This window comes from Phyllobates terribilis, unplaced genomic scaffold (assembly GCF_046119375.1).
Source record: "Phyllobates terribilis strain yellow unplaced genomic scaffold, ASM4611937v1 Scaffold_5__5_contigs__length_657084704, whole genome shotgun sequence".
Classification (NCBI taxonomy): Eukaryota; Metazoa; Chordata; class Amphibia; order Anura; family Dendrobatidae; genus Phyllobates; species Phyllobates terribilis.
This window is the reverse complement of record NW_027362765.1, coordinates 533,843,936-533,916,024: the sequence shown is the minus strand read 5'-3', so window position 1 is coordinate 533,916,024 and position 72,089 is coordinate 533,843,936. Positions and strand designations below refer to the sequence as shown.

At 45.8% G+C, this 72,089-nt stretch overlaps 1 protein-coding gene across 2 annotated transcripts; it reads left to right on the top strand.

Annotated features, from left to right (window-relative positions):
- The first annotated feature begins 38,664 nt into the window (after positions 1 to 38,664).
- On the top strand, positions 38,665 to 66,814 carry FAM241B (family with sequence similarity 241 member B). 2 transcript variants are annotated; one of them, XM_073685779.1, is made up of 4 exons: positions 38,665 to 38,790; positions 54,141 to 54,246; positions 64,781 to 64,927; positions 65,032 to 66,814. In XM_073685779.1, exons 1-4 carry the CDS (start codon positions 38,681 to 38,683, stop codon positions 65,065 to 65,067), a joined length of 399 nt encoding a protein of 132 aa, XP_073541880.1. In that variant the 5' UTR covers positions 38,665 to 38,680; the 3' UTR covers positions 65,068 to 66,814. The 2 variants fall into 2 exon arrangements, with proteins under 2 accessions (XP_073541880.1, XP_073541879.1); XM_073685778.1 differs by having other exon boundaries at positions 64,781 to 66,807.
- The last annotated feature ends 5,275 nt before the right edge of the window (positions 66,815 to 72,089 follow it).

The following is a 72,089-nucleotide window of genomic DNA, read 5'->3' as shown; positions in this document are numbered from 1 at the left end:
TATATATATATATATATATTTACATACACACTCCTGAGTATAAAACATAGATACTATTACTATCATCATTTAAGACTATTGTTTAATATAGCCGAAGCAAAAGCTGCCAATGAACACCCATGAATGAAGAAGAACCTCAGAATAACTAGCTTGGATGACTTGCTTTTAACCTTACGACCTTTCTCAATGCAGCGTGGGACCAAAGCTCATCCATCACAACTCGGACTTAAAAAAAAACAATTTAGCCCCCCCTTGTTGCTTTCTTGTGGGATCTCCCCTTGTCCCCTTCCACTTGCCCCTCATTTATCTATTCATTCCAAGACAGGAGATTTCAATTAGTTCATTCCTTCATCAGAAGAAGTGAAATAACAATAGTCCACAATGACTAGGCCTCACCCCGGCCTGCTACAGCTTTGAAGCAGCGATTTGCTCACCCAGGGTAGGTCTAAACAAATGCTAATTTCACATGTGCCTGTGCCTTTATTATTCTCCTTTTCTTGATTTCTTTTCTATTTTCTCTCATTTTATGCTAGTCCGGCAGCGGACGGATGATCAGCCAGACTATCTGTACCAAGATTGTTATAAAGGGGAATTTTAGTGTCTGAGAAAAGGAACTCCCCTAGATAGACTTCCTTTTACACTGTGATAAAAAGATTTTAGAATTCAGTTTAAAAGAAAGGTGGATACTCAAAACCAGCTTCATTCAATGCCTGTGCAGAAAATGGCTATACAAGGCATTCAATTGTGACATTTAACCATGCCAGAAAATAATTTATATCCCTGACATTGCTGCTGAAAATACAAAAAGATACACTGCTCAAAAAAATAAAGGGAATACTCAAGTAATACATCCTACATCTGAATGAATGAAATATTCTCATTGAATACTTTGTTCTGTACAAAGTTGAATGCTCTGACAACAAAATCACACAAAAATCATCAATGGAAACCAAATTTATTAACCAATGGAGGCCTGGATTTGGAGTCACCCCCAAAATTAAAGTGGAAAAACACACTACAGGCTGATCCAACTTTGATGTAATGTCCTTAAAACAAGTCAAAATGAGGCTCAGTATTGTGTGTGGCCTCCACGTGCCTCTATGACCTCCCTACAACGCCTGGGCATACTCCTGATGAGGTTGCGGATGGTCTCCTGTGGGATCTCCTCCCAGACCTGGACTAAAGCATCCGCCAACTCCGGGACAGTCATGATGTCCCAGATGTGCTCAATCGGATTCAGGTCTGGGGAACGGGCGGGCCAGACCATAGCTTCAATGCCTTCATCTTGCAGGAAATGCTGACACACTCCAGCCACATGAGGTCTGGCATTGTCCTGCATTAGGAGGAACCCAGGGCCAACCGCACCAGCATATGGTCTCACAAGGGGTCTGAGGATCTCATCTTGGTACCTAATGGCAGTCAGGCTACCTATGGCGAGCACATGGAGGGCTGTGCGGCCCTCCAAAGAAATGCCACCTGTAATGCAGCGACTTGCTGGCATTACGGTAATGGTCCAGGATGTATTTTACCTGACCATGTACCTTCCCCCTCAGGTGACTGGTCACATGACTGTGACATACAACAGGTCCTGCACGCACAGAATGTCTATCTGATCACATGACTGTGACATCAGCAAGGTCCTGTCAGTATGTGTGTGTGTGTGTGTGCACGGGATGCATATATAAACCCTGCTTGATGGGAGACAGGTGTGTTCTGTGAGAGAGGCGTAAGGCCTGTTCCCGTGTGTGTGGGACACCGACCGTGTGAGGCCTAGTGAGGCCGAGTGAAGCCTGGTGCCTGAAAGGCAGAGCCTGGATCCTGTGTGGATGCTAGTGGCCTTAGAAGGCAGAGGTTTGAGTAAGAGTCCTGAAAGGCAGAGCCTGGATCCTGTGTGGATGTCAGTGGCCTTTGAGGGAACGACGGCTGGAGACCCCTACCTGGGAAGCCGCAAAGCCACAGTGGTGGCGGAGTAATGGACTGAGACAGCTAAACCCGGCAAAGGTAATACCCTGTGTTATATGGACATTAATATGGACATTGCTATTTTATTACCTTGCTGAAGGCTGTTACTTGGGCCACTTGGGCCTGTCTGCTACTTGAGAGACTCCCGGATGTTAAGTGTGTAAACATGCCGGTGGCAGACTAAGATGGACTGTGTGAACTGTGGTTTATGAAGTAATAAACTGCTGAGCATTGTTTAAAAATGGAAAGACATTGCACGTGTGCATTGATTGTCGCAGCGAAGCGAGTATTCCCCATTATGATGACTAGTGCTGCTTTACACACCCCACGCCATTACTGACCCACTGCCAAACCGGTCATTCTGAAGGATGTTGCAGGCAGCAGATCGCTCTCCATGGCGTCTCCAGACTCTGGCACGTCTGTCACATGTGCTCAGTGTGAACCTGCTTTCATCTGGGAAGAGCACAGGGCGCCAGTGGCGACTTTGCCAATCCTGGTGTTCTGTGGCAAATGACAAGTGTCCTGCACGGTGTTGGGCTGGGAGCACAACCCCCATCTGTGGACGTCGGGCTCTCATACTACCTTCATGGAGTCGGTTTCTAACCGTTTGTGCAGACACATGCACATTTGTGGCCAGCTGGAGGTCATTTTGCAGGGCTCTGGCAGTGCTCCTCCTTGCACAAAGGCGGAGGTAGCGGTCCTGCTGCTGGGTTGTTGCCCTCCTACGGCCCCCTCCACGTCTCCTGGTGTACTGGCCTGTCTCCTGGTAGCGCCTCCAGCCTCTGGACACTACGCTGACAGACACAGCAAACCTTCTTGCCACAGCTCGCATTGATGTGCTATCCTGGATGAGCTGCACTACCTGAGCAACTTCTGTGGGTTGCAGAATTCGTCTCATGATACCACAAGTGTGAAAGCACAACCAACATTCAAAAGTCGATCGCAGCATTGCGGAGGCAAGGGGAGGTGATCGCAATACTCACCTCCTCTTCCGGCCTCCAGCGCTGTGTGCCGCGGCTTCCGGGTGTTGCCATGACGACCCAATGTCGTCATGACAACATCCGGGTCACCAGACAGCAGGAAGATTGTTTGGACATGCGCAGTGCATCTCCAAACTATCTTCTCCCTGTCCAGCGCTGACTGCCTGCATGGCACAGGGATGGTGCTCCATCCCTATGCTGTGCAGGCGATCAGAATAAAAAAAGTGAAAGTCCCATAGTGGGACAAAGTAAAAAAGTAAAAAAAATTCCCAAAAAGTGAAAAAAAAAAAAAAATTGTAAAAATATAAAAAAATAAATAAAAAAAATAATCCACTAAAAATAAAAATATAATGTACCCATCAATAAATATTATTATGAAAAAAAAACAAACAAACAATAAAAGTACACATATTTGATATCGCCGCGTCCGTAACGACCTGGCCTATAAAACTGATCCACTAGTTAACCCCTTCAGTGAACACGGTAAAACAAAACAAAAAAAAACAAAGCAAAAAACAATGCTTTATCATCATACCGCCAAACAAAAAATGGAATAACACGCGATCAAAAAGACAAATATAAATAAAAATGGTACCGCTGAAAACGTCATCTCATCCCGCAAAAAACAAGCCACCATTCAGCTCCATCATCTGAAAAATCAAAAAGTTACAGCTCTCAGAATAAAGCGATGCAAAAGAATAATTTTTTCTATAAAATAGCTTTTATTGTATAAAAGCCCCAAAACATAAAAAACGATATAAATGTGGTACCGCTGTAAACATACTGACCCGAAGAATAAAGTTACCTTATCAATTTTACCACACCCGGAGCAGAATAAAAAAATGTAAAAAAAACCACAATTCCTGAATTGTTGGTTTTTGTTTATTCTGCCTCCCAAAAATAGGAATAGAAAGCGATCAAAAAATGTCACATGCCTGAAAATAGCACCAATAAAAACGTCAACTCATCCCGCAAAAAACAAGCCATCACATGACTCTGTCGGCCAAAATATGGCGATGCAAAAACTAGATTTTACAAAATATGTGTCTTTTAGTGTGTGACAGCTGTCAATCATAAAAACCCGATATGATTCTGGTATCGCTGTAATCGCACCGACCCGAAGAATAAAGTAATCTCATCACTTATACCGCACGAGGAACGGCGTAAAAAATAAACGCTAGGGCTGGGGTTGGGGTTGTGCTAATGTTAGGGTTGGGGTTGTTTTTTTTTTCAAAAGTAAAAAAAAAAAAAAAAGATGACGATATGGCGACTAGTGTTGAGCGCAAGTGCTCGCTACTTGAGTTTGCATCGGGTGCTCGGGTATGCACTGAGTATTGCGGGTGCTCGAGTCTCCGCCCCATATTCTTCGCGGCCAAAAAAACCTCGCGGGGATTACCTGCCATGCACGAGCGATCCCCGCATGTTTTTTTGGGGGTGTCTAATAACCGTGAAACATGCCGGCGGGGACTCGAGCATTTCACTTGAGCACCCGTGATACATGGTGCATACCTGAGTACCCGATGCAAACTCAAGTAGCGAGCACTTGCGCTCAAGACTAATGACAACTTATTCAGCATGGTGTCCGCTAACAATTTGAGCCGATTTTCCATTCAATTTGTTAGCGGACACCATGTCGCGTTTGGAGAGCCCCTGATGTGCCTAAACAGTGGAGCTCCCCCACAAGTGACCCCATTTTGGAAACTAGACCCCCCAAGGCACCAATTTAGATGCATAGTGAGCACTTGGAACCCTCAGGTGCTTCACAAATTGATTCGTAAAAATGAAAAAGTGGAAAAAAAATACTTTTTCATTTTTACGAATCAATTTGTGAAGCACCTAGGGGTTCCAAGTTCTCACTATGCATCTAGATAGGTGCCTTGGGGGGTCTAGTTTCCAAAATGGGGTCACTTGTGGGGGGTTTCCACTGTTTAGGCACATCAGGGGCTCTCCAAACGCAACATGGTGTCCGCTAACAATTTGAGACGATTTTCCATTCAATTTGTTAGCGGACACCATGTCGCGTTTGGACAGCCCCTGATTATTCAAGCAAATTTTACAATCAAAAAGTCAAATGGCGCTCCTTTCCTTCCGAGCCCTGCCGTGCGTCCAAACAGTGTTTTTCCCCCACATATGGGGTATCTGCGTGCCCAGGGGAAATTGCACAACAAATTTTGGGGTCCATTTTTTCCTGTTACCCCTGCGAAAATAAAAAAAATTGGGTCTAAAGTAACATTTTTGTGAAAAAAGTTAAATGTTTATTTTTTTCTTCCACATTCCAAAAATTCCTGTGAAGCACCTGAAGGGTTAATAAAGTTGTTGAATGTGGTTTTGAGCACCTTGAGGGGTGCAGTTTTTAGAATGGTGTCACTTTTGGGTATTTTCTGTCATAAAGACCTCTCAAAGTGACTTCAAATGTGATGTGATCCCTAAAAAAATGGTTTTGTAAATTTTGTTGGAAAAATGAGAAATCGCTGGTCAACTTTTAACCCTTATAGCTCCCTAACAAAAAAAAATTTTGGTTCCAAAATTGTGCTGATGTAAAGTAGACATGTGGGAAATGTTATTTATTAACTCTTTTGTGTGACATATCTCTCTGATTTAAGGGCATAAAAATTCAAATTTTGAAAATTGCAAAATTTTCACCAAATTTCCATTTTTTTCACAAATAAACGCAAGTGATATCGAAGAAATTTTACCACAATCATGAAGTACAATATGTCACGAAAAAACTATCTCAGAATCAGGGGGATCCGTTGAAGAGTTCCAGAGTAATTACCTCATAAAGTGACAGTGGTCAGAATTGTAAAAATTGGCCTGGTCATTAACGTGCAAACCACCCACGGGGGTAAAGGGGTTAATGACTAAGCCCTATTTTGCAAATCTGACATGTGTCACTTTATTTGGAAATAACTCTGGCATTCTTCTACTTACTTTAATGATTCTGAGAACGTTTGTCCATGTCAAATTGTGCTTAATAATACTAGTAAATTGAGGTCAATATGTTTTAAGTTTTTTATGAAAATATCTGAAATTTGACAAAAATATGAAAAAATTAGCAATTTTTTCAAATGTTTACATTCTAAAAGCAGATAGTCATACCATACAAACAAGTTAGTAAACAACATTGCCCATATGTCTACTTTATATCAGCATCATTTTTCAAACTTTCTTTTATTGTGTTAGCATGCAAATTTACAAATTCTTTTTTTATTGACCTATTCACTTTTGGAGCGATATTGAGGGGCCTATATATTGGGAAAAAAAAGCAAAAGAGATGCTATAAACTGGACCCCTCAAATTATTCAAAACAACTGTGAAGAATTTTTTTAACCCTTCGGGTGCTACCCAGGAATTAATACTAAGTGGAATAAAAAATAAAGAATGTAATTCTTTTTCCACTAAAATATTTTTTTGTCCCAAATTTACCATTTTCACAAGTGATAATAGGAGAAAATAGACCTCAAAATTTGTTGGCAAGCTTATGACTAACCCGATATGTGGTCGAAAACTAATGTTTGCTTGCACAGCAGGGCTCGGAAAGTAACAAGCGCTAATTGATGTTTGGCATGCAAACTTGGTTTGAATAGATTGCAGTTGCTATGACACATTTGCAGAGCCCCTGAGGTTTCAAGGCAGGAGAAATCTACCACAAGAGATGTCATTTTGGAAAATAGCCCCTTCATGAATTTTATCTAGGAGTGTGGTGAGCATTTTGATTCCACAAGCGCTTCACAGAACTTTATAACATTGGGCTTTGAAAACAAAAAATGTTTTTTTCCATAAGATGTTGTTTTAGCCCCAAATTAATAATGTTCACAAGGAGTAATAGGAGAAAATGAACCCCGCAGTTGTTATGAAATACCCCACAAGTGACCCTATTTTGGAAACTAAACTTATCAATGAATCAGTGGTCCAGTGAGCATTTTACAACTACATATGTTACACAGACTTTTATAAGATTGGGACATGAAAACAAATAATTACTTTTTTTCCTAATAATATGTTTCTTAGAGCTCAAATTTTTCATTCTCTGTAATAATAGAAAATGGACACCACAATTTTTTATGTAAAAATCTACCGAACGTGACAATTCCTTATAAGCTGTTGTCTAATACTATTTGGGAACAAGGCAGGGCTTGGAAGGCAAATAGTGCCAGTTGGCTTTTGGAATACCAATTTTGTTTTACTAGCTTGTAGGGACATTTGCAGAGCCCATGAGGTGCCAGAACAGCAGAAACCCCCCACAAGTGACCTCATTTTGGAAACTGCTCAAAGATTTCATTTTGGAGTGTAAGTGAACTTTTTGAACCTTCAGGTGACTCAAAGAATTTTACAAGTTTGTATTTTTTTATTTTCACCTCCCAATCTTTAAAATTTTCATTTTTACTAGTAAAATGATATATTGGCTGCATATTTTTCAGTTTCACAAAGGATAATAGGAGAATATAGAACCAACAGTTTAACCAATTTCTCTGGAATGCTGTGATACCCCATAAGTCGCCAGAAACTACTGTTTGGCCACATGGAGGGGTTTAGAAGGAAGGAGGGAACACTATTTCACTTTTTAAATGTAGATTAGTTTGTGGGCACCATTTGTGGAGCCCTTAATGTGCCAGGGCAGCAGAAAAACCCTGAAAGTGACTCAATTTTGCTCAATTTTGGAAACTAGACCCCCTTGATGAATTCATCTATTAAAAAGCATGCATAAAAAAAGCAACTTAGTGCCCATAGATTGTGCCCAGCTTCTGCTTCTGGAGCCATACATCCTGTAAATAATTAAGCAAGCTCTCCACGTTATATTATTGCTATACATGTGAACACTAACTGTAGTTTAGGACATTGTGGGGCTAGCAAGAATGGGGACATTTGGATTTGGGTTTTCAGATTTCACTGAATATTATTTGTGGGGAAGCTATGTCATTTTTCTAGAGCCTTTGTGTCACCAGTAAAACCCCTATTTTTCCATTAAGAAATAATTGACCTTTGGAGACTTATTTTTTTTGCGGTATGAGTTTACATTTTTATTAATAGCATTTTGGGGTACATAATATTTTTTGATCACTTTTAACATCTTCATGACATCTGGCGTAGATGTACTGTGCCAAAGGAGATGCGTTCTCGCAAACTGGCGTACATGTATGGCGTGACGATTGTGCGGGCCGGCGCGATCAATTGCTGGTGTCAGCTCTAATGAGAGCTGACACCCTGCAGCTATATCCATGATTAGTGCTACTGCCAGACAAGACAGCGACATCGATCGGCAATGTAGAGGGAAGGAGCTCCCTCTCTGCTCCAATCGGCACAACGCAATTGTGCTGTGCTGTGCCAATGGTTTCCATGGTGACCCTGGGCCAAAAGATGTAAGCTCCTGCTCAGAGCAGGAGCTGACACACCTCCTCCCTGTCTGCGTTCCACTGAGCTAATGCTCTGCAATGCAAAAGCATTGCAGAGTACTAGATCAGCGATCAGGGCAGGGAAAGTTGACGTTCCATCCTTTGACAACGAAAAAAGTAATAAAAAAGTTTTTAAAAATTGTAAAAATATTTTAAAAAAAATCACAAAATGGAGAACAAAAAAAATGAAAAAATATGAATCCAATAAATATATATATTTATGTAAAAAAAACAAATTAAGTACATATATTTCCTATCACGGAACCACTTGACCTATAAAACCGTGACACTAGTTAACCCCTTCAGTGAACACTGCTTTTTTTATCAAACCGCTGAACAAAAAGTGGAACAAAACGCGATCAAAAAATTAAATGTAAAAAAAATGGTATCACTGAAAACGTCATCTTGTCTCACAAAAATTAAGCCACCATACAGTTCTGTCAGTGGAGAAATAAGAAAACTGTATCTCTCAAAACAAAGCGATGCAAAAACAATTATTTTTTCTATAAAATAGTTTTTATTGTGTAAAAGTGACAAAACATAAAAAAAATTATATAAATGTGGCATCGCTGTAATCGTACAGACCCATAGAATAAAACCGTCTTATCACTTTTACCACACAGTGAATGGCAGAAAAAGAAACAAAAAAAAATTCCTAAATTGCTGTTTTTTGTTCATTCTGTCTTCCAAAAATCAGAATAGAAAGTGATCAAAAAACGTTATGTGACTGAAAATGGTACCAATAAAAACGTCAAATCGTCCCACAAAAAACAAACCCTCACATGACTCTGTCGACAGAAATATAGAAAAAATATAGCTCTCAAAATATGTCAATGCAAAAACTATGTTTTGGAAAAAAAATGCATCTTTTAGCGTGTGATAACAGCCAAACATAAAAAAAACAATATTAATCTGATATTACTGTAATTGCACTGGCCCAAAGAATGGCATAAAAAAATAAATAAACCAATTCTTCACCTACTGTTGATTTGTTCATTCCGCCTCCCAAAGATCGCAGTAAGGCTCGGCTCACATTTATCCTGTGCTCTATGCTGAGCACTTACACAGAGGTTTCCGTGTAAATCTCTGAAATACGTGATTCAGACAGAACCCCCAGCGGAAGATTCCCTATAATGAAGCAGATGGAGACACTATGGACAACGTCTGGCCTATGATCCGGGGGTGTCCATCTCTTTAAGTGTGCACATAAGAATGGTCAAGCACAGTTTTGTGCACCTCTGAAAAGAAGGGCACAGCTGAACAGATGGAGTAAAGAGTAACTCTGCTTCCCCAGTATAGTGAATGGATCCTTTGGGGGTTTCATCTGAATCATGTGATTTGGAGATTTAGATGAAAGCCCCGATGTAAGTGCTCAGCGTAGCGCCCAGGATAAATATGATCCAAAATGTTCCCAATAAAAGCTTCAACTTAATCCCCACCCAGATCTGTCATCTGATAATGGAAATATAGGGGGCATCCACGTTACTGGTAGTACAACGGCTCTGGAAAAGCGTTATGACTCATCGCCCCCTAAAAGAAATCCAGCGAATTACCTGACTACGCCCTTGCCTTTTCCCTCTGTTTATGATGTACCCACCTGGCTTTGACTTTGGACTCCTTGACTATCCCATCTCACGGCCTGGATGTGAAAAATGACTCAGCGTCACAGTTGGGCACAATGTATGGGTACTACAAGCTATGGGCACTATAATGTACAGGCACTACACTTGCAGATTAGCAATTTTCATTCAGCATTTTTCACTGCTGCTTGTTTTTCACAAACACACATGGAGTCATAACCGTCACTACATCTGTAGATAAATTCCCAGAGGGGTGACATTTCCAAAATGGGTCACTTGAGGGGGATTCTGCTCTTCTGTTACTTTGGGGCTCTGTTTATGGAATCCGCAAACTATTCTACGATAATTTGTTCTCCAAGAGTCAAATAGTGTTCCTTCCCTCCCGAGCCTTGCCGTGTGGCTAAGCACTACAGTAAAGCCACATATGGGGTATTGCTACGTTCAGTAGAAATTGTGTGACAAATCATGCTGCCATTTTTACCTATTTCCTTGTGTGACAATGTAAAATCTGGGGCTAATGGCTAAGCAGTACAGTATAGCCACATATAGGGTATTGCTACGTTCAGTAGAAATTGTGTGACAAATCATGCTGCCATTTTTACCCATTTCCTTGTGTGACAATGTAAAATCTGGGGCTAATGGCTAAACAGTACAGTATAGCCACATATGGGGTATTGCTACGTTCAGTAGAAATTGTGTGACAAATCTTGCTGCCATTTTTACCCATTTCCTCATATGACAATGTAAAATCTGGGGCTAAAACTACATTTTTGTGGTAAAAATGCAATTATTTTTACACTTTTGGTGTAAGGTTCTGTGACACACCCGTGTTGTCAATATGATCGCAAAGCCAATAAATGAATTCATTTAGAGGTGTATCTTGTAAAATGGGATCACTTTTTGGGGGAATATGTTGTTCTGGCACCTCAGGGGCACTGACAATGTGATATGGCATGCTAAAACCATCCCAGGATAATGTGCACTACAATAGAGTGCTCCTTCCCTTCTGAGAGTTGCACTGTGCCTCAAAAGTAGTTGTCGACCACATATGAGGCAATGGGGTACTCAGGAGAAATTAACATATTTTATGATTCATTTTCTCCTATTATCCCTTTTGAAAATTGAAAATTTGGGGCCAAGGTAACATTTTAGTGGAAAAAAATTGTAATTTTCCATTGACTCAGCCAAATGTTATACAATTCTGTGACTTGATTGAGGGTTAAAAATGCTCACTGCACTGCTAGGTGAATTCCTCAAGAGGTACAGTTTCCAAAATTTGGTCACATGTGGGAGTTTCTGCTGTTTAGGCATTTCATGGGCTCGTTAAATGTGACATGGCATTTGCAACCTGTTCCAGCCAAAATTGCGCTCCAGAATTAAATTGTCGCTCCTTCCCTTTCAAGCCCTGCTATGCACCCAAACAGTAGTTTTCCACCACATATGGGGTATCGGTGTGCTCAAGAGAAATTGCACAATAAATTGCATGGTTGATTTTCTCTTATTATCCTTGTGGAAATGAAATACTTGGGGCTAAAGCAACATTTTGGGATGAAAAATTTATTTTTTAATTTTCACAGCTCAACGTTATAAAATTCTGTGAAGCACCTGTGGGTTCAAGGTGCTCACCACACTTCTAGATAAGTTCCCTTAGGGGTGTCGTTTCCAAAATTGGGTCACTTGTGGGTGTTTTCCACTGTTTAAGCATATCAGGGGCTCTTCAAACGCGATATCGCGTTGCCATCTATTCCAGCCAATTATGCGCTCTAAAAGTCAAATGGCGCTGCTTCTGTTCTGAGCCCTGCTGTGTACCCAAACAGTAATTTTCCACCACAAATGGGATATCAGCATACTCAGGAGAAATTGCACAATTACCCTTGTGAAAATGAAAAATTTGGAGCTAAAACAACATTTTTTTTGGGAAAAATGTGATTTTTCATTCTCAACATTATAAAATTCTGTGAAGTACTTGGGGGTTCAAGGTGCCCACCACACATCTAGATAAATTACTTGAGGGGCTTAGTTTCCAAAATGGGGTCATTTGTGGTGAGTTTCCACTGGGGGATCTCCAAACGCGACCGTTCTCGATTCCAGCCAATTTTGCATTGAAAAAGTAAAACGGTGCTCCTTCCCTTCCGAGCCCTGCCGGGTGCCAAAACAGTAGTTTTTTCCCACATATGGGGTATCGGCGTACACAGAAGAAATTGCAAAAGTTTTGAGGTCCATTTTCACCTGATAACCTTGTTAAAGGAGTTGTCCACTACTTTAGATTATCCCCTCAATGTATCCCCACGGGGCCCCTAAGACTTTTTGTAAATACTTTCCGTTGCAGATAATGCCTGTGAGCGGTGCTATCACTGGCCGCTCACAGGCATCACGTGACCCCCGGCTCTGACATCCGCTGATGTCACGACAAGTGCTGGCAGCCGCCGGGGGTCTTTTTCTTCCTGGTTCCACAGTGGATGCCAGGCTATGGGTGGGGTTACCCCCCTGCGTCACACCCGGCATCCACCGCGCGCTCTGCCTCTCCCCATTCATTGGGATAGCGCGCGGTGGATGCTGGGTGTGACGCGGGGGGTAACCCCGCCCACAACCCAGCAGCCACCGCGGGGACCCAGCGCTGAGTCACGCCTCACTTGTCGTGACGTCAGCGCAGGGTGACGTGATGCCTGTGAGCGGCAACCGATAGCGCCGCTCACAGGCATTTTCTGCAACGGAAGGTATTTACAAAAAGTCTTAGGGGGCCTGGGGGGATACATTGGGGGGGGTAATCTACAGTAGTGCACAACTTCTTTAAAATAAAAAAAAAATTGAGCTCAAGTAACATTTTTGGGAAAAAAAGTAAAATGTTCATTTTTTCCTTCCACATTGTTTTAATTCCTTTAAAGCAGCTGAAGGGTTAATAAACTTCTTGAATGTGGTTTTGAACACTTTGAGGGGTGCAGTTTGTATAATGGTGTCACTTTTGGGTATTTTCTGTCAAATAGGCCCCTCAAAGTCACTTCAAATGTAATGTACGCTCCCCTACTGTGAAGTACGCTCCCCTACTCCACTAGCTATGAAGTTACTTGGCGCTAGCTATTCTTTTTTTTGTGCAAAAGAAAAACAGATGTCACTAACACTGTGACGTATGCTCCCCTAATGCGCTAGCTAAGAAGTTACTCGGCACTAACTACTCTTTTTTTGTGCAAAAGAAAAAAGGACTTCACTAACACTGCGACGTACGCTCCCCTAATGCGCTACCTCCATATCTATAAAGCTACTCGGTACTAACTTATTTATTTTTTTTTTTTATATATATATACCAGAAAATCGGACTTCACTAACACTGCGACATCCGCTACTCTACCTACAGTATAGCAAAAACAGAAAAAGTCCCTTGGCGCAGACTCTGATCAACAGCAATACTGATCAGAGCACTGCGACCGTCAAAAGTGCACGTTAGTGTGGCAAAAAAAAAAACTGTGCCAAAAATTGAGCACGAATGCTCATCAGCGTAGAATGCAATTGTGGTATAGACGCAGGACGCGCACATGTAATAGGCACCCCCCAAAAGAGTGTGTTAAAAATGCAATTGGTGAGTGGGAGGGTTGGGGGTTGAGGGATGGGGTAAGTTGGAACATGGATTTGGGAACTGTTGCTGCTACTGTGATCAAAGACCGGTCACACAGACAGCACACAGCACAGCACAGGAAATGCAGGAGGATCGCAGTAGGATCGCACTGGCCACCAATGATTTTTCTCTCTCTCAGGTTATACAAAGGTTCAATACAAAAATCTCTATATGCCAGATCTGAGGAAAACATGGCGTGCAAAGCGGAGATCGTTATTTTAAATCAACCCTTTCAGCGCTGATTGGTCACTAACTGTTGTCCCAATCACAGCATGTCACATTGATATATTTTTTTTACTTTATTGTTAAAATGCGATGATTGGATGGTCAAAATTAACCTGATAATCACAGCGATCGCCGACGTGGGGTGGGGGGGGGGGGTGGTACAGCCCCCTAGGGTGACATTCAGGGATGATCTGCTGTCAGAGTGAATCGCACGGTGACCGGAACTTGAACGGCGGTTTACTGTGTTCCTGCAGCACTATACATGTCGGGCAGATGTCATGAAGGTGTTAAAGAAGTTGTCCACTACTTTGACATTGATGCCCTATCCGGAGGATAGCTGATTCTTTTTGTGAGGTAAATTTCACTGCCTGTTTTTAAACAATGTTTTACTTCAAAGAAAGAATCAGCTGCTCTTCCCTGCTGAAATATCTGTATACTCTTCTGCTTCCTCCTCTGCCCAGGAGCTGTGGTATGATCAGACCATGTTCCTGTACAAGGTCAGATACAGTCATTGTTTAGAATGAACTTTTGTTTGTGGGAAAACCCCTTTAAGACAAGAAGGACTGCCAGCACAGTGAGTTGTCAGGTTACACCTCCTATAATACTCTATGGGGAGGGTGAGGAAGAGTGAGGAGCAGAATGAGAAAAACAGGCAGAGGGATGCATAGAAAGATTGTGCAGTATACAAGTTGTATAATGGCCAGAAATAGTGTTATTCCTCATGTACACATGCTTGCTTACTTTGAAAAGTTACTTGAAACTATAGTTCCCCATTATGCTTCAGCAACAGTTATGAATTATACTTGAAGAATAAGTACCGTACACTTTTCACCACTCTGTACATATAGAGTTCAAGCGGTTCAGCTGTACAATACTGGACTGTCGTTTAGTTTTTTGCTCATTTTATAAACGGACTGTATCTATTGCTGCTCATCCTCATTTCAATTGAGTCCTGAGATGCAATATCAGCTGTATCTGATGGACAAAAGTGGTGCCACTTTTGGAAATTACTTTTTTAGTTAGCTCACATGCATAAGCTAGCAGTTTAGTTGATCGTATGCTCCCTCATGTACCCATATACATGCACTTTGTGGCAATTTTCTATGTAACTTTAGTAAGAGGATGGAGATAAGTGACTGCCATACATCTTGGGTGTTCTTCAGCTTTTCCCTATGTCATCATAGATTGTAAGCATGAGAGCAGGGCTCTCACTCTTCTTGTAATTGGTGAACTGATTGCTACACTCTAATGTCTGATATTGTCAGTACTAGCCCCCTATGAAAAGTGTAAAGTGCTGCAGAATATGCTGGCGCTAAATAAATAATGATTATTATTAGCTTCAGCTGTTAACAAAGGGATTGTTTTCCCCATCAGGAGTGCTGTTCCATTACAAATTAGATTTTCTATGAGTCTCATTGAATCTGGTGGTATAAAAATGTTGTATCTAATGTGTATTATAAACTTTAGCTTGTGAGTCTCTTTTCAATAAAAATTTTGTTAATGATTTTGTCATGTGTAAATGTGATGAAGAAGATACACATGATGATGCTCAAAGAAGCACTCCAGCAAGAACATACTGTACCTTTCCATGAATACAGCCCCCGACTGATTGTCTATCACTCTCTATACTGCTTAGCGTATATGTGGCACCCCAGGGGTCTGGTTTCCACAGTAACGGCAATGTTATGTCTGAGAGCAGGTGGGAGGTCTCTTGGTCAGGGATCCTATGCATGCCACACCTCCTGCCCAGTCCTGGGAGGGGAAGAACTTCCCCTATATAAACCTAGGGCTGAGGCAGGGTTAGTGAGTAGAGAAGAAGTAGAGACAGAGAAGAGAAGCAGCATAGGAAGAACATCAGGAGCTCTGTGGGAGCAGTACTACAAAGAGTCAGGGGCTGGCAGCTGCAGAGCTCGCCCTGACTGAGAAGCTATCACCGGACCCGGAGTCCGAGGCTGTGGGGACTAACTCCTATCCAGCAGCAGAAACCGACCGGCAGGGGATTTCAGGTCCTCTGGCCAAGAAACCCGAAGGCACGGTCACACGCGTGGGACCAGCACCGCCGTCGTGGAGCGGAAGCTACTAGAAGGCCCCGAGTCACCGGCCATACGGGTGAGCACCACACGGTACACTCAAGGACGTGGGCTACTTATACCCGCCTCTAGCAAGGTAGCCAGAAGAGTACAGTTAGTTTGGGAGGCCTACAACTCCGCCTGGCCAGGGGAGATCCCATCTGCTCAAGGACTGACCAGGCCCCAATCGCTAGCCAGTACTCCGGGAGGGTCTATCTTTGTCACCAGTAAAGACCCTGAACTACACCGTACCGTCTCCGAGTGGTTCCTGCGACCCCCATCATCCACGTCGGCTGCCCTGAGGCCATACCCCTCCCGTTGGGGGTGATACTATCACGCTGCACAATCCTACCACCGGCCTAAGCGGTCTGCCCTGCAGCGGCAGCTCCTTTGCTGCATTCAACGGGTGGCGTAGTCGTACAACATCTACCACTAATACAGCGCCACTTAGTCTGACTCCCTGGGCACGGACCGGGTCACCGCCACGAGACTACAACCCTCAACAGATCCGGCTCCGGGTAAGCTCCCGCGTGCGCAACGCTGCGCGACACAGGCCCAGGGGTGCGTCAACTTTTGGCGTAGTCGGCAGGATTTCGTGCCCGCAACCACCGGGTACTGCGTGCCTGAAAAAGACTGTTCAAACTTACCAGTGGTGAAGATTCCCGCCATCCGGCGCCATTTTCAGCCTTCTTCCCGCCTTCCGTGGAGTTTTCCCGCCGTTGGACGCCATCTTGAAGACGCCGCGCGGGAAGAAGAGGGGCGTGGACTCCAAAAGCGCGCGAGAACTGAAGCCCCGCCTCACGTCCAGACGTCGCGTAAGGTCCTGGAAGGAGCCCAGCAGACGCTGACGTCACAGGAGCGCGACGGAAGGTCCTCAACCCTGACGATCCACTGCGGAGCCGCGGCCTACGGAAGAGGATCATCGCAAGGTAGGCCACGGTCCACTATGGGGGAGAAGGATGTCGGATACGGAGGAGAGCTTCACCGCTTCAACCCCCGCCAGCGCCACCGCCGTTGCGGTCATGCCTTTCACCATGCCCTATATCCCGGGGGCAGCCTGGCTACCCCAGTACTCAGGGGAGTCACATACCCTGCATGACTTTAGAGAAAAGCTGGATAGCCTCTTCCAGGTGTATCCCCTCACAGAGGAGCAAAAAGTGAGCATCCTGGTGGCCCAATTAACCGGGGCAGCCCAAAGGGAGGTAAAGTCCTGGCCACCTGGGAGGAGGACTGTCGCAGAGATACTAACCCGGCTGAGGGACACCTTTGATACCCGCACCTCAGCCGAGATCAAGCTTAGATTCTACGGGTGCAAACAGCGGGCACATGAGAGTATAAGGGACTATGCCCTGAACCTACAAGAGGCCCTGAGAGCCATTAAGCAGACCGACCCTGACGGCGTGGGAGACGAGGACAGGCTGTTGACTGAACAATTTATAGAGGGATTATATTGCAATGCCCACCGAACCCAGTTGCGGGCAATGGCCTTACAGGACCCTCATCTGGGATTTGCACAGTTCAAGGACAGAGCCATCCGGGTGCTCCGAGAACCGGCACCAGGTGGCGTTGTGACCCACAGACGCCCCACTACCACTTACCACCAGGAGGCGGCACCCTTGTCGGCAGGGCCTGTGGGAGCTGATGCGCAGGCTTTGAACAATGACCCGGCTCCAGACCTGCACCATCAGGTCCAAGAGCTAGCTAAAAGCGTTGCCGCGCTAACCCGAACTGTGCAGTCTTTACAGGTTTCCACTCCAGGGAAGATCCAGCTGGCATCCGGACCGGAGGACATCCCGTGGCGTCGACCAAGGAGGACCCCACCGGCCAGAGGAAGTCCCAGCGACCGATACAACGAGGACGGACAACCCATCTGCCGCCGCTGCAATCAACCCGGACATATGGCAAGGTACTGTCCTTTAAACTGGCACAACCTGGGGTAGAGGGCCAAACCACAGGAAAAAGATCATCAGGCCCATCGAACTGGCGCGACAGATATGTGGGAGGACGTCCAGTCTTGCCTGTGGTACTGGATGGCATCCCTATGAGTGCCCTATTGGACACCGGGTCACAGGTCACCACTATCCCGTACGTGCTCTTCAAGCAGTACTGGAATGACTCGGCTATCACCCGCTACCCTGACGACGACTTGAGTATCATCGCCAGCAATGGTCAGCCCGTGCCACAGATTGGATTTAAAGAGGTGACCATTAAAATCGGTAGAGTCGAACTGGCAGCACAGGGACTGATCATTGTAGACATTGACAAACACGAGAGTCACCCAAAGATAACTCTAGGAACTAATGTAATTGAAAATTGTCTTGCAGAGGTGATTTTCCTTTTACAACAGGTTGCCAAGAACGCCAGCTCCGGCCAGCAGCGAGTGCTCCAGAAAGAGATCCGGGCACTGATGCGACGGCAACAGATAGAACTCTCCGGTGGTGAGATTGGTAGCGTAAGAATGTGTGACCCTTTCCCTATTGCCATGCCCCCAAAAAGTGAAATGATGATTTGGTGCCGGGCAGCTATTGGTCTGAGAGGTAGAGATTACCAGGCAATGGTAGAACCAGTTTACTCAGACAGTAGGCCCACCATTTTGACAGCACGGGGGGTGGTCAATGTACGCCATGGGAGGGTGCCCGTTCGCATAATAAATATCGGGAAGAGGGAAGTGTACCTGCCCCGGTATGCCACGCTAGCCAAATTGTATACCATCAATCAAAATTCCATACAGTCCGTAGAACCCTTGCCTCCATCTTCCCCGGAGGAAGGTAACGGCTCTAAAGAAACAATGGAGGACTGGTGTCAGCAACTACATTTGGGTACTGACTCCACTCCCTCACACCAGAAACAGGGAGTCTATCGGGTGGTTCAAGAGTACGAGAGAGTGTTTAGTAAACACCCGTTAGACTTCGGGCGAGTCAAGGGTGTAGAACACCACATCCCCACGGGAGACCATCTTCCCATAAAAGAGAGGTATCGACCCGTACCCCCTGCACACTACCAACACGCCAAGGGGATGCTTAGGGACATGAAGGAGGCTGGGGTGATCAGGGATAGCTGTAGCCCCTGGGCAGCTCCACTAGTCTTAGTCAAAAAGAAAGACAACACCATGAGGATGTGTGTAGATTACCGGAAAATTAACCGTATCACACACAAGGATGCGTACCCCTTACCAAGGATAGAGGAGTCTTTGGCTGCTTTAAGATCTGCTAACTTCTTCTCTACCTTGGATCTCACTAGCGGGTACTGGCAGGTTCCTGTAGCAGAGGCGGACCGGGAGAAGACCGCATTCACCACCCCGATGGGACTTAGCGAGTTTACCTGTATGCCGTTCGGACTCTGCAACGCACCGGGAACCTTCCAACGATTAATGGAGTGCTGTCTGGGCCACAGAAACTTCGAGACGGTCCTGTTGTACCTGGACGATGTCATCGTATATTCCAAGACTTATGAGGACCACCTGAAACACCTGGCGGAAGTGTTCGAAGCTCTGGCAAGCTACGGCTTAAAGGTAAAACCCTCCAAGTGTCACCTATTGAAACCAAAGGTGCAGTACCTGGGACACGTGGTGAGCGCTGACGGAGTGGCTCCCGACCCTGATAAGATCACCGCAATTAAGGAATGGCCAAGTCCCTCCAGTGTAAAGGAAGTGCGGCAGTTCCTCGGGTTGGTAGGCTATTACCGCAGATTCATCCCCGGTTTCACCAAAAAGGCAGCTCCTATGCAGGACCTCCTGATAGGCCAGTCCCGGAAGGCCAAGAACCAGAAGCCGCCCTTCAAATGGGAGAAGTTAGAAGAAGAGTCCTTCCGCCAGCTGAAGATGGCCCTCACGGGGGATGAAATCCTGGCGTACCCTGATTACAGCCAGCCCTTTATCCTCTACACCGACGCAAGTAACATCGGGCTAGGAGCCGTACTGTCCCAGATCCAGCAGGGGAAAGAACGAGTAATCGCTTACGCTAGCCGAAAACTGCGACCCACCGAAAGAAACCCTGAGAATTACAGCTCATTTAAGCTAGAGTTCCTGGCAGTGGTGTGGGCAGTCACCGAACGCTTTAAGCACTACCTCGCTTCTTCCCAGTTCACCGTGTACACGGATAACAACCCGTTGACAAACCTGGACACGGCAAGACTCGGTGCCCTAGAGCAGAGATGGATGGCCCGTCTGTCCAACTACGAGTTCACAATCAAATACCGGGTAGGACGCTCCAATACCAACGCGGACGCCCTGTCCAGGATGCCAAACCTACCGGACGAAGGAGAAGATCCAGAGGGACTGGAAGAAGTCGAACTCCCCGCGTTCCACCGTCATGGGACTATCCAGTATTCCCATCGGGTAAGGAGTAAGCAAGCCGCTACGTTTAACCCCTTGCCTCACTACAACTGGGAGGAAACGCAAGACAGTGACCCTGCCGTCCGGCTGGTAAAGGAGATGCTGACTCGGCCAGAGGCTCGCCTTGACCCAGACGCTCCGGAGGAAGCCAAGCAACTGTGGGCTGAGAAGAGTCGACTGTTCCTTTACAAGGGGAAGTTGTGCCGCAGAATGGTTAACTCCCGGACGCATGAACTAATCTGGCAAGTAGTGGTGCCACGGAGAGACGCAGCCATGGTGATGGAGGCATACCACGATGGGGCTGGACACTTCGGATGGAAGAAGCTGGAGTTCCTGCTGCGTGGGCGGTTCCACTGGGTAGGCATGAGGGGAACCATCGAGAGGTGGTGCAGAGACTGTGGCCCGTGCAACCTAAGAAGGAAGGACCGTGCCAGCCAGAAGACTCCCCTGCAGTCCATCGTCACCCGGCAGCCGTTGGAACTGGTAGCCTTGGATCATGTAAAACTGACCCCAAGCAGAAGTGGCTACGTCTACGCGTTAACCATTGTGGATCATTACTCCCGGTTCTTGGTTGTCGTCCCCGTTAAGGACTTAACGGCTCAAACAGCAGCTAGAGCCTTCCAGCAGCACTTCTGCCGCCCACACGGGTACCCGGACCAAGTGCTGACGGACCAGGGACCTGCCTTTGAAGCGGAGGTCTTCCAGGAATTCTGCAATCTGTATGGCTGCCGGAAGATAAGGACGACACCCTATCATCCGCAAACTAATGGACTTTGTGAGAAAATGAACCAGGTGGTAATGGATCTCCTGAAAACGTTGCCCCTGGAAGAACGCAGTCTGTGGCCTGAGAAGCTGCCCGATCTGGTGGACCTATACAACCACATCCCGGTAGGTTCCACCAACTGTACCCCGGCTTACCTAATGAGGGCGAGACCTGGTAAGTTACCTGTTGACCTGGAAATGGGAGTCCTGACACCCGAGGACACTTCACCAGAGGCAGACTGGGACACAGAGAGGCAGCAGCAGTACCGGAAAGTACAGGAGAGCGTGGAGCGAAGTCTCTGTCAGGCTAGGGAAAGACAAGAGAAAACTTACAACCAGTATGCTCCCGCTGTTCCCCTGGTACCCGGAGAGCAGGTCTTGAAGAGGAAAAGACGGCTCCACAAGTTGGATGACCAGTGGGAGAAGGACCCGTACACCGTACTGCCCTCAAGCCACGAGAACTCGAAAGTCTGTACCATCAGTAAAGACGGAGGGGAGACCATAGCCATTGTATCCCGAGATCACCTGAAGAAGTGTCCTGAACAGCTACGGAACCCTGAAGAGGAACAAGAAGACCATCGACCCGTAGAGGAAAGGGAGGATATGGTTAGTACTGTGCTCGGAGACTTCCCTCGGTCCTGGACTCAAGTCAATGGTGCAGTTGTGGTACCCGTCCTCACGTTCCTCCAACCAGCATCCCAAGTGCCTACGGAGCAACAGGTAGAGCTGGAAGAGCAGCCGGTCCAGGAGGCAGAAGACTCCACACAAGCAGAACAGGAGGATCAACCCTCTGCTTATAGTGAGCCTGCCGTACCCCTAGTGAGCCAAAGAGCCGGTAGACAGCTGCCCAGTTTACCCTTGACAGCTCCTACACCCTGTAGTTCAGGGCTAGACAGTCAGCTCCGTAGGTCCACTAGGGCCACTAGAGGCCAGTTACCCGCACGTTGGAGGATTTGAAGTGTATAAATTGTTTTATTTGTGGTTACCTGTTTTTCTTGTTGCTTGTGTATAATTATGTGTTTCTAGTTATTTATAGGAGTCCTTGGTGGATTTACCGGGAATCCTTGTACATGGTTGGAGCGTAACCTAGGAATGGACTAAAGACTGTTAAGGACTCGGGGCAGGACAGACCCCTACCTGGTTACGTCTCCCTGTTTTGGTGAAATGGACACCTTGCTTTTCTTCAAAAACTGCACCCGGTTGCGGACACGCCGTGACCATCTTTATATGTTTTTCTTATTGTACTATTATTGTTTATACCTTGTTATGTTTAAAAATATGTTTAGTCCCGGAGTACTAAATTTCACTAGGGGGGAATGTGGCACCCCAGGGGTCTGGTTTCCACAGTAACGGCAATGTTATGTCTGAGAGCAGGTGGGAGGTCTCTTGGTCAGGGATCCTGTGCATGCCACACCTCCTGCCCAGTCCTGGGAGGGGAAGAACTTCCCCTATATAAACCTAGGGCTGAGGCAGGGTTAGTGAGTAGAGAAGAAGTAGAGACAGAGAAGAGAAGCAGCATAGGAAGAACATCAGGAGCTCTGTGGGAGCAGTACTACAAATAGTCAGGGGCTGGCAGCTGCAGAGCTCGCCCTGACTGAGAAGCTATCACCGGACCCGGAGTCCGAGGCTGTGGGGACTAACTCCTATCCAGCAGCAGAAACCGACCGGCAGGGGATTTCAGGTCCTCTGGCCAAGAAACCCGAAGGCACGGTCACACGCGTGGGACCAGCACCGCCGTCGTGGAGCGGAAGCTACTAGAAGGCCCCGAGTCACCGGCCATACGGGTGAGCACCACACGGTACACTCAAGGACGTGGGCTACTTATACCTGCCTCTAGCAAGGTAGCCAGAAGAGTACAGTTAGTTTGGGAGGCCTACAACTCCGCCTGGCCAGGGGAGATCCCATCTGCTCAAGGACTGACCAGGCCCCAATCGCTAGCCAGTACTCCGGGAGGGTCTATCTTTGTCACCAGTAAAGACCCTGAACTACACCGTACCGTCTCCGAGTGGTTCCTGCGACCCCCATCATCCACGTCGGCTGCCCTGAGGCCATACCCCTCCCGTTGGGGGTGATACTATCACGCTGCACAATCCTACCACCGGCCTCAGCGGTCTGCCCTGCAGCGGCAGCTCCTTCGCTGCATTCAACGGGTGGCGTAGTCGTACAACATCTACCACTAATACAGCGCCACTTAGTCTGACTCCCTGGGCACGGACCGGGTCACCGCCACGAGACTACAACCCTCAACAGATCCGGCTCCGGGTAAGCTCCCGCGTGCGCAACGCTGCGCGACACAGGCCCAGGGGTGCGTCATATACTGCACTAATTTCCCTGCATTTGTATTTTTTTTGCTACTGATCAGATGCCAACTTGAATTTCATATAATATTCTGTATTTTCTTTTTCGATGACAGTGCTCTCCAACCTTTCTTACATTTTGAGAGCCACATTCAGTTCTGATAGATGGTTGCTAGCCACATCTAGCGTCCCCCTCTCCACAGTAGTGACACCCAGAGCCCAACATTACTGGTATAATGACAGCCAAAGCTTCCAGACAGAAAGGAAACAAAGAATTTGAGCGCCCTCCTGTATAGGCAATATACTAACATCCAGGAATTCCCACTTTACCCCCATTCAATATTTTTCCATCCAGCTTAAAGCACCTCTTTTAACTGGCAGTATCACCCTATACCTAGATTACCATATTTATCACACCCTTCCCACTTGCCAACTATAGACCTACTCTTCATAGTTGTTTGCTAGACCTGGTGCTAATGCACTAAGCTGGCAGACAGCCATGAGCCACACATGATGGTCCCACGAGCCACATATGGCTCATGAGTCAAAGATAGGGAACCACTGCTCTACACTATCAATCCTATGACGTATAAACACAGCATCATATGGGCATCTGGAGTAAGTACCATCTCTGTCTCATGGAAGGACAATGTTATACTCATTTTCTTCTTTAAATAAGCCAAGAGACCATAAGTATACAATCACTGAATCTAAAATGTCTTCTTCATTATAAGATTCATTCACTATTATGAAAATAACAGATATAAGGAGCTCCCGCAACCTGAAGGATCAAGGATCATGTGGTTAGTTTTAGCTTTTTCCTTTAATCTCCTTTTTTCTATACATTATTATCATTATGCTTTGCCTTTATAGAATCATCATATTCCACTGCACTCTACATACATTATCATCACTGTCCCCATTGGGGCTCACAATCTAAATTCCCTATCAGTATGTCTTTGGAGGGTGGGAGGAAGCCAGAGTACCTGGAGGAAACCCACGCAAACACGGGGAGAACATACAAACTCCTTGAAAAATGTTGTACATGGAAACCAATAAGCTGAAAAAATTCTACTTCTAAGAAAAAACATTTCCATACGCTCATGAATCCACATTACTGTTACTTGCATTCCATCAGGTGTTCTAGTATTAACACCCAGAATATCATAGTTTTTTGTAGTTTTCTTGCTGTCAAAAATACCTGATCACAGAGCTTAACTGATAGAACTGATTACAAGCTGATGGGATCCATCAGAATTTATTGATGTCATAGCTGTCAATCATTCATTATGAACAGAAGCCATGATGTATGTGGAGAGCACTAGCGTAATTGGACAGAGATGTGAGCATATTATTTTTATGTATACACCTTAGTTACTTTCCATGCCACACAAGTGGATTAGTACGAAAAGGGATAAATGCTCCTACTCTGTGCTATGAACATCCATATGACCAGTGACATGAACCCTGGGAAGCTAGAGGTGCAAATCTTGCATCCTTAGTGTCTCAATGCATTTAAAGGGAATCTGTCAGCAGGCTTTTGCTACCTCATTTGAGAGCATCATGATGTAGGAAAAGAGCTCTTTATTCCAACGATGTATCACTTAGTTTATTGGGTGCAGCAGGTGAGATACAATCAGAGTTTTTAGATGTAGCATGTAGCAGAGCTCAGAAAGCTAACCCTGCCCACATTCCGATTAGCAGCTTGCTCTGTACATTGTATATTGACAGTAAACTGCTAATCAGTGCTGGGAGCGGGGTTGGACCAGGATGCACACGAGCTGTAGACCTCTAGTGATAATTTCCTGCTGATAAAATGTGGAAGAAACAGCCATGTAGAATTTGGTACAATAATAAAATAAAATACGCATTTTTTTTAAATTAAAATATTTTTTTTTAACAGGGTCCTCTAAAGCAAGAATTTTGGAAAAAGAAATAAATGAAAATATGTTTTAATGTCAACTTGGTCGAGACTCCTCTTGGAAATAGAGTCAAGTATAGGCAAAAGTAGCAGGTGCTTCACAAATTACAGATGGAAAATGTAAGCACAAACTGGAGAAATTATACATTAATGAATGTGAGACTTAATTACTGGTTTCTCAATCCAAACAACAATTTGAATGTTTCAACCTTGGAACTAGATATAGCCTTTCCTCTTGTCATTTGTAAATGAAGTCAAGGCTGGACATTACTTCCTCTTTGACGTGCCCACACACACGCAAGGAGACAACAGTATGAAAGCACAGTCCACTACAGACCTCACCCCTCCTAGCTATAGACCCTTGTGCTGAATGGGTTATTAGGTAACCTCTTTGTGATGTAATTGGATTTCTCTCCTTGTTAGCTGCAATGAAAATGTCATCTATATAGGTGGGATCCCATTCATCTTGAATTAAGTTGACTCTTTTCTTTTGAGATGTGTCAAACTATTCACTAAGGGTGCAGCTATAGAGAATAAAAGCTTTGTATAAAACTTTATATACAGATATATTCCCTAACACCCCCCATGCTGCCTTCCTGTTCACAGCATAGCAGCAGCAGAGCTTAATAAAACCTTCCAAAAACAAGTGTAGTAAACTGCCAATGTGGCCGCTGGACAAATGTCCTGTAAATCTTTTTGCTCAACTCTAATCCAGACTCCTCATAACATATGCCTGCAGATTACTGGGCTCTGTTAATGTGGCACCCCAGGGGTCTGGTTACCACAGTAATAGAGATATTATGTCTGAAAGCAAGTGGGAGGTTTCTCTGGTCAGGAGCCCTAAGCATGCAACACAGCCCACCCAGACCTGGGAGGGGAGGAATCTGCCCTTATAAACTGGGTCTGGGGCGGGATTAGTGAGTGAAGTCCCAGACAGAGACGCAGTCAGGTCTGGAGGACAGCAGACACAGGGAAAGTGACAACAGGAGCTCTGTAGGAGCAGGAGCGAGTGCCAGAGGCTGGAAGCTAGAAAGCTCGCCTTGGCTGAAGACACTAAACCCGGACACGGAGTCCGAGGCTGTGGGGACATCCAGGTCCAGCAGCAGAATCCAACCGGCAGGGGATTCCATGTCCTCTGGCCTTAGAAACCCGAAGGCACGGTCACAAGCAAGGGACCAGCACCGCCATCGTGAAGCGGAGGCTAACGGAAGGCCCCAAGTCACCGGCCATACGGGTGAGCACCACACGGTATACTCAGGGACGTGGGCTACTTCTACCCGCATAGAGCAAGGTAGCCAGGAAAGAGTGCAGATAGTCGGGGAGGCCTACAACTCCACCTGGCTAGGGGAGATCCTACTTGCTTACAGACTGACCAGGCCCCTACTGCTAACCAGTACTCCCGGGAGGGTCTGCTTTATACCATCAGTAAAGACCCTGAACTGCACCACACGTCTCTGTGTTTCATCGCCGCACCAGCACCATTAGTATTGGGACGCCCCCACCATCACTCCCATCATCCACATTAGCTGCCCTGAGGCAATACTCCTCCCGTGGGGAGTTATCCCATACTTAGCTGCGCAAATTACATCAGCCTCAGCGGTCTGCAGCGCAGCGGCGGTCCCCACTGACCGCAATCCACGGGTGGCGTAGTCGGACAATTACAATACCAATAGACTGCCACTGGTTTGACCGCCCTGGGCACGGACCGGGTCACCGCCACACTGAGACTACAACCCCCAGCGATCCGGCTCCGGGTATCCCCATGCACAGCACAGGCCCAGGGGGCGCGTCAACTTTGGCGTAGTCAGCAGGATTTCGTGCCCGCAACCACCGGGTACTGCGTGCCTGAAAAAGACTTTTGAACTTACCTGTGGTGAAGTTTCCCGCCGTCCGGAGTCGTTTCCCGCCATCCGCAGCCGATTCCCGCCATCAGACGCCATCTTGGACCGTTTCCCGCCGTCTTCTGCCTTCTTCCCGCCATCCGCAGCTGCTTCCCGCCTTCGGACGCCATCTTCGGGACGCTGCGCGGGAAGAAGAGGGGCGTGGATGCCGAAAGCGCGCGAGATCCGAAGCTCCGCCCGACGCTGCGTAAGGTCCTGGAAGGAAGGAAGAGCGACGCTGATGTCATCGGAGCGCGACGCCAGGTCCTCAACCCCGACGATCGACTGCGGAGCCGCGGCCTAAGGAAGAAGAGCATCGCAAGGTAGGCCACGGTCCACTAGGGGGGAAGGAGGATGTCGGACACCGAGGGGAGCTCCACCGCCACGCCGGCCGCCAGCGTAACCGCTGCTGCAGTCATGCCCTTCACCATGCCCTATATCCCGGGGGCAACCTGGCTACCCCAGTACTCAGGTGAGTCACATACCCTGAGTGACTTTAGGGAAAGACTTGATAGGCTCTTCCAAGTATACCCCCTCACAGAAGAGCAAAAAGTGAGCATTCTGGTGGCCCAGTTAATCGGGGCAGCCAAAAGGGAGGTAAAGTCCTGGTCACCTGGGAAGAAGAGGACTGTCAGAGAGATACTAGCCCGGCTGAAAGACACATTTGACACCCGCACCTCAGCCGAGATAAAACTCAGATTTTACGGGTGCAAACAACAGGCACATGAAAGTATAAGAGACTATGCTCTAAACTTACAAGAGGCCCTGACAGCCATTAAGCAGGCAGACCCTGACAGCGTGGGAAATGAAGACAAGCTGTTGACCGAACAATTTATTGAGGGTCTACTGTGCAATGCCCACCGAACCCAGTTGCGGGCAATGGCCTTACAGGACCCTGACCTGGACTTTGCACAGTTCAAGGACAGAGCCATCCGGGTGCTCCGAGAACCGGCACCAGGTGGCGCTGTGACCCACAGGCGCCCTGCTATCACTTATCACCAGGACGCGGCGCCCTTGTCTGCAGGGCCTGTGGGAGCTGATGCGCAGGCTTTGAACAATAACCCGGCAAATAACCTGGCAACAGACCTGCACCATCAGGTCCAAGAGCTGACTAAGAGTGTTGCCGCGCTAACCAGAACTGTGCAGTCTTTACAGGTCTCTTCTCCAGGAAAGATCCAGCTGGCATCCGGACCGGAGGATGTCCCGTGGCGCCGACTGAGGAGGACCCCGCCGGCCAGAGGAATACCCAGCGACAGATACAACGAGGACGGACGACCCATCTGCCGCCGCTGCAATCAACCCGGACATATGGCAAGGTACTGTCATTTAAACGGGCACAACCTGGGGTAGAGGGCCAACCCCCAGGCATAAGATCATCAGGCCCATCGAACTGGCGTGATAAATACGTAGGGGGACGTCCGGTCTTGCCTGTGATACTGGATGGCATTCCTATGAGTACCCTACTAGACACCGGGTCACAGGTCACCACCATCCCGTACGTGCTCTTCAAGCGGTACTGGAATGACTCGGACATAACCCGCTACCCAGATGACGACCTGAGCATTATCGCCAGCAATGGTCAGCCCGTGCCACAGATAGGATTTAAGGAAGTGACCATCAAGGTCGGTAAAGTTGAACTGCCGGCACAAGGACTTATCATTGTGGACATTGACCGTCGCGAGAGTCACCCAAAAATAACCCTAGGTACTAATGTAATCGAAAACTGTCTTGCAGAGGTGATTCTTATTTTGCAACAGGTTGCCAAGAACGCCAGTTCCAGCCAGCAGCGTGTCCTCCAAAAAGAGATCCGGGCACTGATGAAACGGCAACAGGTGGAACTATCTGGTGGTGAGATAGGTAGCGTGAGAATGTGTGACCCGTTCCCTATTGCCATGCCCCCAAAAAGTGAGATGATGATTTGGTGCCGGGCAGCTATTGGTCTAAGAGGTAGAGACTACCAAGCAATGGTAGAACCCGTCTACTCAGACAGTAGGCCCACCATTTTGACAGCACGGGGGGTGGTCGATGTACGCCATGGGAGGGTGCCCGTCCGCATCATCAATATCGGGGAGAGAGAAGTATACCTGCCCCGGTATGCCACGCTAGCCAAATTGTTCACCATCAACCAGAACTCTGTACAGGCCATGGAACCCTTGCCTCCATCTCAACCAGAGGAAGGTAACTGCTCTAAGAAACCAATGGAGGACTGGTGTCAGCAACTGCATTTGGGTACTGACTCCACTCCCTCACACCAAAAACAGGGAGTCTACCGGGTGGTTCAAGAGTACGAGAGAGTGTTTAGTAAACACCCGCTAGACTTTGGGCGAGTAAAGGGGGTAGAACATGACATCCCCACGGGAGACCATCCTCCCATAAAGGAGAGATACCGACCCGTGCCCCCTGCACACTATCAACACGCCAAGGGGATGCTAAAAGACATGAAGGAGGCTGGGGTAATTAGGGACAGCTGTAGCCCCTGGGCAGCTCCACTAGTCTTAGTGAAAAAGAAAGACAACACCATGAGAATGTGTGTAGACTACAGGAAGGTCAACCGTATCACACACAAAGAATAAATTGCAAAACAAAATGTTTGGTCCATTTTCTCCTGTTACTCTTGTGAAAATGAAATATTTTGTCCTAAAGCAACATTTTTGTGGGAAAAATTTATTTTTTCATTTTTACGGCTCAACGATATAAAATTCTGTGAAGCACCTGTTTGTTCAAGGTGCTCACCACACCTTTAGAAAAGTTCCTTAACCACTTTGCGCCAGAGCCTGTTTTTGCCTTCGTGACCGGGCCAATTTTTTCAATTCTGACCACTGTCACGTTATGAAGTAATTACTCTGGAACGCTTCAACGGATTCCCCTGATTCTGAGATTGTTTTTTCGTGACATATTGTACTTCATGATAGTGGTAAAATTTCTTCGATATCACTTGCGTTTATTTGTGAAAAATAGGAAATTTGGCGAAAATTTTGAAAATTTTGAAATTTTCAAACATTAAATTTTCATGCCCTTAAATCAGAGAGATATGTCACACAAAATAGTTAATAAATAACATTTCCCACATGTCTACTTTACATCAGCACAATTTTGTAACCATATTTTTTTTTTGTTAGGGAGCTATAAGGGTTAAAAGCTGACCAGCAATTTCTCATTTTTCCAACAAAATTTACAAAAACATTTTTTTAGGGACCACAACTTATTTGAAGCGACTTTGACAGAAAATACCCAAAAATGACACCATTCTAAAAACTGCACCCCTCAAGGTGCTCAAAACCACATTCAAGAAGTTTATTAACCCTTCAGGTGTTTCACGGGAATTTTTGGAATGTGAAAGAAAACAATGAACATTTAACTTTTTTTCACAAAAATGTTACTTTAGCCCAGGGGTCTAAAACACGCGGCCCCTCCGGCTGCTTCTTGTGGTCCGCAGGCACAGACCCCGTAACGATCGCGGCTCTCTCCAGCCACCGCCGACATCAGCGCTGTAGTGCAGTGTATTGCCGCGCAGAGACCAGTGGGGGAAAACCACTGCTTTGGTGTACGGCAGGGTTCGGAAGAGAAAGGAGCGCTATGTTGGCTGGGATAGGTTGCAGACACCATGTCACATTTGAAGAGTCACTGACATGCCGAAACAGCAGAAACCCCCACAAGTGACCCCATTTTGTAAACTACACCTTTCAAGGAATTCATCTAGGGAAGTAGTGAGTATTTTTTAATTTTTTAATTCATACCATTGGGCAGTGAAGAAAACATAATTGTATTTTTACCACAAAAAAATGTTTTACCCTCAGATTTTACATTTTCACACAGGGCAATGGGTAAAAATGGTGCCGAAATGCGTCACACAATTTCTTCTAAAAGTGGCAATACCCCATATGTGGCTGTATCGTACCGCTTAGCCATACGGCGAGATCTGGGAGGGACGGAGCGCTATTTGACAATTGGAGAACAAATTATTGTAGATTAGGCATTTGGATTTGGGAGCACAAAATTTTCTGAATTTCTTTTGGGGGGGCAAGGGCTATTTCGCTTTTCCAGAGGCTTTCTGCTACCAGTAACTTGGAAGTCCCTTATATTTTTAACAGATGACGGACCTGAGTGGGGACTAGCTTTTTTTGAGGACCGAGTTGAAGCTTTTATTGGGAACATTTTACGTAACATTTATCCAGCGCTCTAGGCTGAGCACTTACATCGGGGTTTCCATCTAAATTTCCAAGTGAGGTAATTCAGATGAAACCCCTGCAGGATCCATTTACTATAATCAGGCAGCAGAGTTACTCTGGACTCCGCCTGGCCTCTGTTTAGCGGTGTCCTTTTTTTCAGAAGTGCACAAAACTGTGGTCAACCGCACTTTTATGCACGCCTAAAAAAAATGACACCTTGGGATCACAGGCCAGATGGCATCCACAGTGGCCTATATCTGCCTCATTACAGGGAATCTTCCGTCATGGGTTCCGCCTGAATCACGTATTTCAGAGATTTACACGGAAACTCTGGTGTAAGTGCTCAGCGCAGAGCGCAGGATAAATGTGAGCAGAGCCTTACTGCGATCTTTGGGAGACATAATAAACAAATCAGTAGCAGGTGAAGAATTGGTTTTATTTATTTTTTACGCCGTTCCTCGTGCGGTATAAGTGATGAGATTACTTTATTCTTCGGGTCGGTGCGATTACAGAGATACCAGATTTATATCGGGTTTTTATGACTGACAGCTGTCACACACTAAGAGACGCTTTTTTTTGCAAAATATAGTTTTTGCATCGCCATATTTTGAGAGCTATAATTTTTCCATATTTCGGCCGACATAGTCATGTGATGGCTTGTTTTTTGCGGGACGAGTTGACATTTTTATTGGTACCATTTTTGGGTATGTCACTTTTTTGATCACTTTCTATTCCGTTTTTTGGGAGGTAAAATTAACAAAAACCAACAATTCAGGAATTGTTTTTTGAGGTTTTTTTTTATGCCGTTCTGCGTGTGGTAAAAGTGATAAGGCAGCATTATTCTTCGGGTCAGTACGTTTACAGCGATACTACTGTACACTTACTGTATATTTTTTTATGCTTTGGCGCTTTTACACAATAAAACAATTTTATAGAAAAAATTTTTTTTTGCATAGCTTTATTCTGAGAGCTATAACTTTTTTATTTTTTGGCTGATGGAGCTGTATGGCGGCTTTTTTTTGCAGAACAAGATGACGTTTTCAGCGGTACCATTTTTATTTCCATTTCGCATTTTTTTCCACTTTTTGTTTGGCGATATGATGAAAAAGCATAGTTTTTTGCTCCGTTTTTTATTTATTTTTATTACGGTGTTCACAGAAGGAGTTAGTTAGTGTGACAGTTTTATAGATCAGGTTGTTTCGGATGCGGCGATACCAAATATGTGTACTCTTTGTTTTTGCATAAATATACGGATTTATTGGTTTAATATTTTATTTATTTATTTTTATTTATTTTGTGATTTTTTTTTAACAGTTTGAAAACATTTTTTAGACTTTTTTTTTACATTTTTACTTAGTCCCTGTAAGGGACATTCATTTTTATTTTTATAATCACTGTTCTCATGCAATGCAATAGACATGTATTGCATTGCATGAGAAGTTTGCTGACAGTTTCACACTGTCTGTCTCCTGCTGGACTCAGCTGCAGCCTGAGCTCAGCAGGACACCATATATGGCAGATCTGGAGGCGGTCATGTGACCTCCAGCTGCCATAACAACGGCAGGTCCTGGAAGGTATCAGGGGGCCGTCGGAGAGGTAAGTGGACGACCCCCTCTCCTCTCACTATCTTCTATATGCTGCAATCACTATAGATCGCGGCATATAGAAGATAGCAAAGGGTTAACATCATTGGGACCTGATCCAATCAGGTCCCGATGATGTCTCCTGTCAGAGCTGTCGCTCTGAACCGCAACCGTAGCACTTGCAGGACCCTGGGGGTCCTGAGGGCTGTGGGACCACAGACCGTTCATAAACGTCGGCGCTGCACAGAGCCCAGGCAGCGCCGACGTTTATGTACAGTGGGCGGTCAGGAAGCGGTTAAGGGGTGTGGTTTCCAAAATAGGGTCATTTGTGTGTGTGTGTGGGGGGGGGATTTCCACTGTTTAGGCACATTAGGAGCTCTGCAAACATGGCAAGGCGTCCGCTATCTACTTCAGCTAATTTTGTGCTCCAAAAGTCAATTGGCGCTCCTTCCCTTCCGAGCCCTGCCGTGCGCCCAAAAGGTAGTTTTATCTCACATATGGGGTATCGGTGTACTTGGGAGAAACTGCACAACACATTTTGGGGTCCAGTTTTTCCTGCAACCCTTGTGAGAATAAAAAGTTTGGGGCTAAAGTAAAATTTTTGTAAAATGTTAATTTTTTCCTTCCACATTGCATTAATTCCTGTGAAGCACCTGAAGGGTTAATACACTTGTTCAATGTGATTTTGAGGACTTTGAGGGATACAGTTTTTAGAATTGTGTCACTTTTGGGTATTTTCTGTCATATATGCCCCTCAAAGTCACTTCAAATGTGATGTGGTCCCTAAAAAAATGGTTTTGTAAATATTGTTGAAAAAAGAGAAATTGCTGATCAACTTTTAATCCCTCTAACTTCACAACAAAAAAAATGTACTGATGTAAAGTAGACAAGTGGGAAATGGTATTTATTAACTATTTTGTGTGACATAACTCTCTGATTTACAGGCATGCAAAAATGAAAAGTTTGAAAATTGTGAAATTTTCTAAATTTTCGCAAAATTTCCGATATTTTCATAAATAAATGCATGTGGTATAGAATAAATTTTTGCACTATCATGAAGTACAATATGTCACGAGAAAGAATCTCACAATCACTAAGATCCGTTGAAGCGTTCCAGAGTAATTACTACATAAAGTGAAAGTGGTCAGAATTTAAAAAACTAGCATAGTAAGGAAAGTGAAAACAGGCTTCAGGGTGAAGGGTTTAAAGGAAATGTCCACTTTTGGGGAAGTTTTTGATTTACATAAATGCATATATTTGGGGCTGAAAATGATTTTTGCAATTGAATTTTACTAAAAATGGTGCACTATTTGACTTTTAAAGCTCAAGTTTGATGTGATCAGTGGTCATAAATCAGTTGAGAGCAGCAAAAAAAGAAATGTTAGAGTTCGAAACTTTCCCATTGGATTGTCAGAATGAGCTCACTGATGTATTCTCAGTTAACTCATTTGCAGCCAGCAATAGACAGCGTAACATCGCGGCTATAGAAGGCATATGGAGCAAATGTTTTTAATGAAATCCAATTGCAAAAAAAGATTTTGTGGCTAAAAATACATGCACTTAACAAAAAAAGCTTAAAAAGGACCACAAATTGGTGAAGTTATTATATTGAGGAATAAAGAACTTCTATGTGAAACTTGCAAAGGAACGCTGTCTTCAATTGGTTCTGTAGCCTCTTTATGACAGTCATAGCTCCCACCAGGCTCCTGGACATGGCATAAAGAAGCTGCAAATACAGATTGTGATCCACTGCAGAGCAAGCCGTGACAGTGCAAAATGTGTACTGTCATGTGTCAGGCAGGGAGCAGAGGCAGAGCGTTGATCCACACATTTCAGTGCATACTGCTATGGCTTATTTTCCACTGCACATGCACCGACACATGTGGATCACAACCTGTATTTGCAGCTTCTTTATGGCATGTCCAGAAATGTAAAGGAAACTATGACTGTCATAAAGAAGCTGTGAGATAAGCAGGCATGGATCCAGAGTGGAGAGGAGAGGGCAGGCAGAGCTCAGATAGAAAGACTGCAACTTGGCAGGAGCTGGTCATGCCCCCTGATCTTGGACTGCATGGAAGGAGATGTCATTAGGGCACTGACGCATCAGCGTCTAAGGGTACGTTCCCACCATCCGGAGCCATCTGCGGCCCCGACGCTGCGGAGAAGCCGCCGGCGACTGCCGCTCAATATGCTAATGAGCGGCACTATTTTTTTTTTCACATGCAGACTTTCCTCATAGAGGTTAGGTCTATGGAGTAAGTCCGCATGTGGACCCGCAGGACAGGAGAAGTTGACATGCTGCGGTCTGGATGTCTGCATGTCAGTTTCCGTGGGTGTACGGAGATGCATAGTGGACATGGGATTTATACAAATCCCATCCACTATGCTGTAACATTTGGCCGCTGGGGATTGCATGCAGCGCAAATGCGTCCAATCCGCAGCGAACGCTGATCGTGTGCACATACCCTTGCAGTTCCAGCAAACTGGATGGGATTCATAGAAATCTCATGCCCGCTGTGTTCCTTTTTAACGCTGTGCAAACTAACCTGCGGTGCGTGTTTCAAATCCACAACATGTTAATTTCTCTTGCGGGTACACTGATTTTTTTTGTGCAGATTTTCCCCATAGACTTACCTTAGATGCAGAAAATCCGAAGCAAAAAATGCACATGCGTTTTTTATGCGTTTCCACTGCGGAAAGGCATCAAAAACACATGTATTCCACACCTAAGTATGTCAATAAAGTTTTGTGAAAGCAAAAAAACAGGAAGTATCAAAAACAGAAAACGCAAGTAACCTAATTTAAATAATAGGTGCAGAAATTCTGCAACATCAAAAACGCACAAAAAAACTCATAGTAGGAATGTAGTCTTACTAGAAGCAGTCCATGCACCCCGATTTGTGACGTAATGTCCCAATAAGGTGGGGGAGCACTGAGGTGCAGATTCACCGTCACATTACTGTCAGGATTAGAAACAGCACTATGGATGTAGTCTTTATAGTTTATGAAGGCATATCCATGGAATATACTCTATCTCCCCAGAGTACCCCCTTAATAAGGCTGTTCAGGTGACCGTTTTTTCACACGGACCAAAAGTGAAACAAAATTGCAGCATGCGCAATTCTTTTTGGACGAAAGTAACCTATTCCAGTCTATGGGTGAGCAAATAAAATCAGACACTATACGGATCATCCATACAACATCCAACTTTTACAGATACATTGCCATTATTAACCTAGGAAACAGTATTTGATCATGGACATTTAAAATAAGTATGATGTATAAAATCAGAGGGCGCACAGAAGTCAGAAGTAAAATACAGACACTGATATCCCACAGATATAAAATACTGGATGAAAGTTGTCTGACGTTCTGGCTGAAAATCTGACAATTTTGAATAAGCTCATCTGAACTGGGCCTAAACCATATCTGGCTGCAATCACGCACCCAGTGTCTGAGTCTCGCACCCAGGGTCGGATTCTCGCACCCAGGGTCGGATTCTCGCACCCAGGGTCTGACTCTCGCACCCAGGGTCGGATTCTCGCACCCAGGGTCGGATTCTCGCACCCAGGGTCTGACTCTCGCACCCAGGGTCTGACTCTCGCACCCAGGGTCTGATTCTCGCACCCAGGGTCTGATTCTCGCACCCAGGGTCTGACTCTCGCACCCAGGGTCTGACTCTCGCACCCAGGGTCTGATTCTCGCACCCAGGGTCTGACTCTCGCACCCAGGGTCTGATTCTCGCACCCAGGGTCTGATTCTCGCACCCAGGGTCTGACTCTCGCACCCAGGGTCTGACTCTCGCACCCAGGGTCTGATTCTCGCACCCAGGGTCTGATTCTCACACCCAGGGTCTGATTCTCGCACCCAGAGTCTGACTCTCGCACCCAGTGTCTGATTCTCGCACCCAGTGTCTGATTCTCGCACCCAGGGTCTAACTCTCGCACCCAGTGTCTGATTCTCGCACCCAGTGTCTGATTCTCGCACCCAGTGTCTGATTCTCGCACCCAGGGTCTGACTCTCGCACCCAGGGTCTGATTCTCGCACCCAGTGTCTGATTCTCGCACCCAGTGACTGATTCTTGCTGTCCATGGTTCAGGCAGCATGAAGCAGACGATAGGTTCCCTTTAAACACCATTAGGCTGGGCTCACACATTGCACATTTGTTGCAGACTTCATGAATGTAAAATTTGCAGCATTTTGCAGTAAAGTGGAGGAGCCCGATTCATCACTAGCGTGTTTTTTAAGTCAATTTTCTTTTTTTCGTCTTGTGGTATTTGCTGACGTTTTTTGCGCCAATTTCATCAGTGTGGCGCATTTGGTTCATGAATTTTGCTCAAATTCAAAAATATATATATTTTTTGTTTCTTAACTGTACTTTCTACTTTTTAGCGCAAAAAGCATGTTTTGCAAAATATGGCAATATAATCATAGAAACACAACAGGAGGGGGCTGAAGTACATTTGCAACAAATTTTGTGACTTTTTGAAATGTTTGCAAATTATCAGGTGAAAGTATCTAGAAGGCCATGGCCCCACTATCAGTATTCGGTCAGTATTTTTTTGGCTCCCACTCCTGAGAAAAAATACTGACCGAATACTGATAATGGGGCTGTGGCCGAAAATAGACAAACACGTGCAAAATTAACTTCAAAAAAGGTGCAAATGGATAGATGAAATTTGATGCAAACAATGAAACAGATGCAAAACACTAGAAACTACAAAAAAAAGATGCAAATGCAATAAAGGATTGGGCCTGTGGAGTTTGAACTCAATCTAATCCACAGGCTGTGTTTTCTTTTTACAAAATCTCTGTGGATTTTGATGCATTTTTTTTTAATTCACAGCATATCAATTTCTGTTGCTGAAATGCTAATTTTTTATGCAGTTTTTACCTATTCATTTCAATGGGAAACCCGAAGCAAGGTTCATATGTTGTATGCTTGATTTTTTGTGCGGATTTGCATGCTGAAAATCTGCATTAGGCCACGTTCACACGTTCAGTATTTGGTCAGTATTTTACCTCAGTATTTGTAAGCCAAAACCAGGAGAGGAACAATCAGAGGAAAAGTATAATAGAAACACGTCACCACTTCTGTATTTATCACCCACTCCTGGTTTTGGTTTACAGATACTGAGGTAAAAAACTGACCAAATACTGAATGTGTGAACGTGACCTAACACTGCAGCACCAGCTAAGTAAATGAGCATTCACTAAATCTCATCTACATGTTGCTGAAAATGTATGTACGACACTGCCCTGCGGTGCGGATTCTCATATGTGCAGCGTGTCAGTTCTTTGTGTGGATTCAGCACAGACTTCACCTTTTGCAATGGAAAAGGTGAAATCCGCCCCAAATCTGCACGGAATATGCAATGTGTGAACACGGCCGCTGGTTAAGTTGCTGGCCTGGGATTGTTTTGATACATTTTTTGTTATCTTGGTAGCAAAAAAAAACCAAAAAATCACTTAAAAACACAAAGGTGCAGGAAATATGTGCAGGATTTTAGATGTAGCAATCCTGCAGCTATCAGTTTACAAATCTGTGCATAATTACACAATGTGTGAACCCGGCCCAATATTACAAAACTAGGCCTACAAGATCCTGTAGTTCCTATACAATTTGCACCCTTATCTGACTGGGAGCTTCTCACTCAAGACCTCACACATTTATCAGAAAAGGAAATATGGTCAACCATTATACACAGCGCAGGTGAGACGAACCACAAGTACATGACTGACTGCTCAGCCTTGGTCACGATCAGTTCAGGAGGGTCCCGGCAGAGGGCAGCACTGAGCAGCGCTGCGTGGAGCAGAAGGCCAGCCCTGCCCTGCTTCCTGTGTGCAGGCTGGAGAGCAGCAGGAAGCGGCAGGAGACGAGCTTTGTCCTGCCTGGTAAGCACTGCCGGTAACAGTATGAGCGACAGGACCGGGCGACACCTCACTGCCCAGCTGCCACTATGGCATGTATGTGTGGAGTGGGAAGGCAGGTGGCTGTGGGCACAAGCACCCGGGTTACAGGCGAGGTAAACATGTACATCTGCAGCCTGTGCTGTGGTCACACTACTACTCCCACCATGCCCTCACAGCTGCTGCTTCCTATAGGAGCTGTAGTCCATGTACAGAGCAGTAATGTGCATGATGAACAGTCTGCAGCCTGTGCTGTGGTCACACTACTACTCCCACCATGCCCTCACAGCTGCTGCTTCCTATAGGAGCTGTAGTCCATGTACAGAGCAGTAATGTGCATGATGAACAGTCTGCAGCCTGTGCTGTGGTCACACTACTACTCCCACCATGCCCTCACAGCTGCTGCTTCCTATAAGAGCTGTAGTCCATGTACAGAGCAGTAATGTGCATGATGAACAGTCTGCAGCCTGTGCTGTGGTCACACTACTACTCCCACCATGCCCTCACAGCTGCTGCTTCCTATAAGAGCTGTAGTCCATGTACAGAGCAGTAATGTGCATGATGAACAGTCTGCAGCCTGTGCTGTGGTCACACTACTACTCCCACCATGCCCTCACAGCTGCTGCTTCCTATAGGAGCTGTAGTCCATGTACAGAGCAGTAATGTGCATGATGAACAGTCTGCAGCCTGTGCTGTGGTCACACTACTACTCCCACCATGCCCTCACAGCTGCTGCTTCCTATAAGAGCTGTAGTCCATGTACAGAGCAGTAATGTGCATGATGAACAGTCTGCAGCCTGTGCTGTGGTCACACTACTACTCCCACCATGCCCTCACAGCTGCTGCTTCCTATAGGAGCTGTAGTCCATGTACAGAGCAGTAATGTGCATGATGAACAGTCTGCAGCCTGTGCTGTGGTCACACTACTACTCCCACCATGCCCTCACAGTTGCTGCTTCCTATAGGAGCTGTAGTCCATGTACAGAGCAGTAATGTGCATGATGAACAGTCTGCAGCCTGTGCTGTGGTCACACTACTACTCCCACCATGCCCTCACAGCTGCTGCTTCCTATAGGAGCTGTAGTCCATGTACAGAGCAGTAATGTGCATGATGAACAGTCTGCAGCCTGTGCTGTGGTCACACTACTACTCCCACCATGCCCTCACAGTTGCTGCTTCCTATAGGAGCTGTAGTCCATGTACAGAGCAGTAATGTGCATGATGAACAGTCTGCAGCCTGTGCTGTGGTCACACTACTACTCCCACCATGCCCTCACAGCTGCTGCTTCCTATAGGAGCTGTAGTCCATGTACAGAACAGTAATGTGCATGATGAACAGTCTGCAGCCTGTGCTGTGGTCAGACTACTACTCCCACCATGCTCTGACAGCTGCTGCCTCCTATAGGGTGGACCCTAACTTATGATCACTTTTCACTTGTACAATACTGTAATGTTACAGCGAATTGTAAAATTACAGGCTGGACTTCAAAGGTGTACAAAGATGGCAGACAAGGGGCCCTTCAGTACGTTCCCAGCTGACATGACAATGTTATAGGCACCCTGCTGTCATGTTTCAGGTGACAGGCGTTGAGCATTGGAAGGGACATCTTCCCCCATTTTTAACTATGTTGTCACCATTGACAGCAGCTTCTAAGAGTTTTAACTGTTGCGATCGGATCTAGCTCCGATTATAGCAGATATATGTGGGTGACATGTGACGAATACCTCCGCAGTGATAGATAAGGATAGTGAGTCTTTGTTGTAAATAATAATTCAAATTTTATGTAGATCCGGCTCTAAGAAGCAGACAGATAATGGCCGATGTTTCTACCAACCACACAACTCCCCTATGCCCTAACCTGCATATACCTAGCCATACCTTACCCAGATGTCCTTGATAAAGACCACCTGTCTGTCGAAACGTTGGACATTGTCTGTTTCTTGGTGCTGGATCTAAATAAAATTTGGAATATTATTTATAACAAAGACTCGCTATCCTTATCTCCATCAGTGCTGAGGTGTTCGTCAAATACACTGCTCAAAAAAATAAAGGGAACACTCAAATAACACATCCTAGATCTGAATGAATGAAATATTCTCATTGAATACTTTGTTCTGTACAAAGTTGAATGTGCTGACAACAAAATCACACAAAAATCATCAATGAAAATCAAATTTATTAACCAATGGAGGCCTGGATTTGGAGTCACCACCAAAATGAAAGTGGAAAAACACACTACAGGCTGATCCAACTTTGATGTAATGTCCTTAAAACAAGTCAAAATGAGGCTTAGTATTGTGTGTGGCCTCCACGTGCCTGTATGACCTCCCTACAAAGCCTGGGCATGCTCCTGATGAGGTTGCGAATGGTCTCCTGTGGGATCTCCTCCCAGATCTGGACTAAAGCATCCACCAACTCCGGGACAGTCTGGTGCAACGTGACGTTGGTGGATGGAGCGAGACATGATGTCCCAGATGTGCTCAATCGGATTCAGGTCTGGGGAACGGGCAGGCCAGTCCATAGCTTCAATGCCTTCATCTTGCAGGAACTGCTGACACACTCCAGCCACATGAGGTCTGGCATTGTCCTGCATTAGGAGGAACCCAGGGCCAACCGCACCAGCATATGGTCTCACAAGGGGTCTGAGGATCTCATCTCGGTACCTAATGGCAGTCAGGCTACCTCTGACAAGCACATGGAGGGCTGTGCGGCCCTCCAAAAAAATGCCACCTCACACCATTACTAACCCACTGCCAAACCGTTCATGCTGAAGGATGTTGCTGGCAGCAGATCGCTCTCCACGGCGTCTCCAAACTCTGTCACATGTGCTCAGTGTGAACCTGCTTTCATCTCTGAAGAGCACAGGGTGACAGTGGCGACTTTGCTAATCCTGGTGTTCTGTGGCAAATGCCAAGCGTCCTGCACGGTGTTGGGCTGTGAGCACAACCCCCATCTGTGGACATCGGGCCCTCATACCACCCTCATGGAGTCGGTTTCTAACCGTTTGTGCAGACACATGCACATTTGTAGCCTGCTGGAGGTCATTTTGCAGGGCTTTGGCAGTGCTCCTCCTGTTCCGCCTTGCACAAAGGCGGAGGTAGTGGTCCTGCTGCTGGGTTGTTGCCCTCCTACGGCCCCCTCCACGTCTCCTGGTGTACTGGCCTGTCCCCTGGTAGCGCCTCCAGCCTCTGGACACTACGCTGACAGACACAGCAAACCTTCTTGCCACAGCTCGCATTGATGTGCCATCCTGGATGAGCTGCACTACCTGCGCAACTTCTGTGGGTTGTAGAGTCCGTCTCATGCTGCCACGAGTGTGAAAGCACAACCAACATTCAAAAGGTACCAAAACATCAGCCAGAAAGCATTGGTACTGAGATGTGGTCTGTGGTCCCCACCTGCAGAACCAATCCTTTATTGAGTGTGTCTTGATAATTGCCAATAATTTCCATCTATTGTCTATTCCATTTGCACAACAGCATGTGAAATTGATTTTCAATCAGTGTTGCTTCCTAAGTGGACAGTTTGATTTCACAGACGTTTGATTTACTTGGAGTTATATTCTGTTGTTTAAGTGTTCCCTTTATTTTTTTGAGCAGTGTATATTATAGGATCATTATCCTTTCCGCAAGCACGACCATCTGCACAGCTGTAGTGGGGTCTTCTCACTATGTGTGTCTATACTCAGGTGGCAGCTATAACACAGCCCGCACCTCTTGCTACATGGAGCAGACCCAACTCCAGAGCACATTCCATAACTTCAACGGGCACATCTGTCATACATGTGTGGTGGATGTTATCAATTGCAACCTGGACAGCGTGAGCCCCGGCTGCCGTCCGCGTGGGACCGGTGCTGATGCCAGCTCTGATCTCCACAGCTACAGAAAGCTACAATGCATGATGAACCGTCAGCCCTGAATATTCTAGTCAGATAGTGTAATCTATGTAGTGAGGGAAATAAGCACATCCAGACACCACCAACCCCACATCCCGTTTACACCAAGGATCAGGCAAGGGGTGGTGATGACCCATCTCCATATGACCCCCTCTGCCAGAACTGAGAGCTGTTCTATAGGACTATAGTTTTCCTTTCATTACTTGGGTGGCCAGTCATCTGAAGGAATACTCGGGTGTAAAGTCATCTCACGCAGCACATTAGTCTCTGAATATAGGAGTGAGAGAGTACTCAAGACTTTATAGACTTCAAATTGTCCATAGGTCGGCAAAGTCTAGCCCCATATGTCGGCATGCTGGGTGAAGCTTACACGTTTCGGCGTTACAAGCTCTGTTTCTGCTATGTGTAAGAGCCTGTTGTGCGCAAAACACCTGAGCTTCACGCGGTATACTGATACCATTGCTGATACAATTTTAACTTGATGACATGAAGAAGTGGTATTAACATATAATGCTGGACTTTGCCGAAATACTTTGTGAACCTTCCAATTGGTCAATGTGCAGCTTTACCCCTTTCCAATCCGTTTTTTTTCTTAATTTTTCAAAACACTTCGCCTGCCGAGAAACAGAAAAATTACAACCTGTGCTCTTTGCTGGCTAACGTCAATACTAATGAGAACAAATGCAACATAAAACGTGTTAGATATCTTCTGACATCGGAAAGGAACAGGAAAATGATAATGTCGGACAAGGCCAATTGTTGGATCAGAAATGGTTAAAACTATTCTGTAATCTCAAGATAAAACATTTCAGAGTGTATATTACTGCTTCTTCAGCCCAGTGACAGAGACACACACAGCTAAAATATATATATATATAATATATATATTTATAGTTGGGTCCTGAAATATTTGGACAGAGACACGAGTTTTGGCATTTTAGATGTTTAACAAAGCCTAACATTTTAATTAATAGACCTTGGAATAAAAATAAGTTCCACAATTGGATGTGTTAAAAAATGTTTCTATGCTGATATAATCTTACAAAATATACCCCTACTGTATATTGTGTAAGGCCACGGCCCCACTATCAGTGTTTGGTCAGTATTTTTTTTCAGGAGTGGGAGCCAAAACCAGGAATGGGAGCCAGGATTGGGTGATAAATGCAGAATTGGTGACTTGTTTCTATTCTACCTTTTCTCTGATTGTTCCTCACCTGGTTTTGGCTCCCACTCCTGAGAAAAAATACTGACTGAATACTGACCGAATACTGATAGTGGGGCTGTGGTCTAATGGCTGTGTCTGACCGTGCAATGACATAGTCTGATCATACCACATCCCCTGGGCAGGGGAGGAAACCAGAGTATACAGACATTACAGCACAGGATTGCAGCTGATTCTTTCTTTGAGGTAAAACATGGTTTAAAAACAGGCAGTGAAATGTTTTACCTCACAAAAAGAATCAGCTGTGATCCCCTGCTGTTCTGTCTGTATTGTCTTTTGCTTCCTCACCTGCCCAGGAGATGTGGTATGATCAGACCATGTCCCTGTATGGTCAGACACAGCCATTACACAGTACACAGAAGGGCACATTTATAAGATTATCTCAGCACAGGAACATTTTATTTAATCACTTCTAATTGTGGAACTTAGATCTTTGAATAATATTATTGATTAAACTGAACTTTATTTGTGGGAAAACCCCTTTAATATGCATTTATACTTACTAATGTATTGTGAACTGATAATAGTTTCCTAATAATTGACCAGTTAAGCAGGCTGTCTATCACTCGACGGACAAGCAAACATTACTTTGTGAAATTACTTTTAGGCTATGTGCCCACGATGCAGAAATGCTCCGGATTTTTTTCCTGAGAGTTTCTGCATCTCCCTGGCAGAAAAAACGCATGCGGATTGTACATGCGTTTTCCTGCCTGGGACAAGCGGATATGAAGTGTTCTTCCGCATGCGGGTTGACAAGCGATTTTAGCATCACTTGGAAAGTGCTTGTCAACTTGGTCACACTATATAAATCCATGAAAACGGCATGGATTTATATAGTGTGACCTTAAAGAATGGTAAAAAATAAAAAAGTAAATCTATACTTACCTTCTGATGGCCCCCGGAGTCTTGCTTCGCTCCGTCCTGGCTGCTGGCAGATCGCGGTACGCTACACTGAAGGACCTGCCGTCACATGACTATGACGTCAGCGCAGGTCCTTTAGTCCACCGCAATCTGCCAGCAAGTGAGGACGAGCGCAGCGGGGGCCGTCAGAAGGTAAATATAACATTTATTTTTTATTTTATTCTTTTTTTCACAGGTTCTATGGTACCTGGGTCCGGAGGAGAGTCTCCTCTTCTCTAGACCTGGGTACCATCCGCACATTGAAACGCGTGGATTGCGCATCTACATATGCAGTGATGCGTAATACATGCGTTCCAATGCAAGTCAATGGCGGCGAAAACGTAGCACTTACGCAGAATAATTGGTAGTGCTGCGTTTTTTTCCGCTATGATAATCCACAGCGGAAATTTCCGTAGCATGTGCACAGCACATGTGGATTATCATTGGGGAACATGGCAGGCCTTCTACCATGTGTTTTTTAAGCGTTTCTGCAGCGTTTTTGCCGCTGCTTAAACGCTTAAAAAACGCATCGTGAGCACACAGCCTTAAGCTTGTTTAAAAATCATTGTTCTAAATTGGCTACAATGTTTGTCTATTGGCGGTCATTTAATGGCCTGTTTACATAGGCCAACCGTGCTTCTGAAGCTCACAGAATGATTAGTATCACAGGTCTACAAAAAAATTTTTTTGTCAGGTACCAAGGGTTTTTGAATGGTTTGGGAAATGTTGAGGGTGCTGAACTCAAAAATCCCATTACTTTTACTAAATTGGTTCTAGTTTTTGAGAATTCATCCATGAAAATTATGCATTTCCCCAATGCGACTTGTGTGTGATAATAAATGCAATGGCTTTTGGTCTTTTGACTCAATGTCTTAGATAATGAAATATCCCATATAATTAATTTGTATTACAATTCTTAGGCTTACAATGCTATAAAAGAGATTTTTTTTTAAGCCAGAATTCTACTGCAATTAATTAACAAATATCTCAAACTAGAGCCAATCTGGCAAAACCGAAGTCATTTGACTAAATCAGCACCATGTACTTAATATAAAACCGTTCAGACATGGTTGGCACCAAAATCACTGTATACCTGTGTAATAGATAGTTCTATGCACATAGACTCCATGTTTTTAATGAATCCTCAATAAAGCATGAAATAATTTTTATTCATTGTTGGACGGATGTGCCGCTTATTTTCCTTTCCTCAAACTTTTGGCTGAACTTCATCAGCAGGACCGGCACCCGACAAGCAGATTTCAACTTCAGCATTAGAAGACATAGCGTGGTGAGCTCCTAATCCCCCCTCTCTCTTATGCACATAGACTGTCATAGTTCTCGGCAGCACAAGTCCTGTTTACTGGGGGATGATGCGATGCCAAAACAATGGCAACCTATGTGCATAGAACGATTTATTATTGGTTGTTGTGAGCGCATCAGAAGCATGGTCGGCCTATCTAAGCAGGCTACTAAATTACCGCCGACCGAAAAACACATAGCTAATTGGCTGTTGTTTAAAGGGAACCTGTTGTAAATGATGCTGGCTGTATGATTAATTTGAAATGCTGGTGTGTTTCAAAGAAAAACATCATGTTTTTCGAACTAAAATGCACTTTTTTCTTCCAAAATTTTGGAGGAAAGTGGGGGATGCGTCTTATAGTCCGGATGTACGCTCCGGCTGTGTGGGGGAGCGGTAGCGGCGGAGGAACGGGACACTGGAGGTAGGAGCCGCCTGCTGCGGCTAACGCTGTGCCCGCTGTTGAAAATGAATATTCACTGGGAGTAGTGAATATTCATTCTCTTTAGTAGCTGACACACGTGATCGTTCAACGGCTGACACTGTGCATGTTATTAAAGAGAATGGATATTCACCACTCCCCCACACCCGTAGTCCGGACGTGGGGAGCAGTGAATCTTCCGGCAGCTGGCCTTAGCGTGTGGGGACGCATGGCAGTGATATCATGCGCTGCTCACACGGAGACATCAGCTGCTAGCAGCAGAACAGGACGCAGTGCTGCACCTGAGGGGAGGTGAGTATAATCCTTTATTTATTTTTTTGTGCAGCCTGATGGAGATGAGGGGGCCATGCAATGCCGGGATGGGGTTGCCATGCATTGCCGGGATGAGGATGGGGTTGCCATGCATTGCCGGGATGGGGATGGGGTTGCCATGCATTGCCGGGATGGGGATGGGTTGCCATGCATTGCCGGGATGGGGGCCAGATATACCAGGATGGGGGCATATACAGTGGGTACGGAAAGTATTCAGACTCCTTTAAATTTTTCACTCTTTGTTTCATTGCAGCCATTTGGTAAATTCTAAAAAGTTCATTTTTTTCTCATTAATGTACACTCTGCACCCAATTTTGACTGAAAAAAAAACAGAAATGTTGAAGTTTTTGCAAATTTATTAAAAAAGAAAAACTGAAATATCACATGGTCATAAGTATTCAGATCCTTTGCTCAGTATTGAGTAGAAGCCCCCTTTTGAGCAAGTACACCCATGAGTCGTCTTGGGAATGATGCAACAAGTTTTTCACACCTGGATTTGGGGATCCTCTGCCATTATTTCTTGCAGATCCTCTCCAGATCCGTCAGGTTGGATGGTGGACATTGGTGGACAGCCATTTTCAGGTCTCTCCAGAGATGCTCAATTGGGTTTAGGTCAGGGCTCTGGCTGGGCCAGTCAAGAATGGTCACAGATTTGTTCTGAAGCCACTCCTTTGTTATTTTAGCTGTGTGCTTAGGGTCATTGTCTTGTTGAAAGGTGAACCTTCGGTCAAGTCTGAGGTCCAGAGCACAGAGGTTTTCATCCAGGATATCTCTGTACTTGGCTGCATTCATGTTTCCTTCAATTGCAACCGGTCGTCCTGTCCCTGCAGCTGAAAAACACCCCCATAGCATGATGCTGCCACCACCATGTTTCACTGTTGGGATTGTATTGGGCAGGTGATGAGTAGTGCCTGGTTTTCTCCACACATTCCGCTTATCACCAAAAAGTTCTATCTTCGTCTCATCAGAACAGAGAATCTTATTTCTCATAGTTTGGGAGTCCTTCATGTGTTTTTGAGCAAACTTTCATATGTCTTGCACTGAGGAGAGGCTTCCGTCGGGCCACTCTGCCATAAGGGCCCAACTGGTGGAGGGCTGCAGTGATAGTTGACATTGTGGAACTTTCTCCCTACTGCATCTCTGGAGCTCAGCCACAGTGATCTTGGGGTTCTTCTTTACCTCTCTCACCAAGGCTCTTCTCCCACGATTGTTCAGTTTGGCTGGACGGCCAGGTCTAGGAAGACTTCTGGTGGTCCCTAACTTCTTCCATTTAAGGATTATGGAGCTCACTGTGCTCTTAGGAACCTTGAGTACTGCAGAAATTCTTATGTAACCTTGGCCAGATCTGTGCCTTGCCACAATTCTGTCTCTGAGCTCCTTGGGCAGTTCCTTTGAGCTTATGATTCTCATTTGGTCTGACATGCGCTGTGAGGTCTTATATAGATAGGTGTGTGCCTTTCCAAATCAAGTCCTATCAGTTTAACCCCTTAAGCCCCGCGGGTGGTTTGCACGTTAATGACTGGGCCAATTTTTACAATTCTGACCACTGTCACTTTATGAGGTAATTACTCTGGAACGCTTCAACGGATCCCCCTGATTCTGAGATTGTTTTTTCGTGACATATTGTACTTCATGATTGTGGAAAAATTTCTTCGATATCACTTGTGTTTATTTGTGAAAAAAACGGAAATTTGGTGAAAATTTAGCAATTTTCAAAATTTGAATTTTTAAGCCCTGAAATCAGAGCGATATGTCACACAAAAGAGTTAATAAATAACATTTCCCACATGTCTACTTTACATCAGCACAATTTTGGAACCAAAATTTTTTTTTGTTAGGGAGCTATAAGGGTTAAAATTTGACCAGCGATTTCTCATTTTTCCAACAAAATTTACAAAACCATTTTTTTAGGGACCACATCACATTTGAAGTCACTTTGAGAGGTCTTTATGACAGAAAATACCCAAAAGTGACACCATTCTAAAAACTGCACCCCTCAAGGTGCTCAAAACCACATTCAAGAACTTTATTAACCCTTCAGGTGCTTCATAGGAATTTTTTGAATGTGGAAGAAAAAAATGAACATTTAACTTTTTTCACAAAAATGTTACTTTAGACCCAATTTTTTTTATTTTCACAGGGGTAACAAGAAAAAATGGACCGCAAAATTTGTTGTGCAATTTCCCCTGGGCACGCAGATACCCAATATTTGGGGAAAAAACACTGTTTGGGCGCACTGTAGGGCTCGGAAGGGAAGGAGCGCCATTTGACTTTTTGATTGTAAAATTTGCTTGAATAATTAGCGGACACCATGTTGCGTTTAGAGAGCCCCTGTGTGCCCAAACATTGGAGCTCCCCCACAAGTGACCCCATTTTGGAAACTAGACCCCCCAAGGCACCTATCTAGATGCATAGTGAGCAGTTGCAACCCCCAGGTGCTTCACAAAGAGGGGGATTGGGGTGGATGAGGGGAGATCAGAGATAGACTTACCAAAGGGTCAGCAGGACTGGAACAGAAGACCCAGAGCAGGAGCCCGGTGCAGGAGACCAGGAGCCCGGTGCAGGAGACCAGGAGCCCGGTGCAGGAGACCAGGAGCCCGGTGCAGGAGACCAGGAGCCCGGTGCAGGAGACCAGGAGCCCGGTGCAGGAGACCAGGAGCCCGGTGCAGGAGACCAGGAGCCCGGTGCAGGAGACCAGGAGCCCGGTGCAGGAGACCAGGAGCCCGGTGCAGGAGACCAGGAGCCCGGTGCAGGAGACCAGGAGCCCGGTGCAGGAGACCAGGAGCCCGGTGCAGGAGACCAGGAGCCCGGTGCAGGAGACCAGGAGCCCGGTGCAGGAGACCAGGAGCCCGGTGCAGGAGACCAGGAGCCCGGTGCAGGAGACCAGGAGCCCGGTGCAGGAGACCAGGAGCCCGGTGCAGGAGACCAGGAGCCCGGTGCAGGAGACCAGGAGCCCGGTGCAGGAGACCAGGAGCCCGGTGCAGGAGACCAGGAGCCCGGTGCAGGAGACCAGGAGCCCGGTGCAGGAGACCGGTACTGGAGCTGGAGATCAGAAGCAAAAGAATTAACAGGGACACTGGGGTGAGGCGGATTGGGGTGGGAAGGGGGGTAAAAAGACAGGGGAGTGGGAAGAGGGGTAAAAAGACAGGGGAGTGGGAAGAGGGGGATTGGGGTGGATGAGGGGAGATCAGAGATGGACTTACCAAAGGGTCAGCAGGACTGGAACAGAAGACCCGGCGCTGGTGACCGGGAGCCCGGCGCTGGTGACCGGGAGTGGAGCTGGAGACTCGGACCAGAGCTGGAGACCGCTGCAGGATGCAGAAAAAAAGGTTACGGGGGTAAAAAGAGGGGGGAGGGGGGATTGGGGTGGATGAGGGGAGAACAGACTTACCAAAGTCTTCTCTGCAGGATCAGCAGCAGGCTCTGGAGCAGGAACCACAGCAGGTCAGGAGCAGAAGATCCAGGAGCTGGAGCACAAGATCCAGGACGCTGGAACAGAAGATCCAGGAGCAGCAGCAGCAGCAGCGACTGGAACAGTGAGAAGATGGTCTTGTGGTGTCACAGAATATTCTGTGGCACTACAAGGCCCAGCACAGACACATCAGATGTGATCGCTCTGTAGAAATCCTCACCAAATGTGAGGGTCTGCAGGGCGGTCACAGGGTGATGATGGGGTGGTGACAGGTGGAGGTAATCTGATTGGAGCAATGATTGATGACATTGATCGCTCCAATCAGAGTACCTGAATACAGGTGACCAGGCGGTCACAGGGAGGTGTCACCCCTCTGTGACCCCCTGTGGTGCATGTTGTGCCCCAGCCATCTGATTGGTGACACTGATTGCACCAATCAGATATGGCTGGAGCAGAGCACGCACCACAGGGGGTCACAGAGAGGTGACACTTCCTTGTGACCGCCGGTCACCTGTATTCAGGTACTCTGATTGGAGCGATCGATGATGACATTGATCGCTCCAATCAGAGCAGTCTGGGGGCTTGAATCACATTACAGGGGGTCATGGGGCGGTGACAGGCAGGTCACAAGCCGGTCACCGCCCCATGACCGCCCTGTCACCGCGCGGTCGCGCTACGATCGGTGCGATCGATGTGATCGGCGATCGCACCGATCATAGCAGTCCGGGGCCAGGGCTGGGGTGTCCTATCAACATCCTAGGATCGGTGCTCATAGGAGCACCGATCCTAGGCTGCAGATCACTGTTTCCGGCAATCACATTGCCGGAAACAGTGAGAAATGCTGTGATTGGCTGTTCAGATTTGAACAGCCAATCACAGCGATCGCTGGTGCGGGGACGCGGCGACAGCCCCCGGGATGATGACGCCATCTAACAGGAGGTAGGATGGCACCGTAACTTTAATGCTGTCACCGCGACTTAAGTCACGGTGCCGCATTAAAGATATGACGTACTAATACGGGTCTGGCTCTTAAGTCCCAGGGCACAGACGCGTATTAGTACGGCAAATGTTGTTAAGGGGTTAATTAAACACAGCTGGACTTCAATGAAGGAGTATAACCATCTCAAGGAGAATCACAAGGAAATGGACAGCATGTGACTTAAACATGAGTGTCTGAGCAAAGGGTCTGAATACTTATGACCATGTGATATTTCAGTTTTTCTTTTTTAATTTGCAAAAATGTCTACATTTCTGTTTGTTTCAGTCAAGATGGGGTGAAGAGTGTATTTTAATGAGAAAAAAAAGAACTTTTTAGAATTTACCAAATGGCTACAATGAAACAGAGTGAAACATTTAAAGGGGTCTGAATACTTTCCGTACCCATTGTATATGCCAGGATGAGGGTTATTAGTACAGAATCAGGGACATTACCCCTATAACAGTGTCAGCAGCAGACCCCCTCCCCCATAACAGTGCATCATGACCACATTTTTGACTACCAAAACATTCGCATTGGTGGAACTTGGAAAATACACTTGGAAAATAATTGGTAGTTTGTTTTTTTATTTTTTAACATTTCATACAGGTAGTTTCATTGCGTAAACATTTATAATAATACTAGCTGTAGCCGGCCATGCGTTGCTGTGGCTCAGTCTAGTTAAATGGAAAAGAAAGAAAAGAGAGCGCACGTTTCTAAAATATTTGATTTCACAATGCTTGTGTGCTTGTGGGTATACAGTATTTTTTGTTGGAGTATAGCGTGTGTTGCTTTTACGTCCAACAGCTGGTATATAAAAACATAGTAGGTATATACATGCGTGTATTTGAACGCAACTTTCATTCATTTATTTATATATATATATTTATTTATGGGGCAATGCTGGCGCTGTTGATAGTTGGAGGCGGCAGAGGAGGAGGGGGTGATCTGCTTGATATGTCCCGGGCTGGTACCGGACAGATCACAGCACCGCCCCTGCCGGTGGCGTAGTGGGATTTGCAGTCACTCGCTATCCGCCCACTGCTGCGAGGCTCGGGCCCAGCTCAGCGCCCACAGCGGAGGCCGCGGCCAGCGCCTCTCCATGCAGCCTCCCCATTCAGCCTCCCTTTCTCCTTCCCTCCCTCCCCTGCTTGTTGTTGCGCAGTCGGAAATAAGACTCACCTGCCTGAGAAAAAGAAGCCGCGGCGGTGCCGGAGAGCAGAGGCGGCCGCCACTCAGGTGGTGGTGGTGATGAGCAGCAACGTCTTTCGGCCTCGAACAGACGGTCTCGTCATTTCCCCTTCCCTCCAACCCCCACCGGGAATACGAAAGGAGCAGCGCACAGGCAGTGGCTGGGGCGAATGAAGGAGAGGGAGAATGGTTTATGATTGAGATGTCACTAAGGGGGGAAGAATGCCTGGCGGCCGGGGAGAGTCAGCTTGGGACTGAGCTCGTAACATCCCCCTCTCTGTGTTGCTTTTACATCCAACAGCTGGTATATAAAAACATGCGTGTATTCGATTGCACATTATGTCAAAATTTCAAAGCAATCGGTGAAGAACTTTCGGAGATTTAAGATTTTGAACAAACGAACATTTACATTTTTATTTATATAGGTAAAGAAAATACCAACCAAATATTTTTGCTGGAACTTATAGTTGATAGTAGTACTAAACTATACAATTAATTCTTTGGGCCATCAATTAGTGAACAAGGCCTTAGGTCTCATTCAGATGTCCATGTATCATGGTCCCATTCTGGTGAGGCTGCTAAGTTTGGGTCAGGATACCCGTTGCCAGTGTATACATCAGTCAGTATATGGACAGTGTTTTTCAGACATCTGAACTTGGCCTTAGGCTGTGTGCCCACGATGCTTTTTTTTTAAGCGTTTCCGCAGCGGCAAAAACGCTGCAGAAACGCTTAAAAAAGCATGGTAGAAGGCCTGCCATGTTCCCCAATGATAATCCGCATGTGCTGTGCACATGCTGCGGAAATTTCCGCTGCGGATTATCATTGCGGAAAAAAACGCTGCACTACCAATTATTTCGCGGAAGTGCTGCGTTTTCGCCGCCATTGACTTGCATTAGAACGCATGTATTCCACTTCACTAGATAAGTACATGCGGGATCCAAGCGTTTCAATGTGCGGATCGTACCCAGGTCTAGAGGAGAGGAGTCTCTCCTCCGGACCCGGGTACCATAGAAACTGTAAAAAAAAAAAAAAAAAAGAATAAAATTAAAAAATAAATATTATATTTACCTTCTGATGGCCCCCGCTGCGCTCGTCCTCCCTTGCCGGCAGATCGCGATGGACTGCGTTGACATCTTAGTCATGTGACGGGTCCTTCAGTGTACCACGATCTGCCGGCAGCCAGGACGGAGCGAAGCAAGACTGCGGGGGCCATCAGAAGGTAAGTATAGATTTAGTTTTTATTTTTAAACATTCTTTCGGTCACAGTATATAAATCCATGCCGGTTGCATGGATTTATATAGTGTGACCAAGTTGACAAGCACTTTCCAAGTGATGCTAAAATCTCTTGGAAAGCGCTTGACAACCCGCATGCGGAAATGCATGTGAAGAACGCTTCACATCCGCTTGTCCCTGGCAGGAAACGCATGTACAATCCGCATGTACAATCCGCATGCACAATCCGCATGTACAATCCGCATGCGTTTTTTTCTGCCAGGGAGATGCAGAAACGCTCAGGAAAATCCAGAGCATTTCTGCATCGTGGGCACATAGCCTTAATGTTAATGAACTTTTTATAATGATTGTCCCATTAGGGAAAAACCATTTCATGTGCCTTTTTTAGCCATGTGCTCAGATCCTAGCAGTTGTTGGGAGCTTACAAAACATAGGGAATATTCGTTACTGAGAAGAGCTCTTTAAGGCTGCCGGATATGATTAATTTATTTACTTGTTATTATCAGAATCCATCTGCATAGAATACAGATAACTTATGATGTGCGCCTTCTGATGCCTTATACTTACATGTTTGTTTCCATTAGATTGTTACTTTTAAAGAAAATGGTGCGAATTTTAGCAAATGGTGAAATTGTTCAAGATGATGACCCTCGAGTCCGAGCAAACAGCCAACGCAGCAGTACTCGCCAGGTAAGAGCTTGTTTAGATCCAGCTCTCTGTGTCCAATATACTACATTTTGGCTAAGGCCACGTTCACACAACCATACTTTTGGTCCAAGTGCTGTTCGTGAAAATAACTGACCTCACAAGGTCCTCACTCTGACCAATGTAATTCAGTAGGGTTGTTCAGGTGAGTTTTTTTACACATGGACTGTTCAGATGAAAAATTATCTTTTTTTTTTCTGGACACACCTCCTAATGATAGCTGTATTATTTTTCCAAAAAAACTCAAAATTTACTGTTCCAAATTATTATGCACAACAGAGTTTCCAAACATTTTATAGGTTGACAAAAATTGAAATAGTAATTTGTTGAATTTGCAGCATTAAGAAGTCACATTTACTGAAATCAAAAGCCTTTTCAATCAAAAACATCTTAACAGGCCAAGTTACATGTTAAAGGGAAAATGCAGTCCAAACTGCAGGCATCATGTTGTATATCAGGAGGATTAAATGATTAAACCACAAGTTATACTAAGGCTATGTGCCCACGTTGCATTTATGAAGCAGAAAATTTCTGCTGCATAAATGCAAGTCCTCTCCCGGAAAAACGCATGCGGAATTCCGCACGCGTTTATCGCGCATTTTTCGCGCGTTTATCACGCGTTTTCCACATGCGGAATTGCCTTGCGTTTTTTATGCATTGGACTAAGGCAATTCCGCTTGCGGAAACGCAAAATTAAATGACATGCTGCGGATTTTTGAACGCGGCATAAACGCTGCGGAAAAATCCGCAACATGTGCATAGAACTTGCGGAATCCCATTGGGGACCATGGGGTGCGGATATACATGCGTTTTTCAAGCGTTTACGCTGCGGAAATTCCGCAGCATATACGCTTGAAAAATGCTACGTGGGCACACAGCCTAAATGTTTTCTTACAAAGCTATGTATCAGTCTGCGCAGCTAGGGGGCTCTGTAACATGGAACCTGCAGATTGGACTGCATCTTCATGGATGGTGGCAGGTTCCCTTTAACATACAGTGGCTTGCGAAAGTATTCACCCTCACACCCCCCCCCCCTCGCCTTGGCTTTTTACCTATTTTGTTACATTACAACCTGTGTTTAAATATTTTTGTAATCCGATTTGTGTGTGATGCATCAGCACTAGTGTTGAGCGATACCTTCCGATATCAGGAAATATCGTATCGGATTGGATCGGGCCGATACCCAAAAAGTATCGGATATCGCCGATTACGATACCGGAAACCAATGCAAGTCAATGGGACACAAATATCGGAATGAAAATAAACCCTTTCTTTCCTTGTAGGTTAATTCTACATGAAGGAAAACAACTAAGAATAATGTAGAATGACATGAAAAGCCGGCAATTCATCAGCGGCATACACCGGTACCCGACAATTTACAACAGAAAGAATAGAGCTTCACACATAGATTAGATAGATAGAAACATGTCAGTCACATATATATGAAGTACAGTGACAGTGTTGCTTACTGTACTTGTCATTTAGTGTAAAGGATTTATTAAAAAAAATATTAGTGTTTTCGTGCACCGTCTCTTTAAAAAAGCCGGCCGGCAATTCAGCATCTGTACCCGACAATTTATAACAGACAGAATAGAGCTTCACACATAGATTAGATAGATAGAAACATGTCAGCCACATATATAAGAAGTACAGTGACAGTGTTGCTTACTGTACTTGTCATTTAGTGTAAAGGATTTATTTAAAAAAATAAGTGTTTTCATGCACCGTCTCTTTAAGAAAGCCGGCCGGCAATTCAGCAGCGGTACCCGACAATTTAGAATAGAAAGAATAGAGAATCACACATAGATTAGATAGATAGAAACATGTCAGTCACATATATATGAAGTACAGTGACAGTGTTGATTACTGTACTTGTCATTTAGTGTTAAACTAAAAGATTTATTTAAAAAAAAATTGGCGTGGGGTTCCCCTTAATTTTAGGCTCTAGCGGAGGTTAAGCAGACAGCTGGGGCAAATGTTTGAAGCCTGGGAAGGGGGTAATACCCACGGAGCTTCCCAGGCTACTAATATCAGCCCCCAGCTGAATACCTAGCCTTTACTAGCTATTAAAATGGGGGAACCCCCCCCAAAAAAATAACGTGGGGTCCCCCCTAATTTAATAGCTAGCACAGGCTAGGCAGACAGCTGGGGGCTGATATTAATAGCCCAGGAAGGGTGCCATGAATATTGGCCCCCTCCCAGGCTAGAAACACCAGCCGTCAGCCGCCCCAGAAATGGCGCATCCATAGGATGCGCCAATTCTGGCACTTAGCCTCGCTCTTCCACGCTGCCCTGGTGCGGTGGCAGGGGGTAATAGGGTTGGGGTTGATGTCAGCTTATAATGCCAGCTGACATCAAGCCCAGGTTAGTAATGGAGAGGCGTCTATAAGACACCCCCATTACTAACCCCATAGTCAAAGTTAAAAGAAAACACAAACACCCAGAATAAAGTCCTTTAATTGAAATAAAGACACAATTCTTTATTGTTCTAAATTAAACCATACTTACCATCACGCCCATTCCAGCTGAAGCCAACGATCTCCTGCAATAAAAGTAAAATAATAAAGCAACCTCATCCTTACCTTTCCATGGTTCCCACGACAGCTTCAGCTCTGCTACATCGAGATGACAGGCTGGACCGCAGCAGAACGCTGCCATCCAGCCTGTCATCCCGCAGACACTGAGAAGCGCAGGCATGCTTGCGCTCCTCAGTGTCTCTCTGTGACGTCATCCAGATGAGCCGAGTTCATGTCCAATGAACTCAGCTCACCTCATGCACGTCACTGACAGCGTGGGAAAATTCTCCTGCACTCAGCGCTTCAGCGTGAGAATTCTCCCACGCTGTCAGTGACATACATGAGGTGAGGTCATGTCCAATGAACTCAGCTCACCTCATGCACGTCACTGACAGCGTGGGAAAATTCTCACGCTGAAGTGCTGAGTGCAGGAGAATTTTCCCACGCTGTCAGTGACGTACATGAGGTGAGCTGAGTTCATTGGACATGACCTCGGCTCATCTGGATGCCGTCACAGCCAGACACTGAGGAGTGGAAGTATGCCTGCGCTTCTCAGTGTCTGCGGGATGACAGGATGGATGGCAGCGTTCTGCTGCGGTCCAGCCTGTCATCTCGATGTAGCAGAGCTGAAGCTGTCGTGGGAGCCATGGAAAGGTAAGGATGAGGTTGCTTTATTATTTTACTTTTATTGCAGGAGATCGTTGGCTTCAGCTGGAATGGGCGTGATGGTAAGTATGGTTTAATTTAGAACAATAAAGAATTGTGTGTTTATTTCAATTAAAGGACTTTTTTCTGGGTGTTGTGTTTTTTTAAATACTTTAATAGAAATTCATGGTGGTCATGTCTAATATTGGCGTGACCCCATGAATTTCGGGCTTAGGGCCAGCTGATAATGCCAAGCTGGCCTTAACCCCTTTATTACCCAGTGAGCCACCGCACCAGGGCCCTGGATGAGTTGGGTACAGCGCCAGAAGATGGCGCTTCTATGAACGCGCCATTTTCTGGGGCGGCTGCGGACTGCAATTTGCAGCGGGGGTGGCCCAGAAAGCTTGGGTCTCCCTGCGCTGCGGATTCCAGCCCCCAGCTGCCTAGTTGTATCTGGCTGGGCACAAAAATAGGGCGAAGCCCCACGCATTTTTTTTTTAAATTATTTCATGAAATTCATGGAATAATTAAGAAAAAAAGGGCTTCCCTATATTGTTGTGTCCAACCAGGTACAAATAGGCAGCTGGTGGTTGGGGGCAGCCCATTCCTGCCTGCTGTACCTGGCTGGACACAAATATAGTGCGAAGCCCCACGTCAATTTTTTTTTAATTATTTCATGAAATAATTTTTTTAAAAAAGGGCTTCCCTATATTGTTGTGTCCGGCCAGGTACAAATAGGCAGCTGGTGGTTGGGGGCAGCCTGTTCCTGCCTGCTGTACCTGGCTGGACACAAATATAGGGCGAAGCCCCACGTCAATTTTTTTTAAAATAAATCCTTTATTTTAACACTAAATGACATTTGAGGAGTTAATAAAGATGCAGTCCCTAAATTATTATTTATTTTTTAATTAATTTTTCCCAAAACTTTTGACGTGGGCTTCGCCATATTTTTGTATGCCAGCCAGGTACAGCATCCAGCTTCTATGAACGCGCCATTTTCCGGGGTGGCTGCGGACTGCAATTTTCAGCGGGGGGGGGGGGGGGGGGGCAGAAAGCTTGGGCCTCCCTGCGCTGCAGATTCCATCCCCCAGCTGCCTAGTTGTACCTGGCTGGACACAAAAATAGGGAGAAGCTTCACGTATTTTTTTTTTTTAATTATTTCATGAAATTCATGAAATAATTAAGAAAAAAAGGGCTTCCCTATATTGTTGTGTCCAACCAGGTACAAATAGGCAGCTGGTGGTTGGGGGCAGCCCGTTCCTGCCTGCTGTACCTGGCTGGACACAAATATAGTGCGAAGCCCCACGTCAATTTTTTTTTAATTATTTCAGGAAATTCATGAAATAATTAAAAAAAATTGATGTGGGGCTTCGCCCTATATTTGTGTCCAGTCAGGTACAGCAGGCAGGAACGGGCTGCCCCCAACCACCAGCTGCCTATTTGTACCTAGCCGGACACAACAATATAGGGAAGCCCTTTTTTTCTTAATTATTCCATGAATTTCATGAATTTAAAAAAAAAAAAACGTGGAGCTTCGCCCTATTTTTGTGTCCAGCCAGGTACAACTAGGCAGCTGGGGGCTGGAATCTGCAGCGCAGGGAGGCCCAAGCTTTCTGGGCCCCACCCGCTGCAAATTGCAGTCCGCAGCCGCCCCGGAAAATGGCGCGTTCATAGAAGCGCCATCTTCTGGCGCTGTACCCAACTCATCCAGGGCCCTGGTGCGGTGGCTCACTGGGTAATAAAGGGGTTAAGGCCAGCTTGGCATTATCAGCTGGCCCTAAGCCCGAAATTCATGGGGTCACGCCAATATTAGACATGACCACCATGAATTTCTAGTAAAGTATTTAAAAAAACACAACACCCAGAAAAAAGTCCTTTAATTGAAATAAACACACAATTCTTTATTGTTCTAAATTAAACCATACTTACCATCACGCCCATTCCAGCTGAAGCCAACGATCTCCTGCAATAAAAGAAAAATAATAAAGCAACCTCATCCTTACCTTTCCATGGCTCCCACGACGGCTCCAGCTCTGCTACATCGAGATGACAGGCTGGACCGCAGCAGAACGCTGCCATCCAGCCTGTCATCCCGCAGACACTGAGAAGCGCAGGCATACTTCCACTCCTCAGTGTCTGGCTGTGACGGCATCCAGATGAGCCGACAATGAACTCGGCTCACCTCATGTACGTCACTGACAGCGTGGGAGAATTCTCCTGCACTCAGCGCTTCAGCGTGAGAATTTTCCCACGCTGTCAGTGACGTGCATGAGGTGAGGTCATGTCCAATGAACTCGGCGCACCTCATGCACGTCACTGACAGCGTGGGAAAATTCTCACGCTGAAGCGCTGAGTGCAGGAGAATTTTCCCACGCTGTCAGTGACGTGCATGAGGTGAGCTGAGTTCATTGGACATGACCTCGGCTCATCTGGATGCCGTCACAGCGAGACACTGAGGAGCGCAAGCATGCCTGCGCTTCTCAGTGTCTGCGGGATGACAGGCTGGATGGCAGCGTTCTGCTGCGGTCCAGCCTGTCATCTCGATGTAGCAGAGCTGAAGCTGTCCTGGGAACCATGGAAAGGTAAGGATGAGGTTGCTTTATTATTTTACTTTTATTGCAGGAGATCGTTGGCTTCAGCTGGAATGGGTGTGATGGTAAGTATGGTTTAATTTAGAACAATAAAGAATTGTGTCTTTATTTCAATTAAAGGACTTTTTTCTGGGTGTTTGTGTTTTTTTTTTAATACTTTACTAGAAATTCATGGTGGTCATGTCTAATATTGGCGTGACCCCATGAATTTCGGGCTTAGGGCCAGCTGATAATGCCAAGCTGGCCTTAACCCCTTTATTACCCAGTGAGCCACCGCACCAGGGCCCTGGATGAGTTGGGTACAGCGCCAGAAGATGGCGCTTCTATGAACGCGCCATTTTCCGGGGCGGCTGCGGACTGCAATTTGCAGCGGGTGGGGCCCAGAAAGCTTGGGCCTCCCTGCGCTGCGGATTCCAGCCCCCAGCTGCCTTGTTGTACCTGGCTGGACACAAAAATAGGGCGAAGCCCCACGTATTTTTTTTTTAATTATTTCATGAAATTCATGGAATAATTAAGAAAAAAAGGGCTTCCCTATATTGTTGTGTCCGGCTAGGTACAAATAGGCAGCTGGTGGTTGGGGGCAGCCCGTTCCTGCCTGCTGTACCTGACTGGACACAAATATAGGGCGAAGCCCCACATAATTTTTTTTTAATTATTTCATGAATTTCCTGAAATAATTAAAAAAAAATTGACGTGGGGCTTTGCACTATATTTGGGTCCAGCCAGGTACAGCAGGCAGGAACGGGCTGCCCCCAACCACCAGCTGCCTATTTGTACCTGGTTGGACACAACAATATAGGGAAGCCCTTTTTTTCTTAATTATTCCATGAATTTCATGAAATAATTAAAAAAAAAAAAACGTGGAGCTTCTCCCTATTTTTGTGTCCAGCCAGGTACAACTAGGCAGCTGGGGGATGGAATCTGCAGCGCAGGGAGGCCCAAGCTTTCTGCCCCCCGCTGAAAATTGCAGTCCGCAGCCGCCCCGGAAAATGGCGCGTTCATAGAAGCTGGATGCTGTACCTGGCTGGCATACAAAAATATGGCGAAGCCCACGTCAAAAGTTTTGGGAAAAATTAATTAAAAAATAAATAATAATTTAGGGACTGCATCTTTATTAACTCCTCAAATGTAATTTAGTGTTAAAATAATGGATTTATTTTAAAAAAAAATGGCGTGGGATCCCCCATAATTTTAGTCTCTAGCGGAGGTTAAGCAGACGGCTGGGGCAGATGTTTGAAGCCTGGGAAGGGGGTAAAACCCACGGAGCTTCCCAGGCTACTAATATCAGCCCCCAGCTGAATACCTAGCCTTTACTAGCTATTAAAATGGGGGACCCCCCCAAAAAAATGACGTGGGGTCCCCCCTATTTTAATAGCTAGCAAAGGCTAGGCAGACAGCTGGGGGCTGATATTAATAGCCCAGGAAGGGTGCCATGAATATTGGCCCCCTCCCAGGCTAGAAACACCAGTCGTTAGCCGCCCCAGAAATGGCGCATCCATAGGATGCGCCAACTCTGGCACTTAGCCTCGCTCTTCCACGCTGCCCTGGTGCGGTGGCAGGGGGTAATAGTGGTGGGGTTCATGTCAGCGCCAGCTGCCATGAAGCCCAGGTTAGTAATGATGGGCGTCTATAAGACACCCCCATTACTAACCTACAAAGTGTTAAAAAGAAAAAACACACTACACCCAGAAAAAAATAATTTATTTGAAATAAAACACACAATTTTATTTAATTCTTAGTTTACTAAAAATAATAGTTACCTGTCCACGTTCCTGCGCTGATCTCCCATGCACAGCTGTCACATCTGGAGATGGTGACAGCTGTGCATGGCTGCTGTAAGCTCACGCTGCCGGGAACACGTCCGCTCCCGGCAGCGGGAGCCACTGACTGAGGTCACCGGAGTGCATTCAGGCAGCGCAGCTCCGGAGACCTCCTTTACGGCACTGCTGTACCGTGGGAATTTCTCACGATACAGCAGGGCCGTAAAGGAGCTAACCGGAGCAGCGCTGCCTGAACTCCGGTGAACCCTTACGGCCCCGTCATTCTAGCGGCGGCAGCGGTTCAGAGCGGTCACATTCTGTGTGGCTGCTCTGAACTGGAGATCTTCGTGGGACACTCGTGGACTGCTACGGAGGGGTAAGGATAAGGTTGTGGTTTATTATTTTATATTTTATTACAGGAGATCGATGGCTTCGGGGAATTAGGTGTCTTGGTGAGTATAGGTGTAGTTTTTTATTTTTTACTTTATTTTAGGTGGCGATCGGCGGGGACAGGTAATGTATGAACTAATTTCTTTTAGGTAACCACTGGCCACCAATGACATGTATTTAACATTTATTGGGGACATAGGGCAATTTAAATAGCAGGATCAGTCTGATGGGAACTACTGCTCCCATCGAGCTGATCCTGCTGGCAGGAGTGGACGGGGGACAGACATAGGCCGATGGGAGTAGTAGTGTCACATCGGCCTATGTCTGCCTGCACGCACACACCCGCACACACACCGCGCACACCCGCACAAACATCGCGCAAACACACCCCGCACACACACTAATCATGACGGTCTGATCGTCTGGGAGGTGAGGCTGACCTGTGCGGCCGTGGGAAAGTTCATGTGAGTTCATGCAGTCAAGCATGAACTCACATGAACCCTCTGAGGGCACCGCGGCTAATTCAAATGAACAGCTGATCGGCATCACCTGATACCTCAGCTGTTCATTTGAAATAACCGGCGGGAAAGCGCAGCACAGAACGGGAAAGCCGGCGGTGAAGTCTTTTCACTGCCGGCTTCCCCGCCCGGGTCCTTCACTCCCCGCTCCTTGGAGCTGCGCTCCCCGCCCGGTCCTAACTTACGATCGGGATGGGAGGTGGCGAGGGGAGCGGAGGATCGGGGTGGGAGGCTGCGGGGAAGCAGTATGGGGCTGTGTGATTGTTTAAAAGCCGGCGGCTTTATACCGCCCGCCGGCTTTTAAACAATCAGGAGAATTCTCCCCCGCTGGGATGGCATTCTGATGACAGGCTGGATCGCGCTGCCATCCAACTTGTCATCCTTCACAGACACTGCAGAGCGCAGGCATTATGGGAACTTCCGATTCCGGTATCCGATATTGTAAAAGTATCGGAATTAAGTATCGGAATTCCGATACCGCGAATATCGGCCGATACCCGATATTACAGTATCGGAATGCTCAACACTAATCAGCACTAAATAATCTAAGTTGTCGAAGTCAGAAAAATATAGGCCTAAATTAAATTTATGGCATCAAATAACTAAAAATTGGTATGTACATATATATTCAACCCTTTTTCTATGAAGCCCCTAAAAAATTCTGGTGCAAGCAATTACCTTCATAAATCACATGCTTGGTGAAAGTCACTAGATGGGGCGCAGCCTCGCTCCATACAAGTGTATGGAGCGAGGCCACGCCCACTAGACCGGCTCTGGCTGGCAGTATGTATAACTCATACATACCATCCGGTCCGTGCTCAGAAACCAGCGAATCCCCGCAACACACAGTGCCTGCGCTGGGGGGATTCATAAGTGTGCAGTCACACAGAGTGACTGCAGACTTATCGATTTGGACCGGACAAACCCTTAAGAGTAGTTTTCCTTTAATTGGACTCACCTGAAAAACGAATTATCAAAGGTGTTCGAGATTGATTTCATTGTTCCAAAGGGTCTGAGAGATAATACCATCCGTGAGTTTATTTGAAAAACAAAAAATTAAATCTTTGACAATTTGCATAATAATTTGGAACACAGTGTATGAGTTGCAAGTCAAACAAATAAATTTTTGTTCACATACGTATCATATGGCAGTCATGTTTTGCTTTCTAATTTGGCACCAAAATTACCTTTAGGGTAGGTTCACATGACTTTGAAAAATCGTTCAGAGTTTCATCCAGTAATGTGGGACAATTTTTTTTTCTTCTAAGGAATAGGGCAATAGGCCACCCACGAGCAGGATGATTCAGAGAAAATATAGTTTGAAGAGCTGCACTGATCTAGTTGATTGACAGGTCTCTCCCAAATGCGTGCATTGAAAGGTCTTTATTAGTGTTGAGCGAGTGTGCTCGTGTAACCCTTTAAACGAGCACGCTCGGTTTCTCCCCGAGTAGTTTCGGCATGCTCGGTATCTATGTTTGAGCCGCTGCGGCTGCATGTGCCCCGGCTGTTAGACAGCTGTGACACATGCAGAGATTGCCTAACAGCCGCAACACATTCAGCCGCTTCGGCTCAAACATAGATGGTTATCTCTTGTCCTGATGAAGAAGTTAGATAAACTTCGAAACGCGTAGATTTTATAACCTGAATAAAATAAAAAAATCCTTTATTGGAACTGCTTAATCTGAATGCATACTTTCATGTGGATTCACCAGCAGCGCAAGAAAAAGCTGCTTTTTATCTGCATTTTCTTGATTTAACATTGTAGTATACATTTCTTGTAATTCAAAAGGTGAAATCTCTCAAGTCTAAAACTGTAGCAAAACCAGTGCAGTTTTCTCTGCTGTGTAATATCTGCAGCATATGTATCAGTCAGTGCATTGATACATTCCCTACTTCAATACTGTTTCAAAACTAGGCAGACCTGTGCTTGATGCTCTAATGGCGGATTTATTGGGTATTATTCAGATTTTCCATAAACGGCTATCATGACTAGCAGAGTTTCCTAAATGCTGTGATAAGTGCCCCAGATAGTAATTTATAGATTTAATTTTTGTTTTCTACAATGAATGGTTATCTTCTTATTTGTTTTGCTTGTGCAGGGATTTTTCAACACTGTTGGAAATGCTGGAGCCGGACCACAGCAGATTCCCCAAGATGGTGCAAGGCAGGAGGGGCGCTCTCCCTTCACCAACATTAACCAGCAGCTGGTGAACATGGGTTTTCCACGCTGGAACCTGGGAAACCAGGTGGTAGAGCCCATCATGTCTATTCTCTTTCTTTTTCTCATTCTAATGATGGGTTTCCGTGGCTTGCTTTTAGTTGGTCTAATATATGTTGTATCCCACCTCAGTCAGCGGTAAATGGGAGCACAGGACACTGGATATGAAGAATGGAAAACAAAGCAGTGGTGTCTGTTTCTGGAAAACTCAGTGGTTCTAACCCCCAGTGGACCAGAGCATACAAATGACAGTACACCTGTCCTTCATGACTAACAGATGGATCGCTCTCACCACCTACTGGAAGGAAGTGTTGGTTCCATGGAGGGACTTTTGCATTTTCTAGCCCTTGAGTTTGGTTCCTAATCACATTCCTACTCTATTATGTACGTTGATCTAATTGAATATCTGTAACAACTAGAGGTTTATATTATCTCCATTCCACAGACACAACCTTTTTTTTAATATGTAGGTAAATCTATGAAAAGTTCTAAATAACCCCAGTTTTATGAATCAGTTAAAAACTTACTGCATGAAAAATGTACTTAAATAGTACATTTGGTGTTCAGAAGTTTCACGGAACATAATAGGCGATTACTATTTAAGTAATGATAACTGCTAATGGGAACAATAGAAAATTACAGCATAATGACGCTCAAATGCAAGTTTTATTTCAGTAAAAATCTGTAGCCTGTACATTCCTTGCAGATTATAGACTGCTGTATTTTTGATAAAAGATACTTGAGAGCAACTATACTATGAGAATGGGGATGTAGTCATTGTCTTAATTAAAAATGGGCGCCACCCAATTTATTTATTATGTTTGTTGTATTTTTTTCAATTTTCTTTTCTAAAAGAAGTCCTTTAAAGAGGAATTCGACTTTTTTTTTTCTTTATAATTTTATCCAGTATGGAAAGTTTTGAAACTTTGCAAATTACATTATTAAGGGATTTGCTTCATACCTGTAGAAAAAAAATTGCATATTAGCAGCTTCAAAATCCTTGCTTTTTTCCAGTCTGTTTGCCTGCTTTTATCTGCAGTGATATCAGAACATACTATTTTGGAGAACAGATAATGGCAGTGATAGGGTCAGCACCTGTTTCCTCCTCTGAGGATTGTGCTTATCAGACCGATCTCCTGCAGCAGCTTCTCTCCAGAGTTAGTGAGACACAGGTGCTGAGCTGACCCTTTCACTGCCAGTATCTGTACTCCAAATGAGGGCATTATGACATCAATGCAGCTGAAGGCAACAAATAGGCTTGGGAAAAGCAGGGGTTTGGAATACACTCGGTACATACATTTTTATTTTTTTTTACAGCAATGAAGGCAAATTCCTTCATAAAGTGACTTGCATAGTTTTATAACTTTCTATACTGGACAAAGTTATGTAGAAAAGTAAATTAAAAGTTTAGCTACTTTTTTAAGTCACTTCAATTACTTGTGCAACTTCTCAGCTTGGGACATACATTTGGGCCGCTGCTTTCATCACAATCAGCACAGCCAAGAATTATTAGAGTGATACCGATTTGCCAAAAACTAATGACACGTAGGGATTCCTCCATGATGCATTCTGCTGGTAAGCGGACATTATACCATTTGTAGATTCCAGTGATGCCCCAGTGACCACATAACCTGCTTCTCTGTACTCACCTCAGTGTGCCCCTTCCCTTACAGCAACTGGATTTCATCTCATTCTGTCTTCTTTCAATGGTCTGGTACATTTTATTTTTATTGTTCAATAATTTGGTAGACACGCTTTTATGGATTTTATATTCTGTTGCTTTAATCTTCCATTTCTTTCAATATTCCTACAAGACATTGAATACATGATGTATGTGGAAATTTACTTTATATGCATAAAAAAAGTTCTTTGTAGTAAAAAGACTAATTAAAACATCATTATCTTTAAATAACGGTTTCCTGTGTGACTTAAACAACAGTCTAAATTCACAATCACCGTATGGGCAAATTATAGTCAGGAAATGTTCCTACTCTTCAGCGTCTGCTAATGTTTTTGTTTACCATCCATGTTCTCTAAATTGGCATACTCTTTTTGGTATGATGCCCTTAATGTTCGTGCAGTTTCCTGTTGGCTGCACGTATATCACCATTTCTGCCTCGTGTTTTTAATAAAAGGCAAAAAAAAACAGGATAATTATGCAGTGATAAGTCAGTCGCCTCACCCTTACTAAACCAGGACTTAAAAAAAAATAGATTCACACGGTGTTTATGGCTCCTGTAGCTTTAGTCTAAAATTGCCCCTGCATTTTATTTGCTAAAATAGTTTATATTTACAGGCTAATTTGCAGTGGTTTAGCCGAAAACCAAAACTACCATAATCTTGAGTCTAAAGTGCAGTTGAGCATCGGTCTCACTCGAATATCGCATTTGCTTCAAGTAGGAGATTTAGAGGGAACCTGCCATTCGATTCATGCAGCCCTAACCACAGGCAACATAAATCTGAGCTTGGGTGCACGATTGCAGCCAGGTATGTTTTTTTTCTTTGAAACACTCGGGCATTTCAGAGAAAACACAGTTTGAAAATCTGTCTGAGACTATTGAAAGAGATGAGACAAATTAGTTTGATGCAATCCCTTGCTGGATACTCTTCTCTATGCTCCCATGTATTTATATGACGCGCCCCCTGGGCCGTGGGGTACTCTGCAACTGGGCCGGTCGATGCTGGGGAATGTCACAGTGGCAGTGACCCGGTACATGACCCAGGGCGGTCAATTAAAGGGGAATAAAGTAAAAGGAATAAAGGTTTTAGAGATAATGTTCGTGATGCCACCTGTGGTGCAGATCCTCTGGAGCTGATGGTGACGCAGCAGAGTTGGTACAGCTCTCCACAGGCAGGGCTAAGCCCCAGGGCAGGAAATAGTGATGTTATGAGGTAGATGTTGCTGGTGCTGTGCAGTACAGGGCTGGTGATGGCGCAGCAATAATTCCAGGACACAGTGGGGTGCAGTCTTCAGGGTTTTACTCACAGTTGTTTAAGACTCCAGGTTACCAGGGCCAGTGTGTAACCTCCCACGTCGTCCTGGGTTCACCAAGCAAGGGGTTCAGCAATCTCTCAAGTATCTCAGGAGTACTTAAACGGGACCCCGTTCTATGTACCTTCCTCGGTCGTCTTCCTGTTTTGGCTCTCACCCTCTTGCCCTGCGCCTCACAATCAGTGTCCCAAGCCAGTAGCCTCGGATCTTGTCGGGCAACGTGCAGTCCCCTGAACCCTATGCGGCCACCTTTTCGGCGATATAATTGTGGTTTTGGGCAGCTGCACCTTGAAAGTACAGTCGCCTCCGGTTATCAAGCTGAGCCTTGTAGTTCTCCACTAGTTAGGGGCCGGTCCCCTCTGTGGCCTGATCCCTCCACGTATGTGTAGATTCGGGCGCACGGGTGGCTTTCTGCACTTCCCGTGCCCCAGGGATCCCCTCTGTTCCTCTTGGAGCCTTCCTTCTGCTCCCGTCCTCTCTGTCTGTCCTCCTGGGCCTCTCAGACTAGGCCCGCTCCTTCCTCCTCTCCTGAGCGGAGCTCCTACAGAGCTCCTGCTCCCAACACTCTCTCCTCAGACTGACCTGACCCCTTCAAGATGGTTCCCTTCTTATACTCCTACTGAAGGTGCTCCCCTGTACTACTTCCTACACCCACTACATGGTTCCCCCCCCTTCCAACCAGGGACAGGGCTCCGCACTGTGCACATGCATCTTGCCCCTCCTGCTGGTCTGGAGTGGTGTAGTGTTGGATGCAGGTGGGTGGGTCCCGGGCCGTACTCCCTCCTTACCTGAGAGTGGGGTACCACACCTCTGGGTGAGATGCAGTACCTCTGTGGCGACTGAACCCACAGGGGCGCCACATTTACATAGGGAGAGAATAGTTATGAGCGAGTATTTTCTGTTAACCCTTTCAGCTCGGGTGCTCGCTGAGTATCTTCAGTGTGCTCAGGTGTTATGTTTGAGGCACTCCGTGTGCATGAATTGCGACTGTTTGACAGCTTTAATACGTGTGAGAAATGCCCAAGAAACAGGCATTCCTCACATGTATTAAAGCTGTCAAACAGTCGCAAATGATGAACATGGAGTGACTCAAATATAACACCTGAGCACGCTGAAGATACTCGGAAAACACCCGAGCATGCTCGTAAATCTCGATTAACGAGCATGCTTGCTCATCACTAGGAGAGAACTGTCAATCACCTGGAGTGGGGTGGGAAGAGTCTGGCCGGGGAACGCATCGGACTAGTCTCGTACCTTGCTATAGTCTCTGACCGGATATTTAAACTATGTCTTCTCTGAAATGCCAGAAATAGGGATGCACTTTTTTATTTAATAAAAGTGCGGGAATCCCCAGATTGAGAATTTTTCAAAATTTTATTGTGAAAAGTACGCAGAAGGAGGAAAAGTTGAGCCCGAACTTCTGGGATTTGGGAACTCTGCAGAGCAAGATCCTGCAACACACCAATGCACCTCTTGCAGTGAAACTGCAAGATCTTGCTCTTTGTACTAAATTAGTGCTGTCTCATTTTTTTTTTTAACTATTATTGAACGATAACTGCTCTAAGGATGTTACTGTTCTTTAACCAGTTCAGGACTTGGCCATTTAACCCTGTTCCCGACCAGACACGACCAGACACATTTTGTGTTTTTTTTTGTACATTAAATTAAATAAAAAGACTTGTAAAATGTGATCTTGTTTAGATATTCAAATAATTTTTGCATCTTTTTTTTCTTACTACATGGGGCTTAATTTCTTTATCGCTTCATTGGGGGACACAGGTAACCATGGGTGTATGCTGCTATCGCTAGGAGGCTGACACTAAGCAAAAAAAGAATTGGCTCCTCCTCAGCAGGCTACACCCACCAACTAGCATGGAACTCGTCAGTTTAAGCTTAGTGTCAGTAGGATGCAGACCTGTATCTGATCCTAGGAGGATGCTGTTCTTTCCAGCAACCCCTTCCCCAGGTGTTTATAATGCCATCCTCACACGCTAGAAGAAGTAGCCAGGACTCAAAGAATCAAGGTACCGACCCTCCTTCTTCTCCACAGTCCCTCTTCTAGGCGGCTCGGGCGCAAACGGCGGCGTCTCCATGGCACCATTTAATCTAGGCCACGGCTTCGCCTGTGGTCTTCTCTTTTAGGCATGCCCCTTCCCCGTTACGCTAGCCAATCAGCACATGGCTCCATGCTCGCGCATTTTGCCTCTCCAACCACGGCCTTTGTCTCTCCCTGTTCCATGCCCCCTCCTGCGTCTTCCAGCTTATGATCGCGTGGGAGCCCCTGCACTTTTCCGGCCTATTACATTCCTTTTTCCAGCCAAGTCACGCCCCCCAGCTGTCCTGCAATTAGCCTGCGAGGCTTAGCACATGCCTATTATAGCCCTATTGCACTGCCCGGCTCATATCCGGGGGGTGTTTTCAGCAGCGGACGCTCTCTGTGCCCGCCCACCGCTTCTACACTTTTCTGTCAGCTACAGTCAAGCTCCTGCTGCAGCTCTGGACTCAGCGAGCAAGCTCAGTGTGGTCAATGCCTTTTTCATCAGGACTGGGTAGGCTCTGTCCAGGCTGTATTTTTACCTTCCTCACAGGCTTAGCCCTCCTCAGCAGTATTCTTCAGAACCCTACATATGCCTAGACCCAGGGAGCCTCCCTTCTGCCCCTCCCCTACTATCATTCATTACGTCTGTGCTTTCTGCAAAAAGAAGTGGCTCACAGGCCAGACTTCGACATTCTGCCAAATTTGCAGCCCTTCCACCATGCTAGCATCACAGGAGCACCCTGCCATCCTGGACGAGAGCACACCTCCTCCTCCAGAGAGGGCTGTTGCTATTTCTCAATCGGTATCTGACCTAACCAAGGTATCACAGTCCCTAGTACAGGTCCTAGAACGTTTATCAAACTTGTCTGCCGCCACCAGTGCTCCGAACATCCCGCAGGACGATTCGCTCGCACCCCACCACCACTCTCAGAAAAGATCAAGGACCAGATCCAGGAAGCGGGCTCACTCCAGCTCCTCTTCCAGCTCTCTAAACCCATCCACATCTTCCAGCAGGGCTGTGGAGTCAGTATAAAATGGACCGACTCCGACTCCTAAAATTGGGTACAGTAATTCAATGCAGTTTGTGGGGAATATTTTTTCATAAGAATTTGGGAAAGTTATGAAATGTCCTATAAATATCTGTCCTATTCCTGATCTAAGGGTCTAGACTTTTAGCTGAGATGAATCTGTGCTACAGTAAATTTATCACTTAAACATGAGCCATGTAGGAGGGACTCGTAGTTATGGAGTCGGTGTCATGGAATTTGAGGAGTCGGATGTTTGGCTTACCGACTCAACAACCCTGTTTTCCAGGATGCCATCAGTATCCCACATCTCCTCTCCCGAGGTGGCCCTGGGATCCGAACTTCAGTCGGGTTCAGACTCTGAGCCTGACATGGGTTAGACTTCTAAGATCCAGGACATGGTCGACAGCTTCATATCGACCGTTAACCAGACCCTAAATATTAAGGAGGATGAGTGTCCCACACCCTCACAGGACCGCTCTGTCTCATTCAAAAAAGTAAAATATCCCTATCGGCCATTTTCCAATCACAAAGAATTTGAAGAAATCTTTATTAAACATTGGGAATATCCAGAAAAGCGCTTTTCTGGTAGAAAACAATTTGATATTCCATATCTCTTTAGTCTGGACCTCATTAACAAGTGGACTGAGTCGCCGTCTGTCGATCCGCCAGTCTCCCGTCTGTCCACCAAGACAATTTTGTCTCTGCCCGATGGCTTTTCTCTCAAAGACTCCACCGACAGGCAGATTGAATCCCTAACTAAATAAGCCTTTGAGGCTGCTGGCACATCCCTCTGCCCCACTTTTGCCTCCACTTGGGTAGCCAAGTCGATTTCCGCGTGGGCAAAACTCCTTCGGCGGGTTATCTTATCAGCCGCCTCCCCAGACGAACTGGCTGACCTTGCGGACCAGATTGCCCATGCAGGAAAATATTTACTTTTTGTGTATCTGGACACTGCCAGCTCTTCAGCCCATGTTACTAGCAATATTGTTTTCATATGAAGAATTCTCTGGCTCAAGGCCTGGAACGCTGACCTAGCTTCCAAGAAGTCCCTTACCAATCTTCCCTTGCAGGGTTCAAAACTGTTTGGATGTAAGCTGGGTCAGATCATTTCGGATGCTACTGCTACCCTCCC

Excerpts from the sequence above, each read along its gene's own strand:
- FAM241B (XM_073685778.1), top strand. The coding sequence starts at position 38,681 with ATGAGCGACAGGACCGGGCGACACCTCACTGCCCAGCTGCCACTATGG. Across the intron at positions 38,791-54,140 it reads GCACCCGGGTTACAGGCGAG|ATTGTTACTTTTAAAGAAAA; the intron begins GTAAACATGTAC and ends TGTTTCCATTAG. Across the intron at positions 54,247-64,780 it reads AACGCAGCAGTACTCGCCAG|GGATTTTTCAACACTGTTGG; the intron begins GTAAGAGCTTGT and ends TTGCTTGTGCAG.